The following is a 57,732-nucleotide window of genomic DNA, read 5'->3' on the forward strand; positions in this document are numbered from 1 at the left end:
TTAAACTTTTGTACTTTTACTTAATTTAAGATTCGTATGTCTATTGTTTGCACCTCCCTGCCACAGTAAATTGTGTTTGTATAACATACATGGCGAATAAACCGAATTCTGATTCTGATGTGTTTTATACTGTGGTCATTTGGCTAAGGGGCTATATACGCTTATTATTCCACATTCTCTCATTTACCATAAAGATGCCTTTATATTACATTTCCCATAGCACAATATACAAGCGCCATACACCCTTGTGTACAAGATATATAGGATATAAATGTGCGATCCAGGGACAGCTCCAGTCATAGTGACAAACAATTGATAAGTTAAATCGTAAAACAGTATTATCTTGGATGTTTATATAATGACGTAGACTATTAAATACACAGTGTGTGACATTAAAGGAGAATCAATTTCATTTGGAAATGTTTTATTGAAGAAAGAAGTAAGAAAGAAAGAAAGAAAGATTATACTTATTATTATTAATTATAGTTCGAACAAAACAGAGCACAGAATCTTCGGTACATGGGCACCTAATGGATACCGATGGTGTCCGTATCTGCCACCCACTCCAATGGCCACTTCTTTCCACTGTAACACAAAAATAAACAATGACTTGTTTTGGTTATAGCTGTGTTGTAGTGGATTTTCATTACTCCACAGCTGGCTAATCTTGGTCAACTACAATATAGAACAGACAAGGTCAAAAAAACATACTAGAGTCCATTTCAGAAGGGGGCAACACCTAAAAGTCAAGAAAATCTTAAAGAACACATGGTGGATGTCTTGTGTTGTTATTGTGTACTATAATCCATTCTGTTTCTGACATGAATCACTACTTGGTATGCACTATACATAAGTGTCTTACATGCTTGGTAAATAACCCAACTGCTCAGTATCATTCATTCTCATCAGTCATTTATATTTAGTCAGCGACTTACAGTAAGTACAAGGACATTTCCCCTGAGGCAAGTAGGGTGAAGTGCCTTGCCCAAGGACACAACATCATTTTTCACAGCTGAGAATCGAACCGACAACCTTCTGATTACTAGCCTGATTCTCTAACGGCTCAGCCACCTGACTCACCTTTTTGAGACAAGACATTTTGGAGGCTTTGCTATTTAATATTGAATTAACTGCTTGGCAACTAATGAATGATAGGAGGGAATTTTACTTTGAGACAATATATGTTTTCATGTGCACCATTAATCCAATTATTAGTGACGAAGGCAGTAATGCAATAATAGACCATTTCTGTATTTTTGAATTAAGGCTGTATTTTTTTACTTGCCAACAATGGTGTCATTGAAATAAACACCTCACCGAAATACAAGCGTTACCCATGGTAAGTCATACATACCAGAGTTTGCATGGCTCCCACTCCACCTGTTTCATTGTTTGGCCCTAAAAAAAATATTTTTTTAGTTTCAAATCTTTGCGAGGTATACAATACTTTTTCAAGACCATTACCCTAATACTATTGGCACTTTCCAATTGGAATGTTCTGTAACCTGGGTCTTTCCAGGAGATTTTAATATCATTCAAATAGAGTAAAAGCTCAATTAAAAGCCAAAGTGCACATCAAAATCAAAATCGGGTTCCAGGAACTGTGTCTTTGTCAACAGAAACACTTCAGAAATGTGCCACTAAAGTCAAGTTGTTACAGTTGAAAAGTGCCTTATAAATTGTGTAATCAAAAACGGCCTAACCCTAAGGAAGGAGTTGAGTGATTCCAGTTATTTTTGTGGGTGGGGTGGAGGTAGGGGGGAACTGTGTAGTGTCTGAGTGGGATTATATTTAACCTTAATAACTTTGAATTTGGTAACCCTCTTCACAGGGTAAAAATCCTGGCTCCCTGTCACTGTGTGTGGGCATTCTGTAAGGGAACAATATTTAATTCACAAACATTAACGTTACACTAGACTAGAAGCTTTGTGCGAATCAATCTACTGCAGTCCTGGGAGGTATGGATCACTTTCTCAAAGCAGAGACTAACATGCTTTTGAGTGAAAGAAACAATTTGCTCAAAAAGCATGTGTTAGTAGCACTGTCACACTATCTGGACATCTTGTCTTGTTGATAGTCATTTAACTGTCAATGGTTCCTGCAAATATAAAAACATTTGGACATATCGCCAAACCTAGAAGGCCACAGTCATTTACAAATACAAACACAGCCTTCATGAAACCTCACAACAATTAATGTCAATTCAAATGTATGGACTGTACTGTACATCAACACACCTTTTCTTGTACGTGGCAGCACTGTTGTGGGAGCAGGACAGACTCCTTCGACACTTTCATCTGTTACAAATACAACATTTACAGGAAACATTTAAAATATGTACAAAATATTGCCGATAGGTTGCCTGTGCAAGCAGCCTTTTACGACCTATGATACATGCGTCTGAAACTCGAGGTGGCACCCAACCTCATGGCATCTTGTTTGGTATCAAATCAGCCTAGATACATGCCTATATATATACACAGTATCGCTATAATGTACAATACTTTCCTACTACTACAAACAGTAATGTGTGTAGTAGATGAGAAAAGTGCCTGCTGATGATCACTCTGAGAACATGCCCTGGTGGAAGGAAAGACTAGTAGAACAGACAGAAGGGAGGGGGGAAGATGGATAAAAAGAGAAAGGGAGTGAACATCGTTTTTTGACCGTGTGAACTTGTAATTCTATGTTTTTCTAAGTAAACGCTTATATTGTCAAGAAGATTTGTTTGACTCACTTGCATTTCAATTACTATTGCTAGACTGATCTCAAAACTGTGATACAGAAGACCAGTGCCACTACAGGGAGGCATCCTTTTACATCCTTTTATATTAAGATACAAGACGTGGCCTTTTTTAGTCTCGTTCTAAAATTAATTTGACTTTGTTCATCTGGTTCTCTCCCTTGCATTTTCTTTCTCCCTTTCTCTTCATTTTTCATTTTCTCCCTCACCTTCCCTTTCTACCTCACTGTCACTATATCTCTCTTCTTTCCCTCTCTCTTGGTTTTGTTCTTACTCTCTTGCTCTACCTCCTGTGTAGTCTGCCAAAAGCATATGTTCTGCAGAGAAATACAGAGAGAGAGAGAGGTTATCTGATATTACCCGCTGGGGGTCCAGTCATGGTCTCCGGTGGTCCGACTGAGGCCTTCGGGAGTCCGGCTGAGGCCGCAGGTGGTCCAGTCAGGGCCTTCGGGAGTCCGACTGAGGCCGCAGGTGGTCCGACTGAGGCCTTCGGGAGTTCAACTGAGGCCGCAGGTGGTCCGACTGAGGCCTTCGGGAGTCCAACTGAGGCCGCAGGTGGTCCAGTCAGGGCCTTCGAGAGTCCGACTGAGGCTGCAGGTGGTCCGACCGAGGCCTCCAGTTGCACTTCTGCAGTACCTTGTGGGGTCCAGCCTACATTGTAAAATAACTGAATTATTCTGAGTAAAAATATTTGAGTATAAATACTTGTTTAAGTGTCCCATTAATGAGCATTTCGCCGAAAAACAAGCGCTCAATACACTTGTAGATGATCAAGATCAGGGTTTCCCGCAGAAAATGTGTTAGTTAAGGTGGTAGGGTGGGGTTTGCCGGCGGAGCTGGGCAAAATGTGTGAGTAGATAGTGTTGCTTCATCATATCAAAGCCTGCCCTTCCTGTTGTATTTCAACCAAAGCAAATTCCTGGAGTTCAATAACATGTTTCACCTCAGTCAATAACAGCAAGTGCAAGTCACAAGCCAGAATTCTTTTTTGGAATAGTTCACATACTTCAGCCCCCAATATTTTTTTTTTGAAAAGTTCACATACTTCAGCCCCCAAAAGCTTTTTTGTGGCTTCTTCAGCAAAAGCTGTTGTATCTCCTCTGTTAACCCCTAAAAAGGTATAAATAATAATACAACTAGTGCATAGTGCCCTTGGTGCAGTCGGTGACTTAACCCTTGTGTTATCTTCGGGTCATTCTGACCCATCAGCCGTGTGACCCACCGTCGTATTGCGACAAATTTACCTCATACAAAAACAAAGTGAAGCATTTTCTTTTAACCGTTGGGCTGTCTCAGACCCCCCACATTGCAAAGGTTAAAAGAAAATTATTTTTATTAGTTTTTGTATTGGGTAAAACTGGGTAAACACAATGATGGTTCGTTATGAACCTTTGGGTCATGTGACCCGAAGGCAGCACAAGGGTTAAGAGGTCGGTGAAACAGACAAACACAGATTCCTGGAACTGTCGCTAGATAGTGCACAGTGCCAGTGATGAAGTAGTTGAAACACACACACAATCCTGGAAAAGCACTGTGCCTGTGATGCAGTTGTGAGTAAGATGTCGATGACAAACAGATTTCTGGATTTATAGATTGATTGTGCAGTGCCCGTGATGCAGCTGATGTTGCTAGTGACCTACATTTTTCAGATCACTATTTAAAATCTTAAAAGTACTTGTTCAACCTCTACATTATCTAGGTTCCTATGCAAATCATAAAGGTAATTTCTCATTATTTTTAACGAAATGCCAATGACCTAGTACATTCATGCAAATTATGTAGCCTACAAGTAGACTGCCATTTCCTACAGTGTGAATTGCTTATGTTGTGTCAACAAAAAAGCATGATATTGATTCTCTGTTAAATTGTCGTACACCCACAAACATCTAGACATTTAGTTAATTACAGTTAGGTCCATAAATATTTGGACATTGACACAATTTTCATCATTTTGGCTCTGTATACCACCACAATGGATTTGAAATGAAACAATCAAGATGTGCTTTAAGTGCAGACTTTCAGCTTTAATTTCAGGGTATTTACATCCAAATCAGGTGAACGGTGTAGGAATTACAACACATTTTATATGTGCCCCCCCCCCCCTTTTTAAGGGACCAAAAATAATTGGACAAACTAACATAATCATAAATCTAATTGTCACTTTTAATACTTGGTTGCAAATCCTTTGCAGTCAATGACAGCCTGAAGTCTGGAACCCATAGACATCACCAGACGCTGGGTTTCGTCCCTGGTGATGCTCTGCCAGGCCTCTACTGCAACTGTCTTCAGTTCCTGCTTGTTCTTGGGGCATTTTCCCTTCAGTTTTGTCTTTAGCAAGTGAAATGCATGCTCAATTGGATTTAGGTCAGGTGATTGACTTGGCCATTGCAGAACATTCCACTTCTTTGCCTTAAAAAACTCTTTGGTTGCTTTCGCAGTATGCTTTGGGTCATTGTCCATCTGCATGGTGAAGCGCCGTCCTATGAGTTCTGAAGCATTTGGCTGAATCTGAGCAGATAATATTGCCAGAAACACTTCAGAATTCATCCTACTGCTTTTGTCAGCAGTCACATCATCGATAAATACAAGGGAACCAGTTCCATTGGCAGCCATACATGCCCACGCCATAACACTACCTCCACCATGCTTCACTGATGAGGTGGTATGCTTTGGATCATGAGCAGTTCCTTCCCTTCTCCATACTCTTCTCTTCCCATCATTCAGGTACAAGTTGATCTTGGTCTCATCTGTCCATAGGATGTTGTTCCAGAACTGTACAGGGTCTTTTAGATGTTTTTTGGCAAACTCTAATCTGGTCTTCCTGTTTTTGCGACTCACCAATGGTTTACATCTTGTGGTGAACCCTCTGTATTTACTCTGGTGAAGTCTTCTCTTAATTTTTGACTTTGACACAGATACGCCTACCTCCTGGAGAGTGTTCTTGATTTGGCCAACTGTTGTGAAGGGGTTTTTCTTCACCAGGGAAATAATTCTTCTGTCATCCACCACAGTTGTTTTCCGTGGTCTTCCGGGTCTTTTGGTGTTGCTGAGCTCACCAGTGCGTTCTTTCTTTTTAAGAATGTACCAAACAGTTGATTTGGCCACACCTAATGTTTTTGCTATCTCTCTGATAGGTTTGTTTTGATTTTTCAGCCTAACGATGGCTTGCTTCACTGATGGTGACAGCTCTTTGGACTTCATATTGAGAGTTGACAGCAACAGATTCCAAACACAAATACCATACTTGAAATGAACTCTAGACCTTTTATCTGCTCCTTGTCAATGAAATAACGAACTACCATGAGGGAATAACATACACCTGGCCATGGAACAGCTGAGCAGCCAATTGTCCAATTACTTTTGGTCCCTTAAAAAGGGGGGGGCCACATATAAAATGTATTGTAATTCCTACACCGTTCACCTGATTTGGATGTAAATACCCTGAAATTAAAGCTGAAAGTCTGCACTTAAAGCACATCTTGATTGTTTCATTTCAAATCCATTGTGGTGGTATACAGAGCCAAAATGATGAAAATTGTGTCAATGTCCAAATATTTATGGACCTAACTGTATGTAAGTCATTAGGCTACATGCAAAATGGTTGAGCCCGTTGTCATAATTGGGGTTATAATTCACCATACTGCGCTGCAGACACAGTTTTGCCAAAAATAAGTTTTTTTACGCTACATTAACATCTGTATTTGCCCGGTAATCGAGATCATTGTTAGACACTCAATGTCCTAAAATTCACATTCCTGTCATTATTAGAGAGATGATTGAGGGTGAAAAAGCAGACAATCTGCATGTGTTCCTTTAAAGATTCAGTTTCTATCTGCATCATAGTTTAAGCTTGGTTAACTTTGTGAATTTATTTGAAGCTTTAGGAATCAATGATAATGTGACTGCTCAAGAGAAGGGCAAGGCTGTATAGTATCTGTAACAGGGATACAAGGCTTTAAATACAAGACTTAACTAAATGGCACAAAGTTACCTTGAATTAAAATGTCAAAAAGGTCCTGAATTCTTTGCTGACAGGATCTGGATGTCTCCGTCAGCTGGCAACGGGGTGTCAACACTTCAGACACCCAGGCATTTGGCATTTTTGCAGGCCTGGACAACAACAAGACAGCCCTCACTTCCAGAGACTGCAACTTTTCAAGCTAAAAAAACAACATAAAAAACATAAAATCTATTAATATTACAAGGTATATGGCAACATTTGGAATCAGAATTGCATGGAAACATTTAAAGCGATCGCATACCAGCATATAAGCTTCATCTTTGATGTGCGACGTGGTCCTATTTTTCTTTTGGGTATGGACCCAGCCCTCTCGCTTTTGATCAAATTTGATCATTTTTTTGTTTAATCGCAGCTTATGTGGCTGCTCTACCTTGCACGCCTTGCAGGTTTTGCAGGCCACATTGAGAACTGTGTGGCAGGCAACACATTTTCTTGATGTTGACCCAGGGCCTGGCATTTCTATATAGAGTAAGCAACAAAGAGAATGGCAGTGACACAAACTGATTATGAGAAATGCTTCTTTCACTCAAATTAACCAGAAGCAATACTTACTTAAAGAGTGTGAGGAAGAGCGAGAGAAAGAGTGTGTGTGAGTGAGAGAGTGAGAGAGAGGTAGAGAGGTAGAAAGAGAGAGAGAGAGAGAGAGAGAGAGAGAGAGAGAGAGAGAGAGAGAGAGAGAGAGAGAGAGAGAGAGAGAGAGAGAGAGAGAGTAAAAGGAATGAATGAAATAGAATGGCTCTTAAAAGAGCCGTTGTTTTTTTAAATTGAAAGCGAGTAGGTAGATGTTCAAAGAAGGTGAATGAAGGTGGTGGGTATAATAGAATCTGTTGAAAAACAAAAACATTGTTATTTCTCTTGCAACAACATTTCATGGATTTCTTTGTCAAAAATGCAGAAATGTATCAAATTATAGAAGTAACTGGGATGCTGTTACTGCATATTGGAAATAACTTTAAAGGATCTAAAATGAATAAAAAATAAATTAGCAAAATAAAGGGCAGTATAATTTTTAGAAGCGTCAGACCGCTTTAATCAACTTTAGCAAGCATTCATTTTGAACTAGCATTTAAGCTAGCCGTAAAGCCGGTGACTACAACTAAACTGCTAAAGAGAGCTAAGCTAAATGCTAAAAAGCGCTAGCTAACTAACGTCAAAGTACTCATTCGGTTTCATCTAACGTCAATAACCCTCGGCTCTCTAACAGCCAAATGAAATCCAATAAAAATAACAACACTCAGGCAACCAAAAACGTTTTCAACAAACAACATTTTAATTATTTAGCATAATTATTAAAAGGGGGGAATCGTCCATCTCCATCTTACCTGCTTATTTCTGGTCTGTGGGAGTTGTTGGCAGTTAATTGAATTATCGCCCCGTTGGTAGTCCTCCTTCATTCACGCGTGTAATGTTCACGCCTTGGCGAGGCAAAACGTGACACTCACACGCTTTCCCAAGTGGACCAACGTGACTATTACACGCCTTTGTGTGATACTGGGTTGCTCAGCCATAGGCTACACGAAATCGCATAGGAAACGAATGTTTCCATGTTGTGTTACGCGTATTTTGATCGTATTGTTTGGGATAGCAGCGACGTTAGTATGAATTTTTAATATGTGGTGTCAGAAGGAGCTTTGATGTCGGGGTAAATACGGCTATTGCCTCGGAACAAACCCCAAATACGTGATTAGTAGCCTACATTCGGGTAGTGTCTATGGTAACCAGTTGTTCCAGAAGAAGCCAAATCAAAATGTTACCTGAAGGCCAAGATGGTTAGTAAGTACGTAACTGATTTGAGTAGGGTGAATACTGGTAAAGTGGGACAATGGGTAAAGTGGGACAGTTAAGCTTTATAATTGTTATATTTACATGTAAATGTTTCCATTCATAAAAATCAACACTGAGCTCATCATAAGCAAGTATGCGATAAAAATATATAGGTTACGTGTATATTACATCACTTCTGGGGGGTGTGGCTTATCATATTCAACAACCTTGCAGTGAATCGCGATGGTAAGTAAAAAGACATAGCATTCTGAGGTAAATAATGTTAAGGTTATAAAAAATAAAAAACTTATGGATTGTTTGTAATTGTTACATATTTTGTTATGGGATGTAATGGTGAATACTTAAAAAAAATATATCATTAATATTAATTATCGACTTTCTATAAAAATTCGATTTTGACACTGTCCCAGTCAACCAATAGTGTATTGTTAAACTGGGACACGGTATTACTGGCAAACTGGGACAGCCATTTAAATAATTCTAATGGGGGAAATTTAGTTCCCTTTTTATTGTTTTGTTTTTTGTTTTGTCACAAAACAAAAAACAAACAAACAAAAAAGAAAGATGGAGGGTACAAGCTTGGATGACCAGGGCATTTGCAACATTTGTAAAGCCAAATTTGCTGATGAAAATGATCCCAAGACAGAGGATTGGATCATGTGCATTGTTTGCAAGGACTGGTTCCATGAGATGTGTGACAAGGAGAATGGCATCATTGAAGATGGGGAGGCATTCACTTGTACTGGCTGTTTTGACGCGTAGACTAACCTACTATACAAAAAGCTGAAATTAAATGTTACCTGTGTGAAATTAGTTAGCCTATAAGATGATATGTTTATGAAGGTTCCTCTCTTTTTATATGTAAATGTATATGAAATAAATGAAACTAAATTAAATATTGTGGGCAGGCGAGGGGGAGGGGGTGAAACTGCTTTCCCTTAAAAAAGTGATGTTAATATTGTTATATTGTTGTTTATATTTTTATAGTGTCATTAGGCCTACACTTGAATAAGAATTTAATGTGTTTGAGTTGTGTCCCAGTTTGCCAAGAAAGGTGTCCCAGTTTACCAGTACCGCCTGGAAAAATGTGGTTTGGGGTCAATGTGTGTTTGAGGAAGAGTCATCCATCCTTTCTTTTTTATTCTGTATAGTACAGTACAGCTCTTAAGCTATTTAAAATGGTATCTTATGAGGGGCTAAGACATTTGGATCATAATAAAAAATTGTGCAGAAGGTAAATTATCAGAAAGTGTCCCACTTTACCAGTATTCACCCTAATTTCCATGAGCAAGAATAGCTCGTGGTGTAAAGCAATGGCCTTTGGTGTATTACGTGTTTTGCTCTAGTGCGATCGAATCCCACTTCATGCGAGCCTGCAAATGTTTTATTTTGTCTCCATTTATTTTGTCGTTAATGGTAATGTAGTGCGTACGCAGCTTATACTTTCATATTCGGCGCAGCAAATATGAGATCCGACTTGAGAATAGCCAGTAATATGTTTGTGAATTTGTGACGAATCTGGTGATAGAGGCAGACTGATAGGTGCACGCACCGCTGGGAAACCAGTTAGTTCGGAAACCAGTAGGGACACAACACCGGTAACGTCGTAGAATAATCTTCAAAGGGGGTTCTTTATTAATGAATGAATGCAATATGAGTAGGCTAAATGCCTGAAAATATCACGAGAAGGGAAAACTTAAAAGGACGTTTAAATCATAGAGATTAGGTCAATTTTTACACCGGTCTGCCAAATGTATTCGTTTTGATTCAGCTATGAGGCTGCCTCTTGCAGGGGAAATGAGAAGACATCATATTTAATTCTACACTTCACTCGTATTTTCAGTTGTAAACGATGTCGTGGAAGTTTTTGAGAGAATCAATCGTTTAAGCTGAAGTCGGGTGAAGTACAGAGTTAATGTTTATTTGACGTAGATTTGAACATAATAACGTTATCAACATAACATCATCGACACACAAACATAAGACAATAACACAAAGACAATTCTATACAGCTCCATCTAGCATTCTAGAATGGAACCGGGAGAATCCAGCCCACCAGCACTACCCAGCTGATGGCCCTGAACCCCCCAGAACATTCTTCAACAGACCATTTTATAGATACGACAGTTCTCAAAAGTCATTGGTCCATCCTACAGACATGCAGCTATACCAAATCTCTTCTGTCATTGGTTAAATCCTTAGAACAATACAGTTGAATCCACATTGTCTTCAGACCAACTGTCTCTTCCCCCCAGGTGACAAGAACTCTCTCAGGTCACCCAGACTTCCCGTCTCTTAGACTTCACGTCTCCTAGCTAGGTGTCATACAACTACAGGTGGCATCTCTACCAAATGGAGTTTAATCAACATACATTGTATCAAGCTTCTTAACCAACTGTAAACTTATCCTAAAACACATTCATTGTACATAGGCCCAAAATTTCTTTCACATTCCCACACTTTTTCTTTTTGTACAATTAATGTCAACCAACAGTAGTAAACAGTTCTTTAAAAACAAAAAAATCTAGCTTCAATACAATTCCTAATCAGGATACAAAATGTCATAGTGTAGTAGTCGTCTCTTGTTGCGTGTGCGCATGTGTTAGGCAATTACCCTTCCGTTGTATCAATTTTGAAACTGCAATTCCTTCGCTTGCACATACCCGCCACCGTCGCTGCTGATTCTGTCTGTAAACTGTGACAAATGCGGTTGCCATTCTTCCTGTCTTTCAGGACACTCACGAAACCACAGCCTTGATCTTTCCGATCCAAGCGCTGTCTTTCTGGCAATTTTTGCAGACATTATTTAACAGACGGCGGACTAGCACATTCGGAAGAAAAAATTATGTGTGTTTTTATGGATTAGTTCTTTTCTTATCTTATACTCCTCGTTGTTTCAAACAAACATTTAACACAAAAGACAAACTTCTACAATTTCCTCACTTTTTCTTTAACTTCTCTTTCCTCACATAAAAGAGAAGTTGGGATTCAAATTCTACATAGAAAACTCCACATCAAATTAGCCGTTTACACATACATCCAAATCCTGGTCGGCAATCTGCAACTCGCCCATTTGGTTAGGATTTATTAACAAATGTTTGCCATGTATTTGTCTACCACCAGACTTAGAATTAATCATAACACACACATCTCAGTAGCAATAAACTAATGCAGAACTCGTAACCCCTAATGGGACTCAAGATCCTTTGTACGACTTCAACGCAACGGGCCTCGAACCCTTTAACATGTATTAGTATACTTAGTAATTACATGACTTCAATAGATAGCTCATACAATTCCAAAATATCGCAATAACATGTATTTGTGAGAAAGAAAAAAATCGGTAACTAGATATGACAATTTCAACCAATCCATTTACAGATCAGGATCCACTGTGAGTTTCGAGAACATTCCACATTACCCATACACTCATCCACACACCCATGGATGGACAACCATATGCACTATGCATATGACAACTGGCGCAGCAAGAAATAAACTGGCCATCTGCATCTTTGAACTACACAAAGACTAAACACAGACCACAACTGCATCTTTGAACTACTCAAAGACTAAACACAGAGGATTTACAGTAGGAATGTAGCAATATCACAGATAGAATTGCACATCTATTTATCGGACTAAAATTGTACCATTCAAACAAAACCCCATCAAATTCAACAATAACTTTAACCTCACCATAACTTCGCTCAAAGTAATCGATCTCAGTAACTCACCACTTTCCCCTGTTCAAAATGCTGCATCGAATCACCTGACCCTGAGGAAGAATCCCGTTCTTGCCACTCACGAGTCCAGGTCGGATCTCAATGAACATCCTAGTGCCCCCTCCAAAACTGTCGTGGAAGTTTTTGAGAGAATCAATCGTTTAAGCTGAAGTCGGGTGAAGTACAGAGTTAATGTTTATTTGACGTAGATTTGAACATAATAACGTTATCAACATAACATCATCGACACACAAACATAAGACAATAACACAAAGACAATTCTATACAGCTCCATCTAGCATTCTAGAATGGAACCGGGAGAATCCAGCCCACCAGCACTACCCAGCTGATGGCCCTGAACCCCCCAGAACATTCTTCAACAGACCATTTTATAGATACGACAGTTCTCAAAAGTCATTGGTCCATCCTACAGACATGCAGCTATACCAAATCTCTTCTGTCATTGGTTAAATCCTTAGAACAATACAGTTGAATCCACATTGTCTTCAGACCAACTGTCTCTTCCCCCCAGGTGACAAGAACTCTCTCAGGTCACCCAGACTTCCCGTCTCTTAGACTTCACGTCTCCTAGCTAGGTGTCATACAACTACAGGTGGCATCTCTACCAAATGGAGTTTAATCAACATACATTGTATCAAGCTTCTTAACCAACTGTAAACTTATCCTAAAACACATTCACTGTACATAGGCCCAAAATTTCTTTCACAACGAGCAGCACAAAAAAAATGCTTTTAAATCTATGTAATCTTTATAAATAATAAGTATGCATTTTTATATAAAATATACAGAAATATCAGTTGTAAAAATGTCATTCAAAAACGGACCCCTGTGCAACCGACGCAAGCAAGCACACCCTACAATTTCCCCAGAAATTGTACCCTCTCTAGTTTTGTAATGTTTGGTGAGTTTCGGCACTTTTCAGTTAGAATTCGCCACGTTACAGAGCCAGACAAGACTTTGCGGACGGTCCGCACATTCTCACGTCTGCTCAAAACTTTCCTTGACGGCCCGCACATTCTCACGTCAAGTACATCTTTATACATCACAAAGTGTGCGTGAAAACCAGCGTAAGCAAGCTTTTTGTGCGTACGCAACGTTTATACATGAGGCCCTAGATGTCTTACGGCGGAGTCTAGAACGTCCGCACATGGCAGCCATCTTGCTACAGTCAACTCGCTCACCCATAACACTAGGTGCATTCGACATGGACTGCGGCTGCATGAAACGACCGGCGAGAGTAGCCGCTTGCAGTCGGGGAGGAGTTGAAAACGGCTCTGTAAAGTCGGACATTCCAGCTTCTCGTGGTTTGCTGCGTTGACGTCAGTCATGGCCGATCAAGCGCTGTTTGCTTACTTTACTTTATTTATAATTAAACTTAGTCTTTCCGTTAGTGAAGAGGCGGACTAAAACCCTTTCTTCAACACATTTTTAATTCAATTAAACAGTTTGGTCCGGATTTGAGCGAAAACTGAAGGCGAAAAGGTGTCAGAATAATTACAAAACACGTGTCAAAGTTGTCATGTGTGAGTCTGGCCAATCATGAAATAGCTGTGTCGTCATTAGAACCCTTGCAGTTGCTCTTGAGAAAATGCGCTCGGCTACACCATAGATATATATAAACACTAGATGTCTTACGGCGGAGTCTAGAACGTCCGCACATGGCGGCCATCTTGCGACAGTGAACTCGCTCACCCATAACATTGTAAACGAGATGTCGTTATGCCACTGCATACTTCTATTCTATAAAAAAAAAAAAACATACTTATTCATACGTATGCAGTGGCATACCGACATCTCTGACGTTGATAACAAACCAAACCGTTTCAAAATCGGTTGAAAATTGAGCAAGTTATGGTCATTTAAAAAGTACATGTAGCATCAACACAATGTTATGGGTGAGCGAGTTGACTGTAGCAAGATGGCCGCCATGTGCGGACGTTCGACTCTTGTCCGGCAACGTGTTTATATATATCTATGGGCTACACAGCCGGCAGTTCTCGAATCGATCTCACGGTACTTTGATGGCTACGTCACAGTGACCTAGCCTCGGCGCCGTCTCAAGTCGGACAAAAAGTCTAACCAGAATTCACTGTTTCAAGTCAGCCGCCTGCAGGCGGCTGCAGCGCTGCATGAAGTCAGGTCATGTCGAACGTACCTATAGACAAGTTTACGCGCCAAATCCCAGGGGGCCGCCATAACTCTACACAAATGCATTTCATTTCCGCCGGAAGTGGTTTGCAAAGCGTCTGCCGGTGTAAACACAGCGATGTCGATGCTAGCTTGGGATCACGGTTCTACTACTTTGACATACTTGTCGTTTGACATTTACTACTGGATAAGTTGCCAACGTCGTCGCCATACTTTTAAGTACATTTTAGAGTAGATTTATAGTTATAAAGCTTTTGCCAGTCCATCATTTTGTAGCTTTTAACATGGAGCAAAGGCAATGTCAGAAGATGACTTTAGTCAGTGATTCATTAGAACATTTGTTGTCTAGCTCTTCAATCTCTCAGCAAAATGTAGGCTAATTATTTGGCTAAAGGATGCCACACGTATCAGACAGAAGTTGTTCTATAAATTCGTAGCCCGACATTAAAAATATGTATAGTTGGTTGACTGATCGCGTTGTTGTACCCAGTCAAAGGAATAAACACACAGGAACATCATGAACATTCAATGGTCTTGACAGTTATCCTGGCAAAACATGTAGCATAATGTTCTTTATTTATTGCCAGGACACGGTCCAAGTAGCCTAGGTATACATAACATTGAAAGCTAATTCGTTTGGAATTTCTAGGCTATTGATGTTACATGTTGATGTTCAGCCTATTCAATTTAACAACTTCAGAAGGACAAGACAGGCAGTACACTGTTATCCTTATTTAAGTGGCTTGTCACTGCATGAAGTGACTTATCTATCTATTCTTCCTATGAACCCGGTTATGACTGCTTTAAACAAGCACACCTCATGCCGGGCTTTTACAGACGTGTTTATTGGCACTTTGAAAGGTTTGAATTATTATATCCACATATCAATGTATAATTATTAAATCCACTGCAACAATAGGACAAAGGAACACCAACAAAATGTGAATAGCCTACAAACAATAAGCATACTACTGTAGTATAACTGTAACAGGCTAGAGGCCATTCTAGGTTTTAAAACTGGTGGTCGTAGCACTCTATCTAACCACTCGTTCAGGTGCTTTCTCGAGTGTTTGCAACCAACTACCGCACACGTCGTTCCCGAACCACTTTTCTTCATGTTGTAAATTGTATATCCTCTTTGTCACTGCGATATCAGTGCTTTGTCGGCACAACGGCGTAACGAGTAACGAGTCCTCTCAAAGAGTGATTCGTTCATTTTCTCGTGGCCGCGCATCGGACTGTTGCATAGGCTCGTCCAAGTAAACAGAAATGATTCGTTCATTTCCCGACTCGGTCTTTCTACGAGTCTTTGGATCATTTTTTCACGTGACCTGCATAGGCTCTGTACTGGAGGAAACAAACGATTCGTTCATTTCCCAACTCGGTCTTTCTACGAGTCTTTGGATCATTTTTTCACGTGACCCGCATTGTATTTTTTAGTAGAGGAAACAGTTTCCTCATTCCCTTTCGCGTGGCCGCTGTTTTCGTAAGACGTGAATGATATTCGCTCAAGTCATCATACTGACTGGTTTTGTTATTTTCACTTTACATTTACAGTTACAGTTTAGTGCAGTGTAATTGTTTGCCGTGATAATTAAATGCTAGTGTGATAATAAATGACCAAATCATACAAACTGTCATGAGACATTATTTTAATGCAGGAATTTCTTTTAAAATAGTATCTGCTGGTGCAGATACCTACATGAGAATATGATACGTGTTTGCAGTGGACCTATAGCCCCCCCCCCCCCCCCCCCCGTTGAAATGCACAAATGACTCGAAAAAAGATTCGTTCATTTTACTGAACGAGATTCAAAGAACCGAATCAGTAAAATGATCCGAACTTCCCATCACTACTCGCCGGTCGTTTCGTGCACCACAATCCATGTCGAATGCACCTATTTTCTTTGCTCATATCGCGAGACGCCAATGTTTACGTTTCCCTTGGCGACCACAAATTGGTTCATGGAGAAGGCTGAGGACCAAAAGGTGAGTATTTTATTAACGGGTTGGCCCCAATATTGAATATTTCATAGTTGCAAATTTAATTATGGTACAAATTCTCCTAACCTGTTAGTGGAAATGTTAATATTCGTATTGAATGTTAAATATTTTACGTGCAATGCTAGCTAGCTATTCATTAGCTAGGCTACCCAACATGATTACTACCGACTGCCAGTCTCAGCAAGCTAGTGCTAACTTGCTTAGCATGCTACCAGTAGCCAGCCAGATGGTGTTACTGTAAGTGTCTGAATGTTTTCTTGTATCAGACCAAGTTCATAACTAATCAACCCTACGACGAGTGTTTGGAGGTGAACGACGCAGAGGAAATAGCCAGTGTGTATACCCCAACACCACGACAAACAGGTGCGAGCTAGCAAGCTAACGTTTTGTCGACATAATGTGCATGCGGAGGAGAACCCATTTTGGTAGTCTAGACTAGCAAGATTATAGTATAAGTACAGTAATCTTGTAGAAAAAATTATAACGTGTTGCAGTTTCTGTTGTCTCATATCCTACTAGCGTCGAGAAAGACGAGCAGGCAGCTGCTTGAAATGGCAAACAACAGCAGTGATGAATTCGAGGATGATGGAAAGGTAATTCAAGAACACAGATCGTACTTACAGCAGCTATGTTTACCCATAAATGCATCTGAAAGGTCCAGTATATGCAGCTGTGGCTTGTAGGGTATCACAGATTTGCATGACACCTCTACAGCTACATCGCAATTGTTTGACTTAAAAGTCTTATGTTGCATGTTGTCTAGCCTAAATCGAAAGAGCAATTTAACAGCCACCCCGGCGTGAGCGACAATGAGGAAGAGGAGGAAGATGATTCCGATGAGACAGAGTCTGATGAAGAAGCCGAGCCGAGTTCTGCTCCAGAAGGGTGAGCAGTTAAGGGCATTTTGCGGAAAAAAAAATCACATTTAGTCCACGCAAACCCATCACTTTTATAGGGTTTGATAATTACTAATTGAATGTCGCATCAGCGTTCAGGTTAGATTTCTTTAGTTACTTGCATTGGAAGCAAATACAGTGCCTAGTTATGTTATTGGTGCTCACACAGCACTACAACTTCAACCTTAATCTTCTACGAATGCTCCCTAACCAGTAAGGTGTGCACTTAAAGCAGGCAGCAATTTGACAGTCAACTGTCAATTGAGCGTCAACAGTATTTTGGTAGGGAGAATCAAGAGGACGAGGAGCCCGACTTTATGTGCAGGTCAGTTTTAGATGGGAGGAGTTAGAATAGCCTTTATCAGGGAATTGAAGAAATCATTTAAAGATCGGTATTGAGAGATTGTTTTTCTTAACATGCATCTGTAATTGAACTAGTCTTAATTAGACCTTATAAATAACATCCTCAAAACACTAAGTAATCTGAGTTATTATGAGTTATCAACAAAAAGAATGCCAAGATTGGTATAGAGTTTTCCTTGTTTTGTCAATATAAATCAAACACAAGTCCTAATGCAGATGCAGGGGGGTTGTGGCCTGATAAGGATTCTGTCAAAATACATGTTTACTTCCAGGGCATACGACCCAGCAGACTATGACCACCTTCCTGTTTCAGCTGAAATCAAAGAGCTTTTTCAGTACATCACACGGTGAGTCAAGGGCTTAACTGTTGCTGCTGAATACTCCTTCCAGCAGTTAATTGTTAAGAATTGTTTTCCACACAAAACAAAATTGGTTAATGTGTTTGTTTTATGTTTTATCAATTTTATGATGTTTAGTTATACTGTCTTAAATACATGAGTTGGTTATAATACATGTTTACTTATGTAGGTACACTCCTCAGAATATTGAACTGGACCATAAACTGAAACCTTTCATACCAGACTTCATTCCAGCTGTGGGAGACATTGATGCTTTTCTTAAAGTAAGTGTTACAAACAAAACATGAAAATAAATTATATTAAAATATCACAAAAGGCATTGACCCTGCTCAGATAATCTAGTTCAGATTCAAGCATCTTTTGTCTTATTTGATCAAAAAATATATATAAAAACATGTGAGGAAGTGTTAAAAGATAGTGTTAATAGATGTACAGAGGAAGGAAGAATGACTTAACTTGCAGGTGCCACGACCTGATGGCAAACCAGACAACCTGGGTCTGTTGGTGCTTGATGAGCCCTGCACCAAGCAGTCCGACCCCACTGTGTTGTCCCTGTGGCTCTCAGAGAACAGCAAGCAGCACAATATCACTGTAAGTCATACGCTGTGCCAGTCATAAGTCAAGTTATACCACAAAAAAACAACAACTCAGTATTAACACACTACAGTGCAGATATGTGAAGGATATATCCGACTGCACTACTTTCACCCACACATCACTTCCACACTTTTCCGCCATTGTAAAGGTACTTATCCACGTCCCTCTGTTCAGGAGGTGAAAGTGAAAAGTATCGAGAACCCAGAGAAGAATCCCAAAGCCATCGAGAGCTGGATGGAGAGCATCAGTGAGCTGCATCGCTCCAAACCCCCGGCCACTGTCCACTACAACAGGCAAGTGTTACTGTTAGCAACACGACAACGCAAGCATTCAGCCAGCATCTCAAACTCAGAGCTCAGTGTTTATTTCAGTTCCTGATTTACTGATGCATCAGTTTCCTGTGTTACAGAAGGATGACACTTGGAGCAGTTTGTCGCTCATTTTGTATAAGTAAATAATGTATTTCTTTGTCTTAGGCCCATGCCAGATATCGACACCCTAATGCAAGAGTGGCCACCAGAGTTTGAAGAGTTGCTGGGGAAAGTAAAATGTCACATTTTCCCTCTGTTCAGTTGGATCACTGAAATTATTTTATGCATTTTGCAAAATAAACCCCTTTTCCTTGACTGAAACCTCTCATTCTCAAATTGCTTTACAATTTGATTTAGGTCAGCCTACCAACTGCTGATATCAATTGCGATTTGGCAGAGTACATCGATGTGATTTGTGGTGAGTTTTTGGATCAGCTTTCTTGTCCCATACCTGTATTTCAGCCAACTGCTGTAATTATTTCCATTCTGATGAAAGTTGTGCACCCATGTCTTCAGAGTCCAAGTGAAATGTCGGTTTTTATCTAAATAACATATTTCCTCTGTGTACTTTCCAAAAAGGCATTCTGGATATCCCTGTTTATAAGAGCCGGATCCACTCCCTCCATGTGCTGTTCACTCTATACTCTGAGTTTAAAAACTCCCAGGTACGTCATGTAGGAGATGGCATAATTTTCAAACATCTAGGGGATTGGTTTGAGTCATGCAACAATAGCATGCTGGCACCCAGGATTCATAATAGAAAGGGGTGTTGCCTAAATTTTCGATTAGGGGGGGGGGGGGGTACTCTTCATTCATAGTCATAAAATATTCTCTTAATATAACATCAACTGTACTATGTGATAGAAGCCTACCTTTATTTTTTTGTCTCATTGGTCAACATGGAGGTAACATTCTTCTGTTCTGGTCTCAGCATTTTAAAGCTTTAGCAGAGGGTCAGAAGTCTGAGACGTCAGCACCCCCCTCAGCCAGCGGAGAGCCAGAAACACTGACGTTCGAATGATGAAAACCTGGATCGACAAGTCTTCTACCTTGCCCCTCAATAAGCTCCTTGAGCACGCAACCACACTGAGTATACCTTTTACAACAAAATAGCTACTTTTAGCTTTACTATGCCCATCAACTGACTTTATAGATGGATCATAAGTATTCAAAATTCTCAAGGTTGTCTGTTATGTGTGTGTATATATATATATATATAAACTTCTCTTTTTTTACATGCTTTTTTTATAGTAGCAGAAATATGTTATAAACCTTACATGAAAAACTAAACTGTGTAAGTGATAACTTTTAAGGAAAATCTATAATGAAATGTTCACAAAGTCCCTGCTATTTAGAATGATTGCTTATCCTACCCCTTATATTATGCAAATTATTTTAAAGTATTTCTAGCTCTTATGGACATATCAGTTGGTGTAAGGACCGTTTGAGAGAATACATTAAGACATATCGCACTGAAGTGTAAGAACAGGCGTGTGAGGAAGAACATTAATATAGGTTACTTTAATATTTCAAGGAATAATAGTTAAGTCAGCAGACAGTGTTAAAGGAATAATAATTGCATCAGCAGACAGTGTTATGACATACAAGTCGGTGAAAGGGGGGATGGCTAAAGGATCCCTCACTAAGCAGGGGCTCCGGTAAGGCAAGGCTGCATTAAACAACTAGGTTGTAACAATCAAAAACCAAACATGTCATGATACAGTACTATTAACATGAATCAGAACCGAGCACACGTTATACAAACTGTCAGAGAGATCTGTCATAACTGTCTTTATGAGATCTGGCATAACCTCTTCACAAAACCCAAAGGAGCCATGATCAACATTCCAATAAAGGGAAGATAGAGTTATATAGTAATTTTTGAATGGGTGCATATTCAGTTTATATTTTTCTTCTTTGACTAAAAGATACATCTATAAAAAAGAAGGAAAATGTAATAAATAATCTGAATACAGAGTGTTTGGCAATTGTCCTGTGTAATTGCAGCAGTGTCCCTGGTTTCACCATCCTAAACTGAGCTCCATTTCACTGCAAAGAAAAGAAAAAAAGGGACAATATCGTCTCCTCCACTGGAAAACCAAAAATAAAATCTCATCGGTCAGTCTAACATACATACAACTCCGTAAACCTCCACAGAGTTCACAGCAAAAGCAGCCGTCTCATCGTGAGGACCATTGGTTATAGCAAACCATTCACATGTGGGAACAGTCTACCATCCATACATATACAGTACAATCAAGACTGAGTTGGAATTATAAAAATACAGGTACAAAATTGATTACATTCAAGAGACAGTACTAGCACAAAAGGGTATTTTTATCTGTAGTTTTTTTTCTTCCAATAGCTTAAATAGGAATTTGAGCTTTGTAGAGGCATCTTATAGATAGAAAAGGTGGAAGGTGATAACTTCAATGGGGTTTGTATTAGACTTCATTTGAAATGGATCAAATTAGTCAAAATACAAAGGTTGAATTTCATAGAACAATGGTTGAATACCTGCACAATTGTTAAAATTGACTTCATGATATGGAGGAAGGCTTTAAAGCTCTTGAGATGAGTTAGGCAGGGGAGGGCAGGATACAAATCACATTTTCAAAATCATGATAGAATTTTGGTTGGCTTGTAAGGTGCAAATATTGTCTATTAAAAGAGGCATTAAAATGTGCCGGTACATGTAGACCGTTTCCACTCTGGGTTCGGACCAAGGAAACCCATAGAATACATAGGATTTGTTGTGCTGATATAATACATTTGTTACCTGAAGAACAGAGCAAATGCAGTGCAACTGCTATGACAACTTTCTTTTTCAATATAATTTCCATTTAAAGACAACTTTCCCTTTTCTTTGGCAAATGTCTGTGAAGTCACTTGTTACAAGCACGTAGACTTCCACTCTTTTTGGAGGGGAGAGGGGGGCACAGCATCTATAAAATAACTACACTGATGTCCATCAGTGCAATAACTATAGATACTGCTTGGATGAACTCAGCCTATATTTAACATCTCTTATCTGGGGAAAAATATATAGCTAATATTGTAATCTTTTTTCTTTTAAAGTTCAAGGTCTGACATCTGATTTCTTCAATTAATTAGCTAATAAGGGATAAGGTTTAAATAGTCTTATGCCTGCAATTGTGCCTGAGCACATAAAACCTATGTAGGAAAAAGCCAGTCTTCATAATGTTGGCAGCCAGTATCACAATAATAGTATTACTGATAGATGATATTGTTTAACAGGTGTGCCTTGAGTGGTCACCATAGTGGCCCATCTCAGTAAAGGTTGGAGCAAACCTAGAAATTACACCTTCAGGGCATCTGAATTCAACACACTAGATAGTGGTCATTATAAGCGTTTAAGAGAACTGACTTGGCTTGTTCATTTATCACATCCTGCTTCATTTATCACATCCTGCTTCATTTATCATACCCTGCTCCCTTTATCACATGCTTATATAAGAGGCACACCTGTTAACCAATCAAAACACAGACTGGCATAATTATTTTTCCTGATGACACCTGCATGTCAAATCAGATATATGGAAATATTTCATTATTGAGCATAACCACCCTTTGGATGGAGCTTCCATTGGACATTTAGGATGGGGATGAGCTAGTATAGCCTCTTACTTTCTACTTTGGGCCCGGGAAGCACACAGACAACAACCCAAGAGAGGACAATGCAGTCACTAACTCCCAGATTCTGAAAATTCAGCTACTTCTCTAAAAGCGCTGCATTATGTCTCACTGCCTATTTGCGAAACAGGTAAGCATAGATGCATCCTTTTTTGTATGAGCATTCTTTTTTTTCCTTTACAACAGTCTTAAATCCATTAAACCTGACCTCAGGAAAGACCACTGAGATTGGGAAGCAAAGAAAAATAAATCATAAGATAAAATCAACATCATAATGCACATTACATTTTTAAGAGAAGGATAATTAAATACAGCTAAAAAATATCACGATCAACTCAAAGACAACAGGAGAAAAAGCACTATTGTATCCAAGAAAAAAGTAAAAAAAAAAAAAAGTTGTCTACCTAAGAAAAGACTAGTTGTAGCATCATGGCAACTTCCTAGAGGACCTATTGGTGGGGACTATCTTCAAACAGACTTATTAAAAGAGTTTGCCCTTGTGGAGTTGATAGTCCAAGGATGCTTCTTTCTATCAGAACCAGAAAATGCATTTTTAAGCTTTAAACAGCTTAGCGCTTTCCTCTATCTCTACAGTTTACACACTGTAAACAAAGGAATGACTGTAATGTACTTATATTATATATATATCCATCTGAGAACGGAATGAAAGTAAGCCTGTTCCATTTTTGGGTTAGAAGAACACGCAAATGAAAAAATAGGAAAAACAATGTTGACGCATTAAAAGCCAGGACTGATTTCACGAATCATTTCAAATCACAAACATTGATTTATGCTGATTGCGTAAGAGTGGACTATTTACTTGGCATAAGAATCTCAAAGGCCGCCAAGAAATTAAACTAAAGGAAACATAATGATCCTACTTAGAAAAAGCTTCTTCTACTTCAGCTAAAAATTAGTGCAGTGTCTGTGTTCAAAATCACCTACCCAAGGAAACTATTAGCACACATTTGACTTAGCCTCACAGATGCTACGCAGACTGCTAAAGTATTGACACAACAATGCATTTCATCATTCAAGTATATTCAAACTGATGTAACCGTGTCAAAGGTATGTGTGATGACTGTCAGGAGGAGGTTGGTCTAGGGAAAGTTGCGTTACAGTTGGTAAAGGTTGTGGTGTTTGAAAGGTTAAGGCTATACAGCATAGAGAACCATCAATGTTGTCAGAAACTAGCAAGACTTAACCACATTTAAGTGGACCAACCGCCAGCTTTCACTGACAACTTAAGACAGACAATTAAAAACACTACTGAGAAATGGGGGAAAAAGAATGTATAGCCTGCAAACTGATGTGAATAGCTATATAACTCATTGTGACAATCTTTTTCATTAAGTGGGTTCTGCAAACTACTGTAACAGTTCCTATAAAGTGGGAATGTAGACAGTTATGGAGAAATCTGAAATACTTGAAGATGCTGAAGTCATTAATTTCTGACAGGATTACATGGTTTAAGATAGGTCAGCTGCATCTCTTCAAACAGGCTACACCAAAATCACATGTACCATGTTTAAAAACAAGCAAGGTGTCCGGGTAGTGGGTAAGTCTGTCCGTCTAAATGGATAATTTACCCTGACTTAAGTTAGTTTCAGTTTGAGCATGTAGGAGTGCAAGGAAGCCACACAATTAGATTAATCGTAACGTTAGAGGTATTATTGGTGATGGGGATTTCTACGTGTCTCAGACTGAAAATTATGTTCTCTTGCGAGTAGAAGGAATGTGTATAGGTGTTTTGCTCCTTCTCAAATGCTAAATTTGTTTAGAAAACTTGACCTTACTAGCAAATTGATCTGACAAAGAAGATAAGCTTTTTAACTTACTCACAACCACCTCTACAAAGGAAAGCCATGCACTGGGAGACTGCTCGGTTCTTCTACAAGATCCTCTAGAGTCTACATAGCATCTAGAGAAGAGAGGAGAAAGGCACCCTTCTCCTATCTAAGGAGGGGTTAGGAGGAGGAACACTGAGACGGTGGGCTGGGTGATAAGTAAGGGGGTCTCTTTCCCACTCTGACCAAAGCTCAAGCAAATTCATCTTAGAAGGGAAGGGCTGGAGCCTGTCCGATATTCCACGTTCCAACCACCCTTCAGGACAGGGGTTAGAATTTCAAGGACCGTTAAGTGCGCACTCACAAGCGTCCATTTTGTTGCTCTTTCTCTGCAATAAGGGGCTGATTCCACTTCACTGGTCAGCACAGGAGATGAGCACTGGGGTTTGGGCTATGTCTTTCTTCTTGCCGTCGCTACGCTGGCCCCTGCAACAGGGGTAGACGAGAGAGCTAGGGTCAGAATTTATTGATTTTAATTCAACGACTGACGAGGAAAGAAGATAACATTGTAAGTCGACCCCAAAATGTTGTCTGGGCTTGGTCATTTCGAAAGCCTACCTGTGAAGGTTTTCCATGGCGGCCACTTCAGCCAGGGCGGCAAGACTGAAGAAGGTGGGTAGGTCTTCGGGCCCGATGCTCATGTCCTCTTGTCCTGGGGTGCTCTGGCTCCTCCTCTCATTGCATAAGGTCTCTTGGAGTAATGGCTTATCATCCTGTTCCTGGTTCAGCTCTCTTACTTTGTCCTCTGGTAAGGAAGCAAAGAGAGACCATGGACAATTCTCAGCTCAGCAGAAACTATTAAGGCCGATTTATACTTCTCCGTTTTTACGGAGACGGACACAGGGAACGCCCTCTCCGACTAGGAATTCCCTCTCCGTGCCCTCTCCGAGCCCCTCGGAGAGCTCTACGTGCACCTCCTGATTTTCCTGACTATCCGTCTGTCCGTCCGTCATTTTACGGATACCCCTTGGCTGTGATTGGTCCGTATTAAGAACCGCTTGCGTCAGGGGCGGGGTTGCCGTGATAAACAGGACGAACAGAATCCTTTGACCGCCATTGCTGTAAGTTTTTACAATTCATATTTCAGCTAAACAGTACATGTAAATCAGCATCTGAATTAAAATGTGACGAGAAATGGGCAGTGTAGTTGCTGAAAATGTGCGTATTTTATTGATGAAACGGCTAATTTGTACATTTGCTCCGACTTCTCGATAACGTAGGTAAATAAACACTCGACGACGACTTACAAAAACACGTTGCGCCACCTACTCTTCTGGCGGTGAATTGTTTTCAGCACCCACAGCCTTCGGAGTACTATAAATTCAACCAATCCGTCCGACTCCGTCCGTCCGTCTGTCCGTAACGGAGTCGGAGAAGTATAATTCGGCCTTTAGACTCTAGCCTTAAAACTATTAAAAGGATGCCTTACTACGGAATTAACTTGTAATGGATCTTGAGCACTCCTTTTAAAATCTGGTTACTTTTTTCTACTTGTTATTTAACTACCGATGGGTTTGATTATCTCTCCAGCCACTTACCCTCAGCCGGGGACACCCTGCCGTCCGCTGTGCGCACCAGGTGGGTGATTTTGCTCTTCCTGGCCTTTCTCTTCTGGCTGCCCACAAGCATCTCTGAGCTGCTGTTGCCCTGGGTTTCCGGGCACATAGCTGGACAAGGGACACCAGGCTTGGGCTTGGTCAGTGGGTCTGACACGGTGGATTCACTCCCAATCATCACTGTAGATGAGGTAGAATGGTCAGGAATGAGGTTCAGAGAAGGCTGCTTTTTCTGAAAACTATCGAGTTCAAGCTGGTTTGTGAAAATCACAAATACCAAAGGTATCAGAAACGGATGCTTTGGAAATGGTGCCACAATGTAGCACAGCAAGCTATGTTGATTGGGAACACACCACACAGTAATGAATAGGTGTTGACAATTTGCTCATCTAGAGTTAATTACTTACATGGGTGGCTTACATACACCAAAGTCTCCCCTAGAACAATCACACATCTAACAAATATTCTCAACAGGAATATTCTAATTCACCTTTTTCCACAGTACTGGGCTTCTCCTTTTTGTGCTTGTACTTGCTAACAATCTTGTGGAATGAGGTCTTTTTCTGAGATGGAGATGAACCTGATGTAATAAATAAAAAAATAGAACAAAAAAGGAACAAGAGCATGGAAATGCTAGGTTAAAGGTACAATAGGTTTTAGGTACAGTTTTGTCCTCTATGTTGTGTAAGCTATGAGCCCCTCTAAGAGTTGTTTAGCAACACAGACAGCTCAGTTCCAGTGTAATGTCAATTACAAATTTGGAGCAGCCCACTAGTTTCTACCAATTATATTACAGTAATTCTTTTCCAGCCATTTGCCTTCGGCAAGGCGGGCCATCCTACTTGGCTTGTTTTGTGAAACCACTGTCAATCAAACTCGAAATGGATGAAAGCTTGAACGTCCAGACATAAATTGGGGGTGCTATTTCTCATATTTGAATTTATCTTCTGATGTTACCTATTCCTAGCCTGGCTCTGCCCTCCTACGTACTTCCGCTCAATTTTGATTTTGCTTCTGTACTAGGTCTGGCGTAAGCTAAAGGTAAGCTGAGGTAAGCTAAAGCCAGAGCAAGAACAAGTTTTGCTGAGTTTTGTTGGTGGCCATGATGTTGTGGCCCTCCTCCCCACGGGGTTCGGGAACAGTTTGATTTTCCAGCTACGGCAGCTAGCTCTATTACAGTAGTGGTGAAAGAATTGGCTAAGGCGAACGCTAGCGGTTGGTTATGGCAGATCAGAGTGGCTCTGGGCAGATCCAATAGTTTTAAACTTCAACAGTACCCGCCTACAAGGAAGTCAACTTTTGTCAATGGAGCGAGGCCAGACTCTCTGTACAAATGAAATGTACGAGAGTCTGGTTAGGACCAGGCTAACCTATTGCAGCTTTAAATTGAAACAATGTTTTGAGAGAGAACAATGTCATGGGAGAGATTCTGTTGCTGTTTGTCAGGATTATAATGGGGAATGACTGGAATGAGTGATTCCTACAGTTAAAAATAAACAAAAAACGACAAACACTGAAAAAACACTGAGATAATGTTCTCTGCTCACCCTTCCCGGGTTTTGGGGACTCCTCTGGTACAGTGCCACTGTCAATCTTTTTCTTCTTAGCGACACCTGTGCTTTTTTTATCGAATGTCAGAGGGCTATATTGCGGCAAGCTATTGAATTTCTTCTCAAACTCTTCCTCAAGTTTCCCGAGGCTGCAAAGGGGAGCGACATGTACAGAGACGAGTCAAGTGAATAACAATTACACATTTTGATTGGTCTGAAAACCAAACAAGAAACTTATTAACTGGTCAATTGTGATTCGGTTAGGGACCGAAGAGATTTCAGGAAGCTTTACCCTGGTGCTGGCTCATCTTTAGATTTTGACTTCTTCAGCTTCTTGGGGTTATTAGTTCCCGTCTGAGAGAAAGCCCAGGTCTCATCAGTCCAGCCTCCATCATGGTCAGATGCACCTCCCCGAAAAGAGCCTCTTTTACCTGATCATAACAACACAATAGTAGTATTTACACAGTAAAATGTTATTGACGTAAATACACTTCCAGAGGATGTCTGGAATGGTGCTGGTAACGATTGTGGAGATGGGTTCACTGGGTACCTCGGTCTACATTGGCCCTCAGTGAGGTCAGCATTCCTTCAGACACCAGTGTCTTGTAGAGGGCCCCCTTGCAGCTCCGCTCCGACTTCCTTGAGCCACAACCCTCTGCGCTGGCCTCAGCATCCCTCTCTCTCTCTCTTACCTCATCTTTGAGCTTGGCGTGTGGGGGGCTTGAAGGATTGGGAGTCTCCATCGTGCCTCCTAGGGTGTCTGTGCTTCTGATACAGGCTTCCTCCTCCTCCTCCTCTCTCTTGGGGGAGACTGGCTTCGGTTGCACCTTCATTACCTCCACAGCTGACGTTGAGTGGCCACACTCCCCTTTGTGCTCCGCCACCTCCATCTCATCCTCCTCGTTCTCTTTGAGAGGAATCTTGTCTTTGGGTTTGGTCTTTTTTTTTGGCGAGCCAGGTTCACCCAGGCTGGCTCGTTCACCGTTGGCAGTGCAGGCCTTCTTTTTGGAAGTTGTCTCGGTCTCTCTCCAGGCCCCTTTGGCCACAGCCTCGATAGTATAGAACACGCTATCCAGTGCTGACTCAGACGACTGGCATTTTTTTAGCATCTTTTTGGGCGGGGCAGGACTCTTGTCTTTGTCTGCTATTTTGGGTTCGTCATTAGGGCCCTCTTTCTTCTTCCTCTTCTTTTTGACATTTGTGGTTTGGCTTTTAAACGACAGGGGAATGGAGTATTTTGTAGTAGAGGAGGATGAAATGGAAGAGAAGGGAGGAAGAGAGGAGGATAGAGCGAGAGTATTCTCTGCGTTCTCCTTAACCACTGTTTCAGTTTTGACCTGTGGGGTGGGAGGAGTCTCATCTTGAGGCTGGGAGGCCACAGCCTCCATCTTCCCGGCTTCGGAGGCCAAACACATCTAAATAAAACACAATTACAATTCATACCAAGGCAACAACATTTTTTACAAAGAGGTAGTTGAACCATTAAACTATTATAGTCATCTTTAACAGCACAAGCCAAACATGCAACTTTGATGTTTTCTTAAAGCTTTTGACCAAACTTGTTATGTCAAGCTGCCCATATCTGTAAGACTTTAAAACATGTTTCCGACTGTAATTTTACAAAATCCCTTACAATATGCAGTAGATTACAATAAAATAGAATCAATTTTTATGAGTATTTGTTCTTAAAGGGCCCTCTGCATTACCTCAGCAAGCTGGAAGAGAGCGGACTGCCCACACTGCTTTCCCTCTGCTACTACAGACTGGGAAGACTCGGAGGAGACCTGTGTGAACGTGAGAGCAACAAACCCTACATGATCCAACAGGGCTGTCCAAACCAACGATTAACCCACATGAGAGATGATCATCTGGGGTAATCTCTCTAAACTGATGGTTAGTGTCATACAGTTTAGAGACAGGGTATCTAATGTGTTTGACAGGCACTTTTTCTCGTATTTGCCTAAATAAACTTCACATCTTGATAGCTACCAATACATATAAAGGTTTGACGGTAATATGAAATAAATCCGACATCTGTGGGCGTCGCAAGACTGTAATAAACACAACAAATCATAAGGCCTTACCATGGCTAATGATTGGACCGGCTACCTGTCTGTCTACCTAACTGCCTGCGAGCACTCTCCCCCTGTACTCAATGCATGTTACTGTAGTTTTGTGGGAGTGGCTTGAAGGGGGGGGGGGTATTTTGGTTTGAATCGTGTAAAAAAGAAGCTAAAATAGCTAGCTTCGCTAAACTTGCCTAACCCAGCTTTAAGGGCATTTATATCCATAACAACACTTTTATTATTAGAACAAATACCTCCACAAGTTGGAAAGCAGGGGACTCGCTCCTGCTTTTTGCTACATCAGGCACTCTCTCCAGAGAGGTCCCAGATGACAACTGAACAGGGAGAAAGCCATCAAAAGTTGGATTAATTCAATACAAGACTTGTGAAATTATAACATTCATAGGCACAGGACAGGAACATTTTTAAGAGAATACTCACTTTGTCCCTGTCCCCCCAGATGGGCTTGACCTCTCCTGCTGTGTCTGCTAAAATGGGCTGAGGAGTACTGGAAGAGATCTGGGGTAGAATCAAAAATGTGATTTAGTCCCATCTCAAACATTTCCAAACCCAAAATGCAGATAAACTGGCAAATAAACCCAGGTTGCACTGGTTCCAGCAGGCCATCCCTGATTTTCAGATTATGATACTTGCTGCCCTCTATTCCCCTGAAATCGAAGAACTCTTGCGCATGCATTCACTGTGCATAATTACTTTTTTGGGCGATGTAGCGACAATACAGCCATATTATACACATTTTAGCAGAGTTCATTTTAAGGTATAATTTTCCATGTACATTAGAAGATTTCATTCAGACAAATTCAGTAAAAGTAATATGACACATGAATTGAGATTTCTCAATATCTTTCATTAAACCTATGCATGAACAAACCATAACACTTTGCAAAAGAATGCCAGGTTATGTTCATGAGAAAACAACACTGACTTTTTTTAAATGGGGCGTTCAAAATATATTCAATATCTGAGTATTGATGCTCTGTTAAGTGTTGGCCTTACTTCAGCAAGATGGAAGAAGGAGGATTTCCCAGGATGCTTAGCGGTGTCTGTGCCTCCAGACAGTGAGGAGCCAGAGGAAATCTGTGCAGGAAAAATAAATAAAAAAATAAGTTACTGTGTAGTAATTGTCAAAGGGCATTTCTAAGATATCGAGCTGATCTTTACTGAACATAACTTTTCCCATTTAGTATTTTCACCATTGTTGCTGTTTACAAGGATACCTTGTTAGTCACTTGCTATTTTGCTGTGGCATTTTAAGACAGCATCTTGCAACTTTACATACCTCTCTGGCAGTGAGGGCATGTTCCCCAGCCAATAGTAGCATGCTTAGGCCCCCCATCTTCGTAGGATCTTCAAAAGCATGAATTTCATTCTTAAAACTCACTTTATAATATAAAAACCTTTACATGACAACAATATTATTGCTTCTATATACACACTTCGATATCATGATTTGGTTATTATTATTATTTTAGCTATACTCATAACTTCTTTCCTAGACATGTCTGCAGATTCATACCTGCCATGGCAAAATTAAGCTGTGGTATGCTCTCAGTCTTGGGCATTTTTTTGGCTGCGGCACAGTCCTTGGTGGAGTTAGATGGGAAGGTCCACACTTTTTTACGGGAATTACTGACGGGGTGGCAGGATTGGCTCTTCACTGGCTTGTTGGTAGTGGGGCACCATTTGTAGCCCGGGTTAGCCTTCATGAACGCATCCTTGTACTAAAGAACCAGATGATGTTCAACAGTTAGATTACTTCAATGCATATACATATCTATAATCTTCCATGTCAATTTACCCCTACAAAGAGTATTTTTACTTGAGTAAGGGAGTCATGAACGAATGCACTGTTCAGTCTTGTGGTATTTGCATATAAGACATTTTCTGCATGTTGTATTTGAGATCCTGCACTTTCTAAAGGTAGATGGACCAATGAAACGTCTTCCTCTGGTTCACTCAAGACTGCAGTGCACCATGCCTAGTAACTGAGATGTGGTTACCTTGTGCTGTGCCACACAGACAGTTCCTTGTCTCTGGCCACTGTAATACTGTTAGAATTATGTACTTCTGGTCCTTGATTATCTGATGTACTTACTAAATGCACTACTGGTACCTACAAAATCTAAAATGGCTCAGATGTTAAAATGTTAAAGCAATAAAGTCTAGTGCCCACCTCTTTGGCCATGTCAGTGTATTTCTGCTTTTCGTTAGGTTCCAGAACAGCCCACCAGTCAGCCAGAATTTTGGTGGCCCCACGGTTGTCAAGACGTGGATGTTTCTGTCGCACCAGAGAGCGGTGGCGTTTGCAGAAGAGGAGGAAGGCGTTCATGGGTCGACGGGCCCGCTGTTCCGATGGGTCTTCCTCCCCCTCGATAGGGCCACCACACTGCACCTCTGGACCCCGGGTCTCTCTGCATAGCTGTGTCTCCTGAGAAAATACCATCTATTAAATACAGCCGGTACACTAAACTCGCTTCTTTGTTCTTCACAACTTCTCCGAGCCTGTGTTAAACCCTTGAGTGTGTAACAGGTGATGTCAGAAGAGCTTTTGGTCTGCCCATACTGGGATGTGAACTCGGGTCCTCAGACTCACAAACGCCAAGACCACTTCCCATAAACACTGTTTTAACCAGCTATGCCACCAAAAAGCGGCAGTTAAACTCAAGAGGCTTGAGTTTGAGTTTAACTATTCAACTCTGTTACAAATTTTAAAAAGCAAAAAAACAAAGGAACACATATTACATCTCTCTAATAATGCCAGGAATCTCTGTTTGTGTGTGTGTGTTTTTGTGTCCGCGTTAGTTTCCCACTAACCGGACACAGAACCGGACACTGTGCAAAGTTTTTAATTTCACAGGTATAATTTTTATAATCCAACTCATTCTGATTAGTCCTCTGGTCATCCCTTGCACCATATGCTTCACTAGCGCGTGCACTATGAGGCTGTATGATAACTTTAATTGATTTTTGTTTAGTTGATGAACTAATGCGATAAACAAAGGCATTTGCAATTAAATTAAATTAAACTAAGAGCTTAACACACCAGAGTTTGTAGTAAGGAAAATTCTGTTTAGTTATTTAGAAACAAATTTGCTTTTACAACCAATTTGGCCAGGTTAGTGCTGACTGCTGGCATAGCATTGAATCTCTGCTTTCTAAGGGGTCTCTTTATGAATGAAATGCTGGCTAGCTAACAGAACAAAAATATAAAGTGGAGTATAGATCAGTGAATTTTGTTACATACATTTATTTATAATCAGTTAATGTAACTGATGTCAAAACTGCCTGCACATTGCAAATGTGCACAAACTCTTAACACCAAATCAACTACACATTATAATCACCGGCTGGATCACGAACATGGGTACTATTCCTACCACTTTAGCCTCCATGGTCGGCAGAACTGTACATGCAAGTGCTGTTTGGTGAATTAGGCCAACAATTATGACAACTGGCTTAACCATTGTGCATGTAATGACTTATGTTATGAACTAAATGTCTAGATGTTTGTTAAGAGTTAATTTAAGAGCCAAGAGAACCAATATATTATATTTTGATCAACATACCATAAGCAATTGATAATGTTGGAAACAGCAGACAAATGAAGGCTACATAATCATTTGCATGAATTTAAGCTTCCACAGCATTGGCAATTTGACGAGAATAGATTTTTTGGAGTTTGAATAAGTACTTCAGAGATGACAGATAATTGTATTTGTGATATGAGAAATATAGGTACCAAAACCGCTGAGAAGAACTGCCATCACCAGCTGCATCACGGGAACTATCTATCTATAATTCCAGAAATCTGTGTGTGTGCCACCAATCGTATCATGGGCAATATGCACTATCTGTAGTTCAAGTAGTCTGTATTTGTGTTTCACTGACATCTTAATCACTGACTGCATCACGGGCACTGTGCACTAGTGTTAGTAATGACATTTAAAACGTGTACAAGTATGCACATAGTTTGCATTTTAATACAATAATTTTTTTTCGGCACTGAAACTGCAGATCAAGATTTTGCAGGATCAAATTCCACTCTGTACATCACTTTGGTTGAAAGTGTTTGCTAAATTAATACAACTACATTGCTAAATTACTGCAAATCATTGAGGGTCTGAGTTCATTTTTTGGGCTGTGGCACAGTCCTTGGTGACATATTGTATTGTGCAAGTAATTGTCACCCTCTGATCTGATGGATTATGTGTGCATACTGTGCCCTTGCACTTGGCTGTTTGCAAACTGGCCCTATTAGGAGGTTGTGTCACTAAGTTTAAAATCCACAACTCAGGTGGATCAAACTGTGAGGGTAACCACACTTTACCTTTTCCAGTTCCTCTTCGTCCTCCTCCTCTTCCTCCTCTGAGAAGTCCAGTGCCTTCTTTGAGAGTAGTGGGTGCCACTGTAGACACTTGCGCTTGGGGCGTTTGCCGCAGACCTCTCCTTCCACTGGCGGCTCCTTAACTCTTCCTCCGCCTTTCATGGCACCGTCGAGCCTGAATGAGAAAACAAACGTTACAGTTAAGACAGAACACCTGAAAACCACCCAGCCTTTCCCCCATGCATTGAGCAACTTCAGGGACTAAGCTCTAATGAAACATAGCCCCACATAGGGAAGTCACCATTTGGGTTTCAACCACAGTGGAAGTCTAACCCAACCTTATCCTTTGCTATTTGCTATAGTTTCATCACATTTTCTCAAAAAGATTTATGCTGTTTGATGCTTGTAGGTGTGCTCTCCTATCAAAAGACCGTTAAGAATGTTTAGGTAACATCTTTGTACAAGGCAGTTATTTATTGGCATTTCTGACATGGGTGTTATGGTACTGAGCTTTTAGATGCAAAAAGAATAAGTGGACAAAACAAAAATGGTAGTTATGTGAACAATCCACAATGAGTTGTTTGTTGAAATGCAATGCCATTCTGTTTTTGGGAACGTTATAATTTGAGGATTCTAAATTCAGGCAATAGCTTTACCTGTGGGAGTGGATTAAACGTTAACAAAGATTCATTTCCTTTGACAATGTTGTTGCATTCCTTTCTGATTATAATAATAATTATGACAGCTTGTAACGGCTTGTATATCATCAATAAATATTGAAAAATGAAATAGGTACAGAAAATTATGTACATTCCATTTATAATAATCACTTGGATACATAAGTCCAATATTTTGTATGTCAAGTGGAGTACAAGCATATACTTACTTAAGACAAGAGACAATGGCAATGCTGTATCTGAGATGAAGATGAATCTGTCAGTCAGGCTTTGTCATGCGATGATGATGACCTATAAAATATAAGAAACTGCTCTCAGTTAAACGATGGCTACGAGCTTGATGCATCAATCAGAAGAGCCCTTTGCTAGATATGTACTTCAGCGACCATATGATAATTGTCATCACTGATTTGCAACTACCTTCCAAATTTGCGGAAACAGACATACACATGCGACGCTGCAAACTATTGGGGGGCTTTACACATACTTGAAACAGCTTATATAAATGTGTTGTCAAAAAGACTCAGAATCAATGCAAATAGTCTGCAAAAAGCTTGGAGCGTTGAATGAATAGGGCGACAGCAGATAGGAGTTTCGAAGACTCAATGCATGGGCTGGTAGAGCGCGAGGTTGTTTTCAGGTACGACCGGCGGTGCAGTTCATAAGCCGAAGGCAGTCAGAGAATCAATAGCATAAGTGAAGCTGTGACAAACATTCAAGAAATATCAATTCTAATTCATGAACTAACATGTTGTTGATTTACCACTGTTCTGCGTATCACTTCACATTTCCGTGCAAAATGTCGATCTAGGGTCTGACAAGACAGACTAGCGAATGAGAGTCCATCTTGCTTTGGAGAACGAAAATAGCTATATTTCACCTCTGCCAAACTAATACTTTCGTCGACAAAGGTATCCCATTTGAAAAAAAGAAAGCATTTCGTAAATTAAACTACGGATTTTCCGTTTGGGCATTTGCACCAGCAGCAATCTGTGGGCATGAATTCCATTTCCTCCTAGTTCTATATGCTTGTTAGCTGGCTTGCTAGCTCTCACATAGACCTAACTGCTAGCCAGTTGGACGTGTCATAGACATAACATTCAATGGTAGCAAACCCCTCCAGTCACTTAATGACTTCCATGTACATTCGTGCAACATAACTTAATAGTTGATCACATTTAAACACGACGCTAGCATTTGAAAACAACGTAGCCCTGCAGTTGATGCCAATGGAGGAGTGTTCATTCAGTTTCTGACAGTAACGTACATGACTCGGGCTCTATTGCTGTATGTTTTTTTTTGCAGAACAGTGACTTAAAATGTATCGTGCGTCTGCGAGAGCAAGTATGTTACATTAGAACTCTTAAGTTTACATCAAAGCTCTATGGTTAAACACAATGTTCTGCAAAGGCATGGCAACATGCAGAACGCACTTGCAAAGTGTTGATAAAAGCGATACAAAATATCTAATTGATTGGATGTACGACCAACAAAAACAACACTTATAGTCTCATTATCAGTAAACCATGAACAAATTCTCTGTCATGACGGCATATACATGTTGAAACATACCTCTGATATCCAACACAAATGCCAGGGCCCTCTCATCCCAAGCTGCCTCCTCCTTTAAACTTATTGACACATCATAACAGTTCGCCTGTACCACTGTACAATAACACGAACAGCTAGGAACACTTCTTCACCGGATGAATGTTAAGTCTACAGTCCGTGAGAGGCTATCCACGACAACCAGCAATCAAATTATGAAAATGCACGTATTCTTTTGACATTAAATGTTCAGTGTAAGTCATTGGAGCCGAATACTTTCGTTTCCCTCGAACGAATTTCTCATTTTGTAAAATCTACCCTCCCCCCGTTCGCAAAGTGTTCTTGCGAGGCTGTGATGTTCATGCACTCACTGGCCTAGCCGTTCTAAAATGATTCAGATCCTACCGTAATAGCTCACATGTTAAATTAACTTTCTGTTATGAATGTTTGATTTGATTACTGAAAATATGCAACTGACTTGTGAAAACTGATACACCTTTTTTAAAAGCTAGTCTCAATCGGGGACTATCTTCCTGGGTGTAGTGTACTGAGAAATCGGAGAAATGTTTGGAAAATTAAGTGTACAGTAAAAGTATACAAGCACTCACCCGCAACAGGCCACAGAGTAAATTAGAATAAAGTTACGAGTTGGGTTCAAACCGAGCCTTTGTCTACCCCTTTGCCTCCTAATATGCCTCTCTGATGATCAGAACAGTTTTGCAACATACAGTACTATTGCGGTGAGAAATACCCCTATCATGTAAGAATGTACGTGATTGGATGTTTGCTTGAGAGACAGGCCAGGTCACCCATACAAAAAGAACATTACAGTTGACTTGCTCCGGGACCAAAAGATTACTATAATGTCCATATAATGTCTAGAACATGTGGAGGCCTACTTGACCAGGTGAATTAGTTATTTATTGTTACCACAATAAATAAATATTGACACAGCCTCATAGAAAACGACACATTGAACACAATGAATCATTGTCATGATGTACTTATAGGGCTTGATAAAATGACATGTAAATAGGCCTACATGTAAATCAATAAGGTAATTTGCCATCAATTCCCAGCCTTTGTTTGCCGCCTATTATCAGTGTTCATGGAATTCAGTTACAATGTTCAGTTAACATTTTTGCATGACTTCATCTGTTCCTCACCATTGCCATTAGGCCAGTTGTTCTTACTTGAAATGACTTTGATCAGAATCAGAATGGGTTTTATTCGCCATCAAAGTTTGCACAGACAAGGAATTTGCTTTGGCAGGAAGGTGCAAACATTAAACATATAGGAATCTAACATTTTAATATGAGGACAACTATACTAAGGGTACATAACTAGCAAACTAAGGGTACATAACTAGCAATGGAATTAGATTAAAATAAACAATACAATAAAATATAAAATAAAATATAAGTTGCAGTAATTTACAATATAAAAATTTAAAAAATACAAACGGTACAAGATTGTATTGTGCAGTGCAAAAAGCAGTGTTGTTTTAAGGGCATTGAGTCATGAAGTCAGTGTGAACCCTTGGCCTTGTTGAAGAGGCCAACAGCGGAAGGGAAGAAACTGTTTTTGTGGCGTGTGGTATTGGTCCTGATGGACCGCAGCCTTCTGCCGGAGGGGAGTGACTGAAACAGGGAGTGACCAGGGTGGGAGGAGTCAGCCACAAGCTTCCTCGCTCGCCTCAGGGTCCTCGAGGTGTGCAGGTCCTCGAGGGCAGGCAGATTGCAGCCAATCACCTTCTCAGCAGTGCGGATGATACGCTGCAGCCTGCTCTTGTCCTTGGCAGTGGCAGCAGCGTACCAGACGGTGATGGAGGAGGTGAGATTGGACTCAATGATGTCTGTGTAGAAGTGCACCATCATTGTCTTTGGCAGGTTGAATTTCTTCAGCTGCCGTAGGAAGTACATCCTCTGTTGTGCTTTCTTGGTGAGGGAGCTGATGTTCAGTTCCTACTTGAGGTCCTGGGAGAGGATAGTGCCCAGGAAGCAGAAGGACTTCACAGTGTTGACTGGGGAGTCACACAGGGTGATGGGGGTGAGTGGGGCTGTATTCTTCCTGAAGTCCACAACCATCTCCACTGTCTTAAGAGCATTGAGCTCTAGGTTGTTCTGGCTGCACCAGGTCACCAGGTTGGCCGCTTCCCAACTATAATCAGACTCGTCTCCACCAGAGATGAGTCCAATGAGGGTGGTGTCGTCCGCAAACTTCAGGAGTTTGACGGACGGATGACCAGAGGTGCAGCTGTTGGTGTACAGGGAGAAGAGCAGAGGGGAAAGGACGCAGCCCTGGGGTGATCCGGTGCTGATGGACCGGGAGTCAGAGACTTGTGTTCCCAACTTAACGCACTGCTTCCTGTCAGACAGGAAGTCTGTGATCCACCTGCACCTGCACCATTGCATTCACACACACAACCTATTAATCTCTAATGCATTCTCTCATCTCTGCAACATCTCCTGAGTAGACTTCTTTCTGAACCCTTGTGAGCCAAATGTTCTTAGTAATTTTGCTATGGCAATATCTTTTTTCCCTTATTGTAGTTCTGAGGCCTGCATGTTTGGTTTGCTGATAGAGCAATAGGTCAAAGCCAACACTCATTAAAGACATTGTGAATAAGTGAAGGTGGACTCGACTGGACAGATGTTGGAAGCAAGCTGATGGATATGAAAACAGCGATAAGAGGTGGGCTGGTTGATAGATTGAGGTGGGCAATAATTACAGACTTAGTTCTTTTTAGTTCAATCAATACATAATTTAAATACACAGAACAGTTCTGTCTTAATATTGGGCAAACACACTCTAATGATTTAATGTGACAAAAAAATAAAAAAATTCAATGTTTTTTGAGGTTTTTCAATGGATATGCACTGACTTAAAATGACATTGATAAGTCCGATACGTTCTTCAAAAGGAATGATTTTTGTAGTTACATCACATTACATTTAGTCATTTAGCAGACGCTCTTATCCAGAGCGACTTACAGTAAGTACAGGGACATTCCCCCGAGGCAAGTAGGGTGAAGTCTTGCCCAAGGACACAACGTCATGTGGCATGGCCGGGAATCGAACCAGCGACCTTCTGGTTACTAGCCCGATTCTCTAACCGCTTAGCCACCTGACACCCGTTATCCTTACATCAATTTTTATGCACTATGTGGTACAGAATAATAGAAAAGTCTGTCGAGCAATGTTTATCTAATTCCCTCATGGGAGAATTGACAGTGCTATTGCATGAAGCAAATACAGTGTGAAATATGATAAATAAATCATAAACAAATGTATATAAGAGCACACACTACATTGTATGTTATTAGGGGATTATTGCAATTAGTTGAGTTTGTTGTTCGTGGTTCCTTGCTGTTAATGAGTGAAAATGTTAATCCACATTTATTCGTAACATTAACCTGAATAATAACATATTGATTACCTAGGTACTACATTTCTCCAACAGAAATTTGCAGATGGCACAGTGGACAGCAAATCCTTGTGTGATTTCATACATCTGGCACAAACTATTTGACTAATCACATGGTTGAGATTCAATAATTGAATTTACAACATGTTTCCAAACATCAGAATGAGGTCAGAGGGTATCATTCAAAATGACTGACTAATACACCATTGCTAGATAGATATGTACTTTATTCATCCCCTCTAGGCAGGGTTTTTCCTGGGTCAAAATGGGTCTTCGGTGCTCCAAAAAAAAAAAAAAAAAAAAAAAAAGTATATATATATACTTTTTTTTTCTTTTTTTTTTTCTAATCAATGTATTTATTCCCAGGTGTTTTGCAAGAACTATAGACTTATACAATAACAGGCCTGAAGTTATACAACTTACAGTTCTCAAAGACGCACACACGCAATCTCAACTGCGGTGTGAAGCGTTTGTCCGTGCAATTCTCCGACATGCACTCTAACAATCACTGCTGATAGACGGCCTAAAATTTTGTACAGCCTGATTTCTGATTCCGTGGCGGCAGAAATTTAGCCATAGAGGAAACACTGCACTATATATTATCATTCCAGGTTAAGAATACCAATGGAGGCTGCGTTTGAAATCGTAAATGAAACTTTTGTCAGCATTTTCAGTGTAAATTTCATTTGCATTTGTACAGGTGTATTCGTGCACGTCGGGCTGGTCCTCGCAGCGGAACGACAGTTTATTGGCCACTCATTCGCGCACCTCACAGTTGCGTATTGATCAGACAAGAAGACACGCTTATCAACTCGATTACTATTGATCAAAACAGAACGAGAGTTCGGCTGTAGCCTACTTGAAACATACTATTGAGAACATATTCGCTGACATGCATTGCACGCGTGATGAACACAGCTTTTTTTTTTTCTTCATCGCAGACCTTTTTTTGCCTTTGGCGCTTGGGATTTGTCATTGGCGCTCGGGAAAACGGCTTTGGCGCGCGCCAAAATTTTCTCTATGCAGGAAAAACCCTGCTAGGATATTGCAGCTGTACAGCAGTGTATCAAAACAAAACACAAAATGTAGAGTATGTGCCTACACACTCCATCCCATTGCATGCATTTGCATCCAACCTGTTTGGAACATACTATTTTGTCATATAATTAACCTGAACTAATGCAGAGAGGTTTGTTTTGGTCCACTTTTGTACCATTGTCTTCACAATTGACACCTCCGCTCATGGGCGGCACTAGGGAGGGGCTAGCAGGTGCTTCAGCATCCCCAAGAAAGACCAAAGCACCACGATAGCACCCAAAAAAATATTGCTCATGTATTAATAGTATTTATATTAGTGGTGGGCATAGATTATTTTTTTTTAATCTAGATTAATCTCACTGAAATATTGGCGTTAATCTAGATTAATCTAGATTAAAATGGCTCATTTGAATTCCGCCGAAGGCATTCAGAATATGTGTGCTACCCAAATAATGACTAAAAGTAAGTCTTTGAGAACGTGTTTCTCAAGCCAGGTGGCGCATTAGACCAGGAGCTCATCTCCTGTTTCCAAAATGCATCACAAACTGCTTGAGAAAGCTGTTCTACTATGATAATTGGTGATGAAAATAAATTATGTTCAATAAAATGTACTTGTGTTTATTAACTGTTTATTAGATTAGTTAGCTTGGCTGATAGAGCTGTGCTGACGGGCTTGCCTCGGTTGCACTCAAACATCGTAGTTTGACGACGACTCTTCCCCTGTGCTACATCAGTGCTTGGCCCGGCATCTTCCGCATTAGCTAAGGGATGCTTTGCGTTTAGGTGGTATTTGAGACTGGAAGAACTCCTACAGTAAACTAATTCCGCATAGCACAAGGTGCAAACAACCTTAGTCTTGTCGAGGTTTCCATTGGGAAGCTTCTGGGAGTGAGTTATTTTTCCAAAACGGAAGCTAGCTAGTTTTAGTTAGCTTCCGTTACCTAGCAACCTAGCATAATACTCGTAGCAATGCTACTACCTGCTAGTGTTACTTGTTAGCCTCCTAATTGTAAATTTTGAAGCCATACTATAGCGTTTGTCATATAGTTTTTGTCTATCGTAAAATAGTCGGTTGGAATGTTCAGAATCACACATGTGTGACGGTACTCTTTAACGGGTTAAAAATACATTTTCCCTTAAACCAGGCGTCTTAATAGCTGCATCCATGTTAGCACGTCACGTTTGATGTGATAATTTCATACACAAGGCATACACACAGGTTCGAAGACTCGTTCTCGCCCCTACAGTGTAATTCGGCTAGGTATACATCCGCGCTAAAATATCAAGGTGAAAGTCATCATAGCTTGCGTAGTATAGACCCAGCTCCCAACCCAACTTTGAGAATAGATTAACGGCGATATTTTTTTTATCGCCGATAAGAGTCGCAGCGCGTTAACGCCGATAACGGCCCACCACTCATTTATATATTATATATATATATATATATAATTGCGAAGCTCCCCCTGTCAATGATCTAGCACCCCCTCAGCACCTGCATTGAAAATTATCTGGCACCGCCCCTGCCTCCGTTGCGTAATGACTTATGGGTCAGAAAGTCAGAGAAGCATGCTGGCTTTCACGCAAAATGCTACCGGGTGTACTTTATCATCCTAGCAGTGCTTGGAACACTGTACTGGACAATTTATGTTACAGGATATGATAACGCTGTATTTGACATATGAGTAGTAGTATTAGGTAGTATGAGTATTGAGACGCAGGCTATATATGGTGAAAGGTATGTGGATGCCCCTTCACATCACTTCGGAAGCATTTACTGTGTTAACACTATCTGTCTTTAATAGCAAAACCTATGGAGTTCTAAAATACCTAACGTCAGCACAAGAATTGTTCATCGGGACCTTCAAGAAATAGATTTTCAAAATGTCTTATGATCATCCTTTACTATGTGGCAGTCTGACAGAGTGAAATGGGTGACATGGATGGCAGGAGAACATGCCCCCCAAAAAGTGTGAACTGTACAATTTGGTGGAGAAGGAATTATTATCTGTTTCATGGTTCAAACTTAGTTTCACAGAAATAAATCTTCTGACAAAAGGCACCAAATAGCTAGAATTCCGTGCTTCAAACATTGTGGCAACAGTTTGGGGCAGCTATATTCAGCTTGATAATACCCCATGCACAAATAAAGGTCTGTCCAGACATTTTTTATGAGTTCTATGTAGATTAACTTGACTGATGAGTAGATGTCTAACCTCAACCCCATCAAACACCTCTGGAAATAATTCTAATGTTATTGTGCAGTCCCCAACCTCATGCTCTTGTGTGTGAGTAGAAAGAAATTCTGCATCAAATTTTCCAGCATCCATTGGAAAGCCGACCCAGATAAATGGGAGTATATGTCAGGTGGGGAGTCAGGTGTGAGTATATGTAGGGAGTCAGGTGGCTGAGCGGTGAGGGAATCGGGCTAGTAATCTGAAGGTTGCCAGTTCGATTCCTGGTCATGCCAACTGATGTTGTGTCCTTGGGCAAGGCACTTCACCCTACTTGCCTCGGGGGAATGTCCCTGTACTTACTGTAAGTCGCTCTGGATAAGAGCGTCTACTAAATGTAATGTATTCGTAAAGTGGAGACGAACTCCTAACCTTAATGCTTTTAATTTTAGATGATCTGAAGAAGCAGATATCTATATACTGAGCAGGTGTTCATATACTGTAGCATACATCACATAGGTTTCCCCACTTCCTTATTGGCTTCTACAGTCCCAACCTCTCAGACCTCAAAAGCAAAGCCATAATGCAGAGCACGTACCATTGCACATGACCCCAGGCATCCCCTCAACCTATTCTTCACGATACTTCCATCAGGTCGCAGATACAAATCCCAGCTTCAGCCCCAGGCTAGCTACCAACACAGCCCCCAGCCTCCGCTACCAGCGCAAGGCCCAGCTCCCGCTTCAGTTCCCAAAAGACTACCAATTCAGGGACCAGCCACAGTATCTGACTGGCTAACATCCAAAGGCTCCAGCCTCAGCCACCTATTTTCAACTTGCGCTAGAGCCCCAGTCTGTCTATCAGCCTCAACCACAGACGGCCCTGGTTACCAGTGCAAGACCCAGATAAGCTACCAGCCTTCAACCCCAGCCTAGTTACCAGCCTTGGCTTCAACAACTAGATACACCTTAGACAAGTAGGCCATTTAGGAATAAACATTTTCTAAGAGGGTTTGCTTTGAAGTTGTCTTTCTTCTTACACTCACAGACTCTACAGAACAGTAAGATATTCCTGATGAAGCCAAACTTGTAAAACCCTGAACAGAACAGTTGTGCTGATGTTGAGGGTTGCCAGAAATTACCTACAGGAACTAAAGCTTGGAAGTGTAAAGTATGTCATATTCTTTGTTGAGTAACAGGAATCCTCTTTTCTTTTTTTTTTTAAAGATCCATTAAAGTGGAATTGAAAACGAGTTTTAAGTTCACCACACCACAGAAGAATGTGTTATTAACTACCCATCCAAATTCGTATAAAAAAAAAACACCAACAAGTATGTTAAATTCAGGGTTCATACACATTTTGGCAAATGGAATTCCATGACTTTTCCATGACTTTGCCATGACTTTTAGCCAAGATTCCATGCTGAAAAATGTTCGGCATTTACCAACGCATTAAACAAATTATGCATAAAACTGACTATTAATATCTGTTTAACAAATTAATAAATTTCATTCTCATTCATGAATGATATAAAAATAGGTTGCAGCACAATGAAAAACAAAAGAAATGTATATTAATTTCAGGAAAGAAAATACCATAATACATGTATATTCAACAACATAACATATAATGTGCATAAAGAGAATTTTAGAGGAATGTCCCATGAATTCTGAGCCAATGTATGTGGTTTTTCCTCTACACCATCCCATATTCTGACATGCATGTCCATCTGTTTTTATTGTAAGTGCTTGTGCAAGTTGTCTGAACACCTCTCTTAAACTGACGGAAGGCCCTGACCTTCTGTATCCAGATATTTTCAACTCTATCAACTTTCATTCGTCCTACTCTGGAGTCTTTGAAAGCCTACAAAAGCCTGGAGGGGTATAAATGGACGCAATCAGATGGTTTAGTGATGAATATTCAGCGTTGAAGTCTACTGTACCGGCTACAAATTGCTGTGTAGCTAACGTTAATGCAGTCAGTTTTATAACTTGTATAGCTAGCTAGCGTTAGCAACGTTCGTCAACGGTTAGCTACTAACGTTGGCTAACGTACATTATATCAGTGCACTTTTCATCACAAAAATGCCATTACATATATATTACAGATAAGTTATTCCAAGAGACTGAATGATCCTCAGTTGAAGCCATGGGTGGTTGTCAGGAATTATAGGGTTCTTCTCTCTGGATCTTAGGAATCCTATAAAACGCTTTCCCTTTATCTTTCCCCCATGGTTCAGGCATCCCGGCGCACATCCACCATGTTGAATCAACGTTTATTGAAATAGGCAGCAAATTCAACTATGTATAATATGTATGTAAGAATATATGTATGTGCGCTCCACTTGGCTCCCATAGAGTTATATTACTAGAGGCAGCTACTTTTGTCTTCCAAGATGGCATCCCCAATCATTTCTATGAAAAGTGCTCAGTGGCGCAGTGAGGCAAGCGAGAGCGCGAAACCGGAGCGCGCCATCTTTCCAGTTCCGGCTCTTCCGGTCTAGCGTTAAACAGTGGCTCGCTTTTTTCCTAGCTCCGAGACTCGTGCACACTTGCAACTAGCTGTACACGTCATACTTTGCGACAACCAGTCGCGAGCTTGTGAGCTGGAGCTAAGGCCAGTGTTGCCAGGTCCGCGGTTTTCCCGCGGAATTGGGCTACTTTTGAAGTGTTGCCGCGGATAAAAAATGTTGTCCGCTGGTTCGAGTAGACCTATTTTGCATGCAAATTACATTAATATCTTTAAATAAAAATCCATATTTTAAATGAAATTATTTATACCCAAATTCTACCAAACTGACTCCAGATCAGCACGTACACACATTGACATGGGACAAGCCCACATACGCACTGTGCGTGTGCACACGTGCCTAAAGGCCGAATTATACTTCTCCGACTCCGTTACGGACAGACGGACGGAGTCGGACGGATTGGTTGAATTTATAGTACTCCGAAGGCTGTGGGTGCTAAAAACACTTCACTGCCAGAAGAGTCGGTGGCGCTGCACTGCGATGCTAGCTAGGTTATCGAAAAGTCGGTAGCAAATTTACAAATTAGCCGTTTCATCAATAAAATAAGCACATTTTCAGCAACTACACTTCTCGTCACATTTTAATTCAAATGCTGATTTACATGTACTGTTTAGTTGAAATATGAATTGTAAACTTACAGCAATGGCGGTCAAAGGATTCTGTTCTGTCTTGTTGGTCACGGCAACCCCGCCCCTGACGCAAGCGGTTCTTAATACGGACCAATCACAGCCAAGGGGTATCCGTAAAATGACGGACGGATAGTCAGGAAAATCAGGAGGTGCACGTAGAGCTCTCCGAGGGGCTCGGAGAGGGCACGGAGAGGGAGTTCCTCGTCGGAGAGGGCATTCCCTGTGTCCGTCTCCGTAAAAACGGAGAAGTATAAATCGGCCTTTATGCTCTCAGTCTCCTGAGAAAACCTCCTGAAAACTGCTTTTAATGCTGGCATACTAAACATTTGGTGTTACTTTGTAGATATTACAATACATTTGGCAATGATTGGACTTTAAAAGCAGTGTATATGGTTTGGCAGGGGCATATTTTGAGTTCTGATATTGGGCTGATTTTTGGGCTGGTTTTATTGGCCATTGGGCTGGTTTTGGGCTGGTTTTGATTGGCCATTGGGCTGGTTTTGTCACACAGACCTGGCAACCCTGGCTAAGGCATTGCAGAAAACTGTCAGAAAGGTGTACAAGTCCGATCAATAAGCACATGTGAACTTTACGAAAATCAATACTATTGGAACAGTAGTATTATACGTGCAGGTACTATACGTTGTTCTTTTTGCTTCGTGTTTTTAGTTTGACTGCTTAAGTTTGACAGCTTTCTTTCACCTGAGGAATATAGCAAAGGTACGACCATTCATAAACCAAAATGATGCAGAGAAGTTAATTCATGCTTTTATATCCAGCCGGCTGGACTACTGTAACGCACTTTTCACTGGTCTTCCCAAGAAAACCACTGAAAGACTACAGCTCATTCAAAATTCTGCAGCTAGATTATTAACCAAAACTAAAAGGAGAGAACACATTAGTCCTGTCCTAGCTACTTTACACTGGCTCCCTGTTACCTTCAGAATTGACTTTAAGGTCCTTTTCCTCACATACAAAGCTCTACACGGACAAGGACCTAGCTACATTGCTAACTCCTTTATAAACTACACACCAGCTAGAACACTGCGATCATCAAATGCAGGCCTATTAGAGGTCACCAGAAGCAGTCATAAGAAGATTGGTGATTCGGCCTTTGTCAATTACGCCCCAAAACTATGGAACAAATTACCCATAAATATTAGGGAAGCAAACACTCTAGACATTTTTAAAAGACAGCTTAAAACCTACCTTTTTACAGAAGCATTTAAGTAATTTTATCTCAAAAGGGTTTTCCTACTTTTTAAAGTTGTTTTCTCTCTTGAACAGAGATCTTATTGGGATTTTTATTTTTGTTTGAATTGTTTATCACTTGTATTATTGTTTTTATTGATTTTATGTAAAGCACTTTTAGCTACAATTCTTGTATGAAATGTGCTATATAAATAAAGTCTTACTTACTTACTTAAGTATTGTGTTGGATTAAAAAAACTGTAAACTTGAATATCTGGCTCTGTCGTTGTTCTAGCTCGGCAAAGCAAGCTTAATTAAGCCTATCGGCTACCTATGTTACTATTATAATGATGATGAGTGTTTCTTACTATTACTAGCTTATTGTTAATGCCATCGTTGTGGTGTTAACTGACAAAGTTCTAACAATATAACGACCATAACAATATTGTTATGGTGATTTATTAATCTTCGTCTTTGCTCCATAATAACATGTCAACAATCTATAATGACGCCATAACATGCCACGATATTATAACTAATTATATTAGGCTATAATTCCGTTTGTCATGCCATGAGCATAATATGCGTTCATTACAAAATGGTTGAATCTGCTTTAAAATAACGGAAATAAACTCTACAAACGACCGTCATGTATGTGTGCAACCATTTGTAAAACGTGCTACAATAAAGGCAAGCAACTGTACATTATCAAGTCCCTTCTCCTTGTTCTCATTCAGCTCAGGTAAATCAGCGATTTGCTGATGTTCCCTTTTGTGCTCGTCCCCTGTTCGTATCCGCGAGCACGTTTCCAGGCAACTTTTCTTGACGTAAGCAAATAAATGGGGTGCTAGTTTACCCATTTCGGTTTGGTTTCAAACTTACAAAAAATCAGGAAAAAATATTCTATGAAAAAGCTAGTAGTATGAGCCAGGTTTGAGAATTACAGTTAATAGGATAAAAACGACCGGAAAAGCCGGGTGCCTAACCCTAAATGCAATACCACCTACATCCACCGGGGCCGTTGCTTCAAGCCGAGGGGCGAGGGTTTGGGCTCTCCACTTTCCTGCCAAAATGGCGATGACCGGTGCATGCTGGGATTGCGTGACGTCAACTCCCGGAGCTCTATCCACCTTATTCCTAGCTCCCATGATCCATTTCCTGAATTATGGGCGCGACTTCCGGAGCCGGCGATTGTCATGGTAACGCTCATAAACAGTCATTGCGGTAAGCTAATTCTGATGCGAAATAAAACATGTGGGAACGCAGCCTGTTACACCTGAAACGGGACAATTTGATCATACCTCTGCCTTCTACTATCGAGGGATGGGAGGACGACCTGAAAAAGTGGCCTCAAATAACGTACACTAGCATATTTAGCTACTTTATTAACTCCGTTGCTACGGACGGTGAAGCAATGAATAACCTGAAAAGCTCTGAGTCTTATCAGTACCTCCACAGTGATAAAGTTTGTCGCGTATTAATTAAGGAGGTGGGACACAACCTTGTCTACCTTAAAGCAGACATAGAGCCTAGTCAGAGCCTTAAAGTCCCACATCACCGGTCCTGGGTTTTAGTTTCATCGTCAGAGTGAAATACAAACGGCTGGGTGCTCATGTGTTGCTGGACCAGGGCACTACTAACCCACAAACATTTACTGGCAGTACTGCAACTAGCTAAATCTGTGGAGGTCTTTCGTAGCCCAAACACAAAGTAGGATGCGGATTTCCTCCGTCGGCCTTTTGTCCACAAAATGAAATGAGTACACATACGATACAGTGTTTTGGGTGGTCTCTTCAAGGCTAGGGTTTTCATCTACATTATTTTGTATTCCTCATCTGTTGGCAGGCGATGGAAACGGTACCGTTTGTCACAAGAACAATCCCTTTTTGTTGTGGGTGTGTGTTCAACACACTGTCGTTGAAGCCACAGATTTAGCCTGGTTGTTAGTACAGCCGCGAACAGCGCAACAGGTAGCCTACCAGAGCCCTGCAATGACATTTTATAACAATAATAATAACAATATAAATGACAACATATGTTTAAAATCAAACCAGTTTTAGTTAAATTATAGTTTAAATTACTTTAGAAAGAATCACTGTTGACGGCTGGCTGGGACTAACGTATAGCAAACCGCAACTTCCGCTATTTCACCGGAAGTTGCACCCATTATCATTTCTACAGTAGACCCACTGAGAATAAGGTAGATATGACCGATGTATCTTCGCATGACTTGTATGAATAATGAGAGTTCACTACCTTCAAAGTCCACAACACCTCGGCAGCTAGGACTTCATTCCTATTTACAGTGGCCAATATGGATGTTTGCTTGATAGGATTTGTAGTAGACCTCGTAGTGGGAACAGTATGGAGTTAGATTAGTTTCATGCTGAAGCTCATCAATAGGGAAATTAAATAGTGTTGTAGCGCAGCTGAAGTTTTTGCATCCAGGGAAGATGCAGTTGCGGGTGGAGGGAGACATCCTGAAGCTAGCTAGCTAGCTAGCTGATGTAGGCTACAATAACAGTACAGCAGTCAGTTCGGCTGAGCTGAAGCTCCGCCCCTCGCTGCCTATAGGTGCGTTCGACATGACCTGACTTCATGCAGCGCTGCAGCCGGCTGCAGGCGGCTGACTTGAAACAGTGAATTCTGTTTAGACTTTTTGTCCGACTTGAGACGGCGCCGAGGCTATGTCACAGACATAGCCATCAAAGTACCGTGAGATCGATTCGAGAACTGGCGGCTGTGTAGCCGAGCGCATTTTCTCAAGAGCAACTACACGGGTTTTAATGACGACACAGCTATTTCATGATTGGCCAGACTCACACATGACAACTTGTCATGTGTGACAACGCGTGTTTTGTAATTATTCTGACACCTTCAGTTTCGCCAACGCTCAAATCCGAACCAAACAGTAGGCCCTACAATTGAATTACATATTTGCCCTAATTGACTGACTGCAGTAGTTGTTGAAGAAAGTCGTGTAGACAAATTATAGCTGACCTGCAGATTGGAGAGTGAGTTCAAACTTGGCCCAAGACATAAAATGATAAATTCATACACAGTGGTACTAGCAAAGTCTCTTTGAGGCATGAAGATCAGAGGACAGTGTTTAAAGTGAAAAAAGAAATACAAAAATAACATACAGCCAATAAGTGTTCTTTTTTTTTTTAGGTAGGCTCATACTTCATTATAAACCTGCAAATGTCTTTAGAACACATTGGCTACAATTTGAACACATGTATATGAATGATTAAGACAGAACATGTGAATATATCATAATTGAGTGATTATACTAAAGAACAGAAAGTTTTTCCACACAATACCCAAAGCTATAGACTACACTTGGGTTGGTTAAATAATTTATCATTCCATCATTAAAACACCATTTCAATCATTGGTAATTTAAAGGTAACTGAAAAGGAAATTGGATGCACTTAGTAAATACTAGTAATAATGAATGGGACAGGTGGTAGCTATTCCCCATGATTCTTTTGGATATAAAAAGCACCTTCAGCCCCCTGTGCATAACCAAGCAAAATGGACCATGTTAGAGTCCACGTAAAGGACAGCAGAGGCAACACTGTCATTCTTAAAGCTTCCAAAGATGTTGCAGAAAGGAGGAACAATGGTAAGTAAAAAGCAAAACTACGAAATGATTACAAATGACTAAAGATTTTTGAATTATTTTATTTATTTTTCCAGATCAAAAGTTCCTCTCCAGCATCCTGGAACAAATAAACCATGTAGAGACAATGGTCTAGGTACACACTGTTCACCTAATTAACAGGCACATGGTGTTAATATTTTATACTTACCACTTCTGCAATCTTATCCCTCAACAGCCACCAACCAGACACCAATTTTTGAACCCTGGGTCCCCTGCACCCCTAAATCTCAGTATTGCTAAACTCCCACCACCTCCATCCTCCACCTCCATTCAACCTTCTGCAGTTCTAGAACAGCCAGAGAACCTCCAACCTTTGTCTCCTTCCATTCAGTCGGGCAGTCACGAGTCACAACAAGGTATTGCATCTAAAAGTTGAAGGGAGAGAAATGTCTGTGGTAAATGTGATGTATATGATTTCCCCCTCATCCACAGGAATAACACATCAAATCACCCTGCTACTTTTGGACCTGACAAGAACCCATCAGCCACTCTATTCCCGAAACAACATTATTTTCTATAAAACCATTCAAACAGCTTTCTCAAAAAACGGTTACAACTGGTCAACAGACAAAATCCGGAAAAAAATGGCCAACATGCTCACCACCTACAAAAGAATAAAGGACAGACGCCGTACAACTGGGGAGGGGACACAAACCTGGGAGTATTATACAGTAAGTATATGCCTGCATATCTGAAATGCCATTTTCATGTCTGACAAAATATTAATGATTTATTTGCAAGGTACATTGACATGTTTTTTCCCCTCCAGCAAATGGATGACTTATTTGGGACCTCTGGGATTGGTACTGCACCACCAGGCAAGGTTTTTTCCACTCCTCTGGGTCTGGAAAATACACCCATACACACCACACCAACAATCTCACAGCCACCACAAGCGAACCCAGCAGGTGAGGGTGTGTCTTCCAGACCCAGAGGAGTGGAGCACCCTAGCACCAGCACCAGCAGGCAAAGACCCGGACATTCCTTCGTCGACACTTATGAGGCACATGCAGAGAGGAGGACTGCTGTGCTGGAGTCCCTGGTCAGGCCGGACCTGGAGAGATGGCGGCGTCTAAAGGAGAAGCACAGGCGTACCTTTGAAAGGAAGCTCTTGGCCAGCCTTGGAAATATAGGGGAGCAACTCCAAGAAATAGGTCGACAACAAGGGCAGATAATCGAGCTACTGAAAAAACGATCTCAATAAAGCTTTCATATTTCAGATCTCTGTGTTGCTAATTATTGATAACCAAAAAATGTCCACACCGACTTATCAATTACAAGGTGGACGTTCTCATGTTAAGATGTGAAACTGTTAAACATTCTGTGGCCTTTTAACTTTGCTTTCAACAATGCAAGCAGATATAGCCTGTCATCTTAAACCTTCACTTTAACTGGTAGTTTAGCATAAATGGGACTTACGTATATTATAGCCATTCTAAATTACAAGGATGGAATAATGCAACATTCAGTCTCTTACATTTCAAAGCAAATGTAAGATGAAATGGGAAAACTGACAGTCCAGGTTGATACAGTAGAGTTGTGAACATTTCCGATAAATACATTTGGACATGCTTGTGCTTGCTGTGTAATATATTTTTGTTGCTTGCTTTTTTTCCACAGGTACACCCTTGCACTTTTGAGGCTCATGTTTAATTGTAACTTGTTTAACTACATGCTCTCATGGTTCTTCCCTTTGGGACTTATTTAGTTTTCACAATGTATGCTTCATGTTTTGGCTGCTCGCAATGTTTGGGGCTATCTCATTGTTATGATCAGTGACCTATGCTCTTTTGTAAAGCTCTCTCTTGGAAGTCGCTTTGGATAAAAGCGTCTGCTAAATGCATAAATGTAAATGTAATGTAATAGTACATCAAAAGTGAACTATTTTCTAAGTATACTTTTTACAAAAATGAACTATTTTCAAAGTATACTTAAAAGTATATCAAAAGTGAACTATTTTCAAAGCATACTTAAAAGTATATCAAAAGTGAACTATTTTCTAAGTATACTTCTTAAAAGTATATCAAAAGTGAACTTATTTGTACTTATTTTAGTATACTTGTAGTATACTTTAATATACTTCTTTTTTGTAAGGGTTGTTCAGGTCATGGCAGATTTTTTATTCTAATATTTCTGTTGTAAAAAAAGTTAATAACATGAAAATAACTGATTTCCATGACTTTTCCAGGCCTGGAAAACACAATTTTGAAATTCCACGGCTCACCAACTACTTCTAGCACATTAGTTACCATTTCACCAAAATACCATCATGCTACACCGAATAGCCTAATATCAAGTTAGCTGTTTGCACTAACTCATGGCAGAGATACCTCTGGAAAAGTTATATAGTATAATTATAACAAGTACACAGAACTGAGTGATAAACTGCTGGCGGCGGTGGATGGTCCAGGTGCAACCGGAGGAGGAACGGCCGGGAGGGCGATGCTCGGTACGGCTCCGCGCTGCAAGAGAAGCCGTGTGTCCCTGAATCCCATCTGTCTCTGGTCCATGTTAAAATTATCCGCCGTGAAATGGTCACTGCAGAGGCGGCTGTTGGAGTTTATCCGAAGCTTTCCATCAGCGTGGCTCTTCACAAAATCAATCCACCTATTTTTCCTTTCCTCATCAATAGGGAAATCAAATAGCGTTGCAGCGCAGCTGAAGTTCTTGCATCCAGGGAAGATGCAGTTGCGGGTGGAGGGAGACATTTACATTTATGCATTTAGCAGACGCTTTTATCCAAAGCGACTTCCAAAAGAGAGCTTTACAAAAGAGCATAGGTCACTGATCATAACAACGAGATAGCCCCAAACATTGCGAGCAGCCAAAACATGAAGCACATATTGTGGAAAACCAAATAAGTGCCAAAGGGAAGAACCATAAAAGCTTGCAGTTAAACAAGTTACAATTGAACAACATGAAACTCCCCACAAGAGTGCAAGAGTGTACCTGTAGAAAAAACAATCAACAGTAAAAATATTTCACAGCGAGTACAAGAATTTGAAACCGTTACAACTAACCAACAAGAGCAACAAGTCTCTCAATACGAGTCATTGTGATCCTGGAGGAAACTAACATCAGGTCCAGCCAAGCATTCCTAAGTGCCGTTGTACTCCCGGAACAACGGGAGACATCCTGAAGCTAGCTAGCTAGCTGATGTAGACTAGGCTACAATAACAGTAGGCCTACAGCAGGAGGAGCCATTCAGTGATCTGACGTAGATGGGTCAAAATGACACAGATAGGTCATTTTTTGGCTCCGCCCAATAAAACCTGATTTGAAAACGGAAGAGAAACTGTTCTACGGTCTAAAGGCCGAATTATACTACTCCGACTCCGTTACGGACAGACAGACGGAGTCGGACGGATTAGTTGAATTTATAGTACTCCGAAGGCTGTGGGTGCTGAAAACAATTCACCGCCAGAAGAGTAGGTGGCGCTGCACTGCGATGATAGCTAAGTTATCGAAAAGTCTGAGCAAATTTTCAAATTAGCCGTTTCATCAATAAAATAAGCACATTTTCAGCAACTACACTGCCCATTTCTCGTCACATTTGAATTCAGATGCTGATTTACATGTACTGTTTAGCTGAAATATGAATTGTACAAACTTACAGCAATGGCGGTCAAAGGATTCTGTTCGTCTTGTTGGTCACGGCAACCCCGCCCCCGCCCCTGACGCAAGCGGTTCTTAATACGGACCAATCACAGCCAAGGGGTATCCGTAAAATGACGGACGGACAGACGGATAGTCAGGAAAATCAAAAGGTGCACGTATAGCTCTCCGAGGGGCTCGGAGAGGGCGTTCTACATCGGAGAGGGCATTCCCTGTGTCCGTGTCCGTGAAAACGGAGTAATATAAATCGGCCTTACCTCCACATTTAAGTGCGACAACGTTTTCGCGCTTTGCACATGCTTTCAGGAACTCATTTCACACGTATATAATGTACTGAGAAGTAAATCATGGAACTTTTTAAACTATTTTTACTTACTTAACCCTTGTGTTATCTTCGGGTCGTTCTGACCCATCAGTCATTGTGACCCACCGTCGTATTGCGACAACTTTACCGCATACAAAAACAAAGTGAAGCATTTTCTTTTAACCGTTGGGCTGTCTCAGACCCCCCACATTGCGAAGGTTAAAAGAAAATTATTTTTATTTGTTTTTGTATTGGGTAAAATTGGGTAAACACAACGATGGTTCGTTATGAACCTTTGGGTCATGTGACCCGAAGGCAGCACGAGGGTTAAACATATCTTGTTGTGCTGCCCTATCTGTGTTGGTTTTGGAACTTGTCCATTAGGTTTGGGATGGCTGCACAATGATGGTCCTGTCCAGGAGAGGGCAATATTGGTCCATGTTTTGCATTATACTTTCTCACACTTGGAACAAAAGTTCCATGTATTTCTCTTTTGAATTGGCTGTTTTTTGAGAGAGATATTTTTCAATTTCAGAAATTTTAAATCAACCATGGACGAAGACCAACCAAGAGGCCAACAGCGGAAGGGAAGAAACGTTTTTGTGGCGTGTGGTATTGGTCCTGATGGACCGCAGCCTTCTGCCGGAGGGGAGTGACTGAAACAGGGAGTGACCAGGGTGGGAGGAGTCGGCCACAATCTTCCTCGCTCGCCTCAGGGTCCTCGAGGTGTGCAGGTCCTCGAGGGCAGGCAGATTGCAGCTAATCACCTTCTCAGCAGTACGGATGATACGCTGCAGTCTGCTCTTGTCCTTGGCAGTGGCAGCAGCGTACCAGATGGTGATGGAGGAGGTGAGGATGGACTCAATGATGGCTGTGTAGAAGTGCACCATCATTGTCTTTGGCAGGTTGAATTTCTTCAGCTGCCATAGAAAGTACATCCTCTGTCGTGCTTTCTTGGTGAGGGAGCTGATGTTCAGTTCCCACTTGAGGTCCTGGGAGAGGATAGTGCCCAGGAAGCGGAAGGACTCCACAGTGTTGACTGGGGAGTCACACAGGGTGATGGGGGTGAGTGGGGCTGTATTCTTCCTGAAGTCCACAACCATCTCCACTGTCTTAAGAGCATTGAGCTCTAAGTTGTTCTGGCTACACCAGGTCACCAGGTTGTCAGCTTCCCACCTATAGTCAGACTCATCCCCGTCAGAGATGAGCCCAATGAGGGTGGTGTCGTCCGCAAACTTCAGAAGTTTGACAGACGGATGACAGGAGGTGCTTCAAAAAAGAAGTATATTAAAGTATACTGTATACTAAAATATGGATAGTACACTTTTAGTTCACTTTTGATATACTTTTGAGAAGTATGCTTAGAAAATAGTTCACTTTTGATATACTTTTAAGAAGTATACTTAGAAAATAGTTCACTTTTGATATACTTTTAAGTATGCTTTGAAAATAGTTCACTTTTGATATACTTTTAAGTATGCTTTGAAAATAGTTCACTTTTGATATACTTTTAAGTATGCTTTGAAAATAGTTCACTTTCCGGCTGCACCAGGTCGGCCGCTTCCCACCTGTAATCAGACTCGTCTCCACCAGAGATGAGCCCAATAAGGGTGGTGTCGTCGGATGATTAGAGGTGCAGCTGTTGGTGTACAGGGAGAAGAGCAGAGGAGAAAGGATGCAGCCCTGGGGTGATCCAGTGCTGATGGACCGGGAGTCAGAGACTTGTGTTCCCAGCTTAACGCACTGCTTCCTGTCAGACAGGAAGTCTGTGATCCACCTGCAGGTGGAATCAGGCACGTTCAGCTGGGAGAGCTTGTCCTGAAGCAGGGCGGGGATGATGGTATGGAAGGCAGAGCTGAAGTCCACAAACAGGATCCTGGCATAGTATGCTGGGGAGTCCAGGTGCTGTAGGGTGAAGTGGAGGGCCATGTTAACTGCATTGTCCACAGACCTGTTGGCTCTGTAGGCAAACTGCAGGGGGTCCAGTAGAGGGTCTGTGATGGATTTAAGGTGTGCCAGCGCCAGGCGCTCGAAAGACTTCATTACCACAGAGGTCAGGGCGACGGGTCTGTAGTCATTATGTCCTGTTGGCCTTGGCTTCTTGGGCACAGGGATGATGGTGGAGGACTTGAGACTGGCACATGGCATGTCTCAAGGGAGGTGTTAAAGATGTAGGTAAACACCGGAGACAGCTGGTCAGCGCAGTGCTTGAGGGTGGCTGGCGAGACAGAGTCCGGCCCAGCTGCTTTGCGGGGATTCTACCTCTTGAAAAGTCTGTTAACTTCACCCTCCTGAATGGAGAGAGTCGTCACTGTAGAGGGGGGAGGTGGGAGGCCTCATGGGTGGGAAGGGGTAGTTCAGGACTGTCCAATTGTCTTTCAAATGTGCAGTAGAACTCATTCAGGTCAATGGCCAGGCGGGAGTCGTTAGTGGAGTGGGGGGCTCTGGGCTTGAAGTTGGTAATCAATAAGAATTCTTGTCCATAATTCAGACCCCATTATCTTGTGACATTGGATATCACCTCTTCCTTACTTTTCAATTATGGTATTTTAAATGTCTTGTGCAGTTAATTAAATAATACATGCGTGCCTTTTGAATAGGCCACATGTTTTCCTCTGGTATCTTTTAAACCTTGTGATCCTGACTGATCACACTATTTTGACCTGCCAATAGATTAATTTGCCTATTAAAGGTTTACATGGTTGATGTTCTACATATGCTGAATGCAACACTGCCTTTTGATCCAATCGTTTTGAAATGTTGAATGCTCAAAATCTTGAGTTATACTTATATACAGATACACATTTCAAAAGATGAGCGCTAAAAGTAAAGTTGCCTGCTTGCAATCTCAGGGGAGACGGCTATATTCGGACGGACTTGTCAGTTCCGTTTTATTTCATTGCTCTTTATGAGATGCTTGCTGGCCACTGAAAGCCTGCCTCGTT

The 57,732-nt window shown here is 41.0% G+C and overlaps 4 protein-coding genes across 14 annotated transcripts; 2 read left to right on the forward strand and 2 right to left on the reverse strand.

Annotated features, from left to right (window-relative positions):
• Positions 1-440: 440 nt before the first annotated feature.
• Positions 441-8,257, reverse strand: LOC134039306 (uncharacterized). Of its 6 annotated transcripts, none has more exons than XM_062485098.1 (8): positions 7,317-8,257; positions 7,006-7,223; positions 6,735-6,903; positions 3,104-3,394; positions 2,238-2,297; positions 1,797-1,870; positions 1,355-1,380; positions 441-585 (listed from the first exon to the last, which is right to left on the reverse strand). In XM_062485098.1, exons 2-8 carry the CDS (start codon positions 7,219-7,221, stop codon positions 528-530), a joined length of 894 nt encoding a protein of 297 aa, XP_062341082.1. In that variant the 5' UTR covers positions 7,222-7,223; positions 7,317-8,257; the 3' UTR covers positions 441-527. The 6 variants fall into 6 exon arrangements, with proteins under 6 accessions (XP_062341082.1, XP_062341081.1, XP_062341084.1 ...); XM_062485097.1 differs by having other exon boundaries at positions 1,355-1,398; XM_062485096.1 differs by lacking the exon at positions 1,355-1,380 and having other exon boundaries at positions 462-585; positions 7,317-7,588; positions 8,087-8,257.
• Positions 8,258-16,305: 8,048 nt separating this feature from the next.
• On the forward strand, positions 16,306-20,950 carry ift46 (intraflagellar transport 46 homolog (Chlamydomonas)). 4 transcript variants are annotated; one of them, XM_062486393.1, is made up of 13 exons: positions 16,306-16,432; positions 16,714-16,810; positions 16,942-17,040; positions 17,211-17,332; positions 17,576-17,668; positions 17,979-18,053; positions 18,235-18,328; positions 18,528-18,656; positions 18,837-18,955; positions 19,139-19,205; positions 19,331-19,391; positions 19,553-19,638; positions 19,905-20,950. In XM_062486393.1, the coding sequence occupies exons 3-13, from the start codon at positions 16,999-17,001 to the stop codon at positions 19,992-19,994; spliced, it is 978 nt and encodes a 325-aa protein (XP_062342377.1). In that variant the 5' UTR covers positions 16,306-16,432; positions 16,714-16,810; positions 16,942-16,998; the 3' UTR covers positions 19,995-20,950. The 4 variants fall into 4 exon arrangements, with proteins under 4 accessions (XP_062342377.1, XP_062342374.1, XP_062342375.1 ...); XM_062486390.1 differs by having other exon boundaries at positions 16,312-16,432; positions 16,967-17,040; XM_062486391.1 differs by having other exon boundaries at positions 16,312-16,432; positions 16,967-17,040; positions 17,579-17,668.
• On the reverse strand, positions 20,476-36,511 carry LOC134040139 (HMG box transcription factor BBX). Of its 3 annotated transcripts, none has more exons than XM_062486388.1 (17): positions 36,241-36,511; positions 34,878-34,959; positions 33,995-34,166; positions 31,841-32,095; positions 31,184-31,388; positions 30,947-31,014; positions 30,664-30,744; positions 30,088-30,165; positions 29,901-29,981; positions 29,287-29,364; positions 28,131-28,995; positions 27,873-28,011; positions 27,578-27,729; positions 26,521-26,610; positions 26,013-26,210; positions 25,033-25,219; positions 20,476-24,900 (listed from the first exon to the last, which is right to left on the reverse strand). In XM_062486388.1, exons 3-17 carry the CDS (start codon positions 34,151-34,153, stop codon positions 24,828-24,830), a joined length of 2,709 nt encoding a protein of 902 aa, XP_062342372.1. In that variant the 5' UTR covers positions 34,154-34,166; positions 34,878-34,959; positions 36,241-36,511; the 3' UTR covers positions 20,476-24,827. The 3 variants fall into 3 exon arrangements, with proteins under 3 accessions (XP_062342372.1, XP_062342371.1, XP_062342373.1); XM_062486387.1 differs by having other exon boundaries at positions 34,878-34,976; XM_062486389.1 differs by lacking the exon at positions 26,521-26,610 and having other exon boundaries at positions 34,878-34,976.
• Positions 36,512-51,125: 14,614 nt separating this feature from the next.
• LOC134039999 (uncharacterized) lies at positions 51,126-52,072 on the forward strand. Its single transcript, XM_062486218.1, has 3 exons — positions 51,126-51,224; positions 51,301-51,539; positions 51,638-52,072. The coding sequence occupies exons 2-3, from the start codon at positions 51,453-51,455 to the stop codon at positions 52,070-52,072; spliced, it is 522 nt and encodes a 173-aa protein (XP_062342202.1). The 5' UTR covers positions 51,126-51,224; positions 51,301-51,452.
• Positions 52,073-57,732: the final 5,660 nt, after the last annotated feature.

The sequence above is a fragment of the Osmerus eperlanus genome, chromosome 19, assembly GCF_963692335.1.
Source record: "Osmerus eperlanus chromosome 19, fOsmEpe2.1, whole genome shotgun sequence".
Lineage (NCBI taxonomy): Eukaryota > Metazoa > Chordata > Actinopteri > Osmeriformes > Osmeridae > Osmerus > Osmerus eperlanus.

Bases quoted from the DNA above. Each gene is read 5' to 3' on its own strand.
- LOC134039306 (XM_062485096.1), bottom strand. From the start codon at position 7,221: ATGCCAGGCCCTGGGTCAACATCAAGAAAATGTGTTGCCTGCCACACA. The intron at 2,298-3,103 runs GTAATATCAGAT...TATTTGTAACAG, and splicing joins CATGACTGGACCCCCAGCGG to ATGAAAGTGTCGAAGGAGTC. The intron at 1,871-2,237 runs GTGTGTTGATGT...GTTCCCTTACAG, and splicing joins GCTGCCACGTACAAGAAAAG to AATGCCCACACACAGTGACA.
- ift46 (XM_062486390.1), top strand. From the start codon at position 16,373: ATGTTTACGTTTCCCTTGGCGACCACAAATTGGTTCATGGAGAAGGCT. The intron at 18,054-18,234 runs GTGAGTCAAGGG...TTACTTATGTAG, and splicing joins CTTTTTCAGTACATCACACG to GTACACTCCTCAGAATATTG. The intron at 18,657-18,836 runs GTAAGTCATACG...CCCTCTGTTCAG, and splicing joins GCAAGCAGCACAATATCACT to GAGGTGAAAGTGAAAAGTAT.
- LOC134040139 (XM_062486388.1), bottom strand. From the start codon at position 34,153: ATGAAAGGCGGAGGAAGAGTTAAGGAGCCGCCAGTGGAAGGAGAGGTC. The intron at 30,166-30,663 runs GTAAGGCCAACA...ATTCTACCCCAG, and splicing joins CCTTCTTCCATCTTGCTGAA to ATCTCTTCCAGTACTCCTCA. The intron at 25,220-26,012 runs GTAAGTGGCTGG...CTTCCTTACCAG, and splicing joins CAGGGTGTCCCCGGCTGAGG to AGGACAAAGTAAGAGAGCTG.
- LOC134039999 (XM_062486218.1), top strand. From the start codon at position 51,453: ATGGCCAACATGCTCACCACCTACAAAAGAATAAAGGACAGACGCCGT. The intron at 51,540-51,637 runs GTAAGTATATGC...TTTCCCCTCCAG, and splicing joins AAACCTGGGAGTATTATACA to CAAATGGATGACTTATTTGG.